Source organism: Monodelphis domestica, chromosome 3, assembly GCF_027887165.1.
Source record: "Monodelphis domestica isolate mMonDom1 chromosome 3, mMonDom1.pri, whole genome shotgun sequence".
Taxonomy (NCBI): domain Eukaryota; kingdom Metazoa; phylum Chordata; class Mammalia; order Didelphimorphia; family Didelphidae; genus Monodelphis; species Monodelphis domestica.
In genome coordinates, this window is record NC_077229.1 from 496716322 (window position 1) to 496788410 (window position 72089).

Sequence of the window (72089 nt, forward strand, 5' to 3'; positions counted from 1 at the left end):
TAAACTACAAAAATTATTTCATTGAACTAGAAAACATAATATCAAAATTTATTTAAAAAACTAAAGGTCAAAAATTTCAAAAGAATTCATGAAAAAAATATAAAGGAAGGTTTGGCAGTTCCATATTTTGAATTATATCATAAAGTAGTAATGATTGAAACTCTGGTATTGGCTAAGAAATAGAAAAATAGATCAGTGTAACAGAAAAATATATTTTATTTTAATAATCTATTCTAAATAAAGTATTCTGAATAACTTTTCTCTTCATTAATCTGATTCAGTGAAGCATTGCTCTCTCTATAAATTAAGCCTGGTGTGGTGGCACATCCCTGTATTTCCTGCTACTGGGATGGTTGGCTAGTTGAGGATGGTGGATCATTTGGGTTCAGGAGTTCTAAACTACAGCAGGGCTAAAGCCAGTTAGATGTCTACACTATGTCTAGAACCAATACTTTGAGTCCTCAAGGGTAGAGGGGAGGAGATATAACCAGTCTGCCCAAAGAGGGATGAATTAGCCTGGGTTAAAAAAAACAGAGTAGGTCAAAATTCTCATGTTGATCAGAGTGGCTCCAGTACATCTGTACATTAAGCCTTGACAAGATAGGGTGACCTGGTTGTTTAAAACATTTATACATACTTATGTATGTGTATACACACAGTTCTATGTACATATTGAGGCTCACATATGTGTATATACATACTCACATATCAATTATTCCCTAATATTTTAATATTTCTTATCCAGCCAGCCTCATTCTGGGGCTTAGGTGATAAACCTGAAATTTATATTAGCTTCAAGATTCTTGGCTTGGCTTTATGTGGAGACCTGGTGTTTTAAATCATTTTTACCTTTGGTGACTAGTTTCATCATATATATGATGTCTATATTTATGATGTGTGTATATGTATATACTCATCATTATGCATATGTGTATATATGTATGTGTATTTCAGTATTTGCACATATCAGCTAGATAGATCAATAGATAGATAGATAGATCGATACATAGATACATAGATACACAGATAGATACATAGATACATAGATAGATAGATACATAGATAGACAGACAGATAGATAGATAGATAGATAGACAGATAGATAGATACATAGATAGATACATAGATAGACAGACAGACAGACAGACAGACAGACAGACAGATAGATAGATAGATAGATAGATAGATAGATAGATAGATAGACAGATAGATAGATACATAGATAGATAGATAGATAGATAGATAGATAGATAGATAGATAGATAGACAGACAGACAGAGATAGATAGATAGATAGATAGATAAATAGATAGATAGATAAGATAAGATAAAATAAGATAGATGGATAGATAGATAGATAGATAGATAGATAGATAGATACATACATACATACATACATACATAGATAGGTAGGTAGATAGATAGATAGATGAATGGATGGATGTAATGGGGGAGCAACTAGGTGGTACAGTGGGTATATTTTTAGACCTGATGTAGAAAGACTCATCTTTGTGAATTCAAATCTGGCCTCAATACTTACTAGGTTTGTGACTCTGAGAAAGTCATTTAATTCTGTTCAACTTAATTTTCTCATCAATAAAATGAGCTGGAGAAGGGAATGGAAAACCACTCTAGTATGTTTGCCAAAAAACAAACAAATGGGGTCATGATGAGTTCGACATGACAGAACAAGAACAACAAGAATAAATATAGAGAGACATATAGATATATGTAGAGAGAATATACATATATGTAAAGCCAAGCCAAGAACCTTGAGGCTAATTCAGACTTAAAGTTTATTGCCTATTATTATCATTATTTAAGTGAAGACCTGGTGGATGAAGATCTAGGAGCATTAGGAAACATTTGATTCTTTTGGGTTCCCAGGGAAGGAAAGGTATGCTTTATTTGTAATACAGAAAACTAGAAATAGCATAGCTGTTCAGCAGTTCAGGAATGACTGAAGAGATGATAGTGATTGACTGAATGAAAGAGCATTCACAAATGGCAACTAAGAAGAATCCAAAGAGATATGGAAGCTGAACTGATATCAGCAGAATAAGCACAACATACATTTTTGCTGTATTGGGTTTCTTAGAACACAGCAAAGACAATAAAACTTAGTACTCTTAGTAACAATAATAATGACAACAACACTGAAATACAGCTAGCTAGGCTCTACTGATAACACTGATTAGGTTGGCATCCTTGTCAGTGTGATGCAACTGGTCCTGTGAAGTTAAGAAATAAAAAGGGAGGGCGCTGCTAGATGGCTCAGTGAATTGAGGCAGCCCTAGAAATGGGAAGTCCTCAATTCAAATCTGGCCTCAGACATTTTCCAGCTGTGTGACTGTGGGGAAGTCATTTAATCCCCATTGCCTACCCCTTTACCTCTTTTCTGCCTTTGAGCCCCAATATTGGTTCTAACATGGAAGGTTTAAAAAAAAGGAAAGAAAAGATGGAGAAGCATTATATTGTAAGTTGGTTATACTTCAAGTCATTACGATAACTTGACAGAGAGGACAACTGACTAACTGACACCACAAGAATGTAAGATACATTAGGACAAATCAGAAAGACTAATACTCTTTCTGTTGGAAATGCTTTGATGAGGATGGTGTTGACCACTAAAGTGAACAGCCCACAAGGGTGCCAGAAATGGACTAAAGATGTAAATTAATTGATCGTGTGCCAGAGCTACATCAACACAACTGGAAACAGATTTCACCAGTTGTAGGCAAGTACTTTATGCAGCTTTTTGCCAGTGATAATCTCAACTCTAAGTTACTTTGCAAAGCAATACAGATCAAAGCAAAGCAAATGCACAGATAAGATAATGCAAGAAGTGAAAAACTGGGGAATTATTTACATCTGAAATTTTTTTAAAGGAATCCAAAGGAAAAAAAAATCTACACCAAACACAAATTTCAGAAGTGTGATTTAATAATGAAACAGCTGGTAAAAATAATGCTCTTTGAGAGGAGACCCTGCTTTTCCCTTTTTCTGTATCCTCTGGGCTTAGGGTGGGGCTCACTACATAAAAAATGCTTAATAAATATTAGTTGACTATCATATTTAAACTGTCTGACATACTCAGAATGGAAATTTTTAAAGTACTTTTTGAATTTGATGATACAACTCTAACTAATACCAAGTATAACAGAAGAAAAATAATTTTCAAAAGCTGATATTTTATATAACCATAATGAATAAACAATATTTGGCAGAAGGGATAAAAATATTGCAGGGCCTTGATTCCAGGAGTTGCCTTAGTAAAGTCCATTGAGGCAAAGGTCGAGCTATCCAGAAATACTCCTGAGGTTAGATGTCCAATACCACCAGGGCAAAAGAGGTCCAAGAAAACTTATGAAGAACTTGAGAAAGTCACTGGATATGTTTTACATGATTTCACATGTATATCTGATAGATTGCTTGCCTTCTCGATGAGTGAAATGGAAGAAGTTGGAGGGAACTCAAAATTTAAAAAATGTTAAAAATAAAAAACCTTAAAAAGACATTGGAAAATTACCTAAATATCTAGCTAGCTAGCACCTACATAGAAAACTTGAATACCACTTTGCCCAATTAAATGCAACAAAAAAGAAAACTGCAGAAAGGAATTCAGAAAACAAAGACATATCAGAAATGCTTGATATCATTAATTAAAATGGATAGTTATACTATCTAAGTGATATTAGGAGTTGAAATTATATAAAGAAGAAAATAAACATTCCACATTGATCAAAGAAACATATTATAAGAGGTTTCAAAAGCAAAGAAATTGGAAGAGAGAGAACCCCAAAGAAGGGTTATGGAAAATTCCTGCTCATCTATTTGGTAATATACAATGAAAGCATGAGTTGAATCAAATGAGAAACCAAAAGTTTACCATGCTGTAAAGAATAACAATTAGATCAAGTGTGGTGACAAATTCTAACTTTTCTGCAAAACTAGAAAGTAGAATGTCTGGATAAGATCTATAATTACTGACATAAATGTTTCACAGAGATACATGAATTACTTGCAAAATGCTTTAGCAACGTCCTCTTTGATGCTAACCTAATTCTTTCTTAATGGAAAGGATCATATATCTATTACCAAAAGATAAAACTATTAGCAATCCCTCCAAATATAATCCAATTGTATATTCATATACTTGATACAAAGCATTCAAAGCTTATATCACATTAAACATTTATATAAATACTATGAACATTTATAAGAAAACAATGTATCAGCTAAGGAGATAAAAGTCTCAAGAATTAATAGAATAGTTCATCATCAAGAAATATTTGATGAAGCCACACAAATTCTATTACATTTTTTAATAACCCTTCTCTTCTATCTTAGAATCAGTACTGCATATTGGTTCCAAGACAGAAGAGTGGTAAGGGCTAGGCAATAGGCTCAAGTGACTTGCCCAGGGTCACACAGCTAGGAAGTGTCTGAGGTCAGATTTGAACCAGGGAACCTCCTGTTTTAGGCCTGACTCTTAATCCACTGAGCCACCCAGCTACCCCCAGTTCAATTACATTCATACCATCATCAATGGTCTTTGCAAAGACTTCACTCAGTTCTAAACTCATGCCTTGGTCATAAACTGCAAATACATAGTTGAAATAGAAGATAGAGGCAACCACTTAGCTGAGAGCTTTAGAAGTAATGACCTATACCAGTCCCTGGCCTTTATTTCACCCTTGTGGTTTATTCAGGTCCACTTCTGAGGAAGAAACCTGATTCTCCATAGAAGAAGCTAGCTGCCCAAATTCATTGCTCAAATTCATTGGCTTATATCCCCCATCATCCAAACCCTAGCATCTGGGGCAGGGGGGAAATTGCTAACAATATAATAGTAATTTGTCATCCTGGTCAAGTCACTTAACCCCCAGTGCCTAGCCCTTACCACTCTTTTCCCTTGGAACAAATATATACACAGTATTAATTCTAAGATGGAAGGTAAGGATTTAAACAAATAAATAAATTTTAAAATATATAATAGTAGCAATTAGGATCTGAAAGTCTAAGAATTTTTTTTCCCAGCAAAGGGGTAGGAGTGAAAAATGTCCCTGATGCACAATATGTTATAGTTAGAGGAGATGTATTTATTCACATATAGCAATGTATATGAAAGAAATGGAAAGCATAAAAGAAGTATACAGGAATCTTAACTGTTTAGGAAGTCAATAGTCAAGTCTTGGGGGGCAAAAAACAATTAAACATTTTTTGCAGGTCTAGTAATCAGCCATTTTACATTTTACCTCCATTTCTGTTGTCTAATCGCATAGTAGCTGAGCTAGATTTTTCCAGTGGCAGCTTTCTGATGCCAACTTCTTCCTTGGTGCCATTCTACTTCTGCTGCTGCTTAAACACACCCTCTCTAGCTGTTGTTTAGGGGCTGTGGAAGGAGAAGAAACAGGCTCTTGATCTTTTGATCCTGAAAATGTTAATGATGAAAAAACAAAACAAAACACCCAAGAGCAGTAAAGGCAGGGGGAAGTCCTAGTACAAACCCATCTAATCGAGTTCATACTCCATGTGAGAAATGTTGGCTTCTGTTGCCATTAGGTTGTGTGTAGAGAAGAGAAGTCATATTTTTGTCACCTTGTAGGATACATCCAAGAGAAACTGCCAACTGGAAACAGCCTTGTTTTTTTTACCACATGTGCCATCTTGCATCAATCATCGATTTTCCAACTCAGCAGTCCTCCAATTGGAGCATTCTCATTTCAGAGCTCATTCTTCTAACCCTAAATTGGGTCCCTGAAGAGTGTCTGACTATTTCTCTTTTCAAGGTTCTTTTTCCTTCAATGACTAGTACTGTGACCAGCACATAGTAGGCACTTAAATACTTATTGATTGGTTGATCTCTACAACATTTTTATGAAAACATAAGCTATCTGTATTTCAAGGGTATCCTTATAAAAGAAAAGGACAAGATTAAATGGGATTTCACTTATGACTTTTTAGAATAGATCACATCGCTATAGTTATACAATTGACTAGGAAATATAGGGAATACAAGGTCCTACTATTTATTGTTATTTCTTTATTTTTAAACCCTTAACTGCTGTCTTAAAATCAATACTATGTATTGATTCCAAGGCAGTTGAGTGGAAAGGGGGAGGCAATGGGGGTTAAGTGACTTGCCCAGGAAGTGTCTAAGGTCAGATTTGAACCTAGAACATCCCATCTCTAGGCTTGTCTCTCTCAATCGACTGAGCATTTAGTCGGCCTCTACTTATTATTTATTAATTAGGGAAAAAAAAGGTATTTGACATGTAATCACCAAAAGTGTTTGGTCCACTTTAAGAAGCATTTATTGAGTGCTTGCTTTGTGCAAGGCAAAGTGATGAGATATAAAGAGAAAAACTAAGCTCTGCGTCACCTCAAGGAGGAGCTTATACTTATCAGTGTTGTAGATATTTTTGTAAAGTTCAAATAGAAGGAATCCTTTTGGTTATTTGGAATATTCCAGATATTTCTGTGTGTGCATTCTAATGTGCTGATTACATTAATCTCAACAACAAAGGAAGTCTTCTTCAATGAGATCCATGGTCAATTAAGAGAACGGTCTGAATGATGAAAACCAAGTGGACAAAGGATCCGGGTTCCAGATTATGACATGACATGATTGAATGATATGTAGTCCATCAAGTTGTTCTATCAGAATGTCCTCAGGGAGTAGAACAGAGCAGACTAATCCCTGCTCCCCTTTTCTTCCTTTTGCTATTATCCTGTCCTCAAGGAATTACAGTCAACATAAAGAACATAAAGAGAGCTGAGATTTCTGTATGAGTCCACATGCAGCAAACAGTAGAGGGATCAATACAAGGTAGAAGGTAACCACATACCAAAGCTGAAAATAGGTACCATGGTGTAATGGGATAAACATTGAACTTGAAATCAGCTATTCCCATTTTTGCCATTACCACACCATCCAACCTTGGCTCAGTCACTTAGCCTCTTTATGTTTCATTTTCATTTGTAATAGATGGAGGTCAGACGCTCGGGCTTCCTATTTGACTTTATGTCAATACTGACACTATGGAGAAGGTACAATCAGCAAACCATGGCACTAATACAGTACAGAAAGAATGGGGCATTTCTAACACGCCATGGCCATATAAGGATGCTCTCTGGTGTAAGGAGACTGTATGAGAACCAAACATAATTTTGTCAATGGCTAGTTTTCCTCTGAGCAGCTCTTTTTCCCTAATGTATTCTGTGATTACTTCCTCAGCTTTGAAACCCCCCACTGCCTCTCTCCCTCCTGCTTTGGATTTGATATTCTGGACCTCTTTGACTTGACTCAACATGGAGTCTGATTTATTTCTTAGATAACAACCCTAGCCATACTCTTGACCCTTGGAGGGTCTTTTGGAGTCTGTTGGTTGCTCATGCATACCCCACTGAAGATGAGTGATCAAGTCTCATAGATCAGAGATCAAATGATTGTGGATTCATTAGAGATGTACTATGATATAAAGTCTTCCCTTGGTGTTAGATTGAAAAAAAAAAAAAGAGATTCGGTTACACAGTAGGGTCTTTTCTCTCTTTTATTTTTATTTGGATTTTTCAGAAGAATTCTGAGAGAACTGAAAAAGATTAGTTAGCAGAGAAAACTTGAGTTCCAGGGGCAGGATAGAAATATGCAATTATAGGAAGGAAGATGACACAGTAAACTGAATGTTAAAACTGCAGGCAGAAGATTTGAATTCAAATCTGCCCTCAGATACTGCCTAGCTATGTGACCTTAACTAAGTCACTTAACCTTTGCCTCAGTTTTCTCGGTTATAAAATTGGGATAATAATAACACAGGGTTGTGAAGATCACATATTTGTATTTAGCAAAGTGCCTAAAACATAGTTTTCTTTCTTCCTTTGTTCCTTCCTATACACATTTGAGTTGCTATCACAATTCATCCTGCAAAGAGAACTCCTAGCCCCAGCTATGCAGAAGAGGCTACACAACCTCTCAAACTGAGAGATGGCATCTGTGGAGGGGGGGAAGCACATAGCCAACTAGTGGGAGTTACTGAATTCTAGTCTTCTAGAGGAGTATCAAGAGCCCCTGAAACTCCAGCTTTTTGAAGAAAGGAAAAAGGAATTTCCTGAACAATCTTGAACTCCTAGGATATTTTTTGCTACAAAGAGGAAAGGATTGGGTGGGGTTGGACAGAGAAGGGTATCCAGAACTGACTATCTGGGGGTTGTGGTAGGGTAGTTTCAAGACAACACCAGCCTAAGAATGTCTCTCAAGTTGGGAGAACTGTCCTCTAAGGAGAGTAGAGAGGAATTCCTGGACAGCACCAACTTCGTAGAGTGAGGGAGTTCAGAAGATCTGAGAAAGGGGATCATGACACAGGAAGAGCAAAAGATAGTCTTGGCCCTCTACTTCCTCCAAAATAGTTATTTGAATGGCGCAGGTCCAGTGAGAAGCTGGTTGCCTCTCTAACAACCCAAAGTTTATTTCAATTTGAAGGAGGCATCCAAATTACAGAGTGGCACTGTGTTTCTGAGGGGCTTTAGAGCCCTCATGGCAAGGGGAAATTCACCAGGAAGAGAAGAGAAATAAACTCTTTTGGGGTTATTGTGAGTCTTCTGTGTGTTTTTTGCATTTTCTGTGGAGTGAAAAAAAAATCTGTTTTATACCCATTATGCCTCACTTGATATCTTGAGTTCTTGCACGGGATCTGGGAAGCCTTTAAGTAACATGTGTGGAGACCTAGATAAGAACTTTATTCTAAGCTTTTCCAGAGGGAACTCTATGTATGGACAAAATAGGTCAAGGAGAGAATGGATAGAATATCAGAATTGTAGTCAAGAAGACTTGAATTCAGATCTTCTTTCAGATGTTGCTTAGTTGTATGACCTTGGGCAATCACTTCACCTCCGCCTTAGTGTTCTCAACTGAAGAATTGGGATAATAGATAGCACCTTCTTCACTGAGTTGTTGTGAAGATTGGGAAGGGAAGTTCAATATTAAACCCAGTCCATGTAAGGCCAGAGCCTTCAGAGTTGAGTTCCAAATTATAGCTCCAATTACCAGAATGAATCCCTCCTTTCTCCCCTGGGGCTGTGGATAAAACAAGCTTTTCCTATCCGAATAGTTGGTTTTTCTGTTGTTTTTTTTCCGGAAAAGAAATTAGAAAGCTCAATATGGAGATTGGAGTAGCTGCAGATGGCTTACCATAGAGTGTACACGTTATAATTGACCTTAAAGGATGGACCTGATTTAGATATCCATGGAAAAGGAGAGAGAACATAGGTAAATGCACAGCTTAAGAAGGCAGCCTGGTCAAAGGAATAAAGGTGGGCCATTATTGCAGTATCTGGTGGGGGCCATGGAAAAAATAGTTTCAGGTGGCCTTCTTTTGGAAAGGTGTACATTTCCTCATAATGGTCATGGCTATTAATTTTTGAGGGGGTGGGAGAGGTCCAGAACTATGACTTAATTGATTAGAAAGGGAGATTATATAGGAGACTACCTCTAGTAATATAGATAATTACTTTTCTGCAGATTTTTAAAGAATTAAATGGCACACTGAGAGATGAAGTGACTTATCTACCATGTAACTATTATATGTCAGAGGCAGAATTTCAAACCCAGAGCTTTCCACCTTGAACGTCTTTCCAGGTCAGTTTTCTATCCACTACTCCATGCAGACTTTTTTTTTTAAAGGCAAATAGGGTTAAGTGACTTGCCCAGGGTCTCATAGATAGTAAACATCTGCCAAATTTGAACTTGGGAAGATAAATCTTCTTGATTCCAAACCCAACAATCTAACCACTATACCACCTGGCTATCCCCACACATCGCCACGAGACTATCAGTATCTTTCCTAGGACAAATCTTAGTTCTTAAAATAGTTACTCCATAGATGATTCTCCCAAAGGTTTCATTGCAAAAGTGACTAGTTTTTAGAAATGGAGAGAATTGGATTCCAAATTCAGTAAGCTTTTATACAGTTTGAAGGAATATTGTGGCTGTTTTCCCATAAACTAGTGTGCCTGGAGTTGAGGCAAGCAAAAGCACTTTGGAGTGAAATGGAGAGCCATAAAAATTAATTGGGCATTGCCTTATGAAATTTCATATTCCTTGGACTAGCTCAGTGGGTGCCTTTTAAAAACAAAACAGAATAAAACAGAAAAAAAACCCTCTAAATTTCCAACGTGGCAGATCAGAAGGAAAAGGAAATTGTTCCTCCAAATCATGAGGTAGCCCAAATAGTTAGGTAGGAGGAACACATGCTTTTCTTTCTACTGCATGACCCTTATGGCTTCTACTTCCCTGATCAACTGGGATGAAAATTCCATAATTAGTGAGGGGGAATTGGTTTAAGGGAAATCTAATATGGCTGAAAGGCATATAGGATATTAGGGGACCACCAGGCTATGTCCAAAGATGGAAGGCTTGGTTGATCTTGTACAGTGCCATCATGGATTTGGGTCTGAACCAACCTTTCAGAAAAGTCCACAGGCTTGGCAATTGATATAGCTCCTCTGCCAGCTTCTAAATGGAGTAGTCTCAGAGTAATGAGGATAGAGGAGACAGGGGCCCAATCTATGGTCTAGCAAGGTTCTATTCCATTAAGATGAAACATCAGCATGGGCCCCTAATTACTGGGACACTCATTTATCTCAAAATGAAATAAAACTGTAGACACGTCTGTCACTTTGTAAAATATAGATAAGCCTAGTCTAGGGGAAAAGAAAGAGTTTGATAGTGGAATGGGGGAATAGATCACTTACAAAGAGGCAATAGCAAGGTCTTTGGACTGGTTGCCCCGGTAGGGAGGTGAGCCTAGTGGGTGCACCATCATGCTGTGGTCTGAGACTTTCTGTGTGGTTAGGACCACAAAGAGGAGGAGGGTGGGGTGGGCTTGGCACTAGGCTCTGCAGTGTCCACTAGCCTCAAATTATTATTATTTTTAATCATTTGCAGCTTGGAAAATGGCTTTGAAGCCGGAAGACAGGACCAAAGTGTTAGGAATTTTTTTCATAAATAATTTGATTTTGTGATTCAGAAAACAAAATGCCTCTCAGATACCCAAGCCGCTTGTTGAGGCTGCCAACCTTCCTGGCAAGCCACCCCTCTGCCCCCCTCAGACACCACCACTCCAACAAAAAGGTCACTCTTCTGGAGTGTGTTTTAATTGTTTGCTTTATGAACAACTTCAGCCTGAAGAATGCAAGGGAAACAGAATCCCTGAAACAAAGTGGCAGCCTGGAGTCTGGGAGGATGCTAAAGGTGCTTCTCCTTTGGCAGTTACAATTAGCCCCATTAGCCAGTGCATAACCCATAAACCCAAGGAGGGCATAAATGGTGAAAACAAATCATTAAGGAAGCCCCTGGGAAAATGTCTCTGCCGTGGAACCTGTTCACTGGAGGGGCATGGAAAGTTCATATGGTATCTGTCTCTCAGTGGTAATTAACCTCAATTACTAGCCTATAGTCTATAAAAACAGCTGCGTCTGTCAGAGGTCAGCAAGGAATCCGCATTTGCGTCTGGGTTTTCCATAGCACTGACCCAATATAGAAGGCTTGTTTTTCAGGAGCATTTTTAGACATGGCGCGAATAGTAACTGGCATTGTTTGAACACATCTATAAGAGGCAGAGGAGCAGGTGTCCTGCTGGTCGACCTTCTCCTGCCCGAGTGTTGGGACAGCCTTCTGGCCTCCTCTCTTTCTGGTTCAAGGGTGGGCCACAAGAAGCCGAAGATGAGGAAATTCTCCTACCTAACCCTTCCTTCCAGAAACTTTTTCCCCAGGAAAAGAAATAATCCAACTCTTTCTCTGAACAGTCGTTTTGTTGGAATTGTGTCCTTCACCCATCCTTAAAGAATTAAAAAGGACCTAGACATAACCAATATGCACACATACATCCATGTCTATATACATCGGCATGCATGTATATTGATATATCTATGCATATATATACATGTATATAGACATATAATTGTATTTATATATTAGCATATTTGCATGTATATTCATACATGAATATAAGTGCAGATATATTCCACACACCTTTATTTTTAGAATTTCTCTCCCCATCACTAAGCCAACCTCTAAATCACTACTGACATTGCATTAACTGCACAGCAGATTTTTTACATGCACAATGCCCTCAAATTTCCATTGTTTCTCCTCCCTCTTGCCTCCTTTCCATGACGTGCCTCGGATCAGTTCTGCTGAATTCAAAGGCTTCAGCTGGGCTGCTGTCTCAGAGAGTTTTTATCCCCAAATGATGGTTCTTTGTCCTGATTCTACTCTTGCTCTCAGGCAAGGACCCATAATTGCTTTCTTTGTGACTGTAATTTTCTTACTTCCCCTTCTCCTCCATTCTCTCCATGGACCAGCTTTCAAAATCTTGAGCTATGGTTCCTTCCAGGGCTAGAAAGATGGAGACAGTGTAGTAGAGTGAGCAGAGAGCTGAATCTGAGAGGGGCAAGTCTGGAACTGAATCCCGGTTCTGCTCTTTACTATCTGTGTAACCTTGAGCAAGTCACCTAACCTGTCTGAGTCTGTGTCCTCTTTAGGGGATTGGCCCAAGTGACCACTGAGGTTAATCATTCCAGGGAGTCTTATGTCCTTGACCTGGGCAATTGCAGCCCTTTAGACCATAGACGTTACAAATGCTTTGTCATGTAAGACTTTTCTTATTATACCTTTGCTTTGTCCTAACTATCTACATCAAGAATTGATCTACACTTTGTTTCCAATGAATAATGTTTGGAAATGACCAAATAAAATAATGTTAAAAAAAAGAATTGATCTACAGCAAAAGAACATGGAATTTGGGTTCAAGTCATGGCCCTCCTCCTTTCTATAAGTAAGCATTTGGGACAGGTAGGAGATGTCCTAAATGGAGCTCTGGGTTTGGAATTAGGAAGACCTGAGTTTAAATCCAGACATTTAAATCCAAATATGTTTACTAGCTGTGTGTCCCTTGACAATTCATTTAACCTCTGTTTGCCTCAGGGAAATATGATAATGCCTCCAAGAATTGTTGAAGGATCAAATGAAATATAAATAAATTGCTTTGTAAACTTTCAAAGACTATATAATAGTTAGATATTATTGAAATATCCTTGCTTTCTGCCTTAATTTCCTCACCTGTATAATGAAGAGGTTTAAATACCTGGTCTCTACTGGCTCTTTTGCTCCAAATTAATTATTTCAGTTGAGTCTCTGACTCCATGGCCAGTGCTCCTTGCTCCAGCCCCTTTCTAAAGTATATTTATATTTATATTTATTCTAAACTATTCTAAACTATGAAGTTCAAAGTCTGGGGGCTCCAAGATTGGCAGCTCTACGGAGTACCCACCAATAGCGCCTTTCCATAGCTACAAGATATTGCTTTGTAGCATTGCCAGCATGTCCCTTCAAAGCACTGGTGTTCAAGTAGCAATGATTTTGACTCAAAATGTGTTTGTCATTTTTGGTATCCAGTAAAGAGTAAAATGCAATATCTTATACTGACGTAGAAGGTTAGGGAACAAAAAGCAACTTTGGTTGAAGAAATTCCTATTCAAATGATCAAATGAGATAAAGGTGACTTGAAGCATGCATCAATTTGTAGAATACTGGTGCTAGATAGCCTTAGAATTCGGATAACCCAATTCTTGCCTATGGATGAATCTACATTCCAATGTCCCAACATGTCATTCAACTTGGGATCTAGTGATGGAGGACTAGCCAATTATCTCGTAGAATCACAGGATCATAGATTAAGAGCTGGGAAGAGCCTGAGAGGTCATCTAGTCCAATCCCCTTCACTGGTGGCAGCTAGGTGGCTCAGTGGAGAGAGAGCCAGTCTTAGAAATGGGAGGTCCTGAGCTCAAATCTGGCATCAGACCCTTTCTAGTTGTGTGACTCAGAACAAGTCACTTAAATCCTGTTGCTTGGTCCTTATCCTCTTCTGTCTTGGAACCAATATATGGTATTGATTCTAAGATGGAAGGTAAGGTTTAAAAAAGAAGTTTGTTTTTTAAAGAAAGATGAGAACACTGAGGCATAGAGAAGTGACTTGCCCAAAGTCGCACAAGAAGTAGTACCAGAGGCAATATTTGAACTGCATAGTCTCCTAAATTCAAATAATCCATGTGCTTTCCATTTTATTACTCTGACTAATTGTTAGAAAATTTTTGTTTCAAGATTCTAAGTCTCCCTCCTTTGAAATTTTCTTCCATTGGACCAAACAATATTTGTTTGTTTTCATCCTTCCCATTTGAAGAAGACCAGTGACAACATGGGGTGGTATCTTGACTTACAAGTGAATTAGATTTAAATGAAGCAGAGTTGCACAAAGTCACCAGCCTCATTCTCTCTCCCAATCATTGAGGTCTAGTGGTAAAACAAAAGTCAGGAAGACTGGTGATACACTAGATGAGCTTGGCTTCTCTGATGTCTAACCAAGATTTAGGAACTCCACGTCATGTGCTTTAGCTGCCTTCATGGCTCTTTGAACAAATTCTTCTTATCTGTCCATTCCAGCTGGGAAAGTCTTCATAAACTTGGAATAGACATCTCCCTAAGTCAGTGACAGGCTTGAGGCCCATCAGTTATTCTCACCCTGGTTTAGTCTATTTGCTGAGATGGTCTTGCTAGAGTACAGCCACAGTACATGCTCCTGCTTCTTGGAGCCACAGATGAGAGTTGGGCAAGAAAGATAGACACCAAAGGTGGATGAGCAGCCCAGAAAAGAGCCCTGCAAGCTCTCATACAAGAGTTGCTAGTACTCTCTGAACACTCCCTACACCCCCCACCCCAACCATTGTAGTCTTCAGTCAAAGAAGGGGGTCATCATCAGAGGAAGTATTTGAGCATCCTTATAACTATTAAAAGATTTGTTTGCTTTCAAAAGTAAGAAACTTTTTACAATTGAATCTTCATTTTCCTAAATCATCCTTTAATTACCCTGCCTTACTACCTGATCCTGAGCAAATTAATTCACTATTCCTGGTCTCAGATTCACAGAACCAAAGAATCTTAGCATTCAAAAGGCTTGAGCCTCAGGGACTCTTTCCATTCTTGAATAAGAATCCCCTTTACAATATTGCTGGGAAGTGGCCATCCAACTTTTACTTGAAGAGTTTCAATATGGAGGGAAATACTATACCCCAAGGAAACCTACTTTAATTTAGAAGGTCAGATTTCTCTAGTGGAAAGTAGAAATCAGCATACAATTCACTGTATCAAATATCAGAAGCTTTGATGAGAAGTCCTCTTTGGGGAGTGGTTATAGTTAGAAAGTATTGCAGGGAAGGGTAGATTTTAGCCACTTTTAAAAATACTAATTGGGATGATTTCCATGCTAAAGAAGCTGCTGGGTTCTTGAATCTTGAGATTTCTTAAGGCTCATTCCATTTTTGTGTGTGACTTTTGCCTTATCACTGGACTTCAATGACTGGAAGAGAGAATGAGGTTGACAACTTTGTACAACTGTGCCTCATGTAAACCCATTTCACTGGTGACTCTGTGATGTCACTGGTCTGCCTCAAAAATGAAAAGCTCAAACAATAATTCTGTTATGAACAATCAAGATGGGGAGGATGAATTCTAGGGTCAGGAAGGTTCCAATGATCTTCTCATTCTGTAGCTGCCTACAGGCTACATGTAAAATCAACCTCCAAGCTGGTGTTTAGGCTGGCACATTTTAGAATCTATGTATAATTGAAAGGAGGAGAGTGAGAGAGCAAAGTGAGACATTTTCTGTAGCTGAATAATATGGTTTTGGGGTGTGATGTTCCTAGATGGGTTGTGTGTGTGTGTGTGTGTTTCCCTATTGCAAAAAAATTAATTTTTTTCCACTATGCTGTGTGTGTGTGTTTTAGAGAAGTCTGCCTGAGGTTGTTGGCATAGAAAACACAGAAATAGCTGCTTTCTTCATGACACTGTCTTGTACTCTTCTCTCTTTTCTTGGGTATGCCAATGTCAAAGTCTTGGGATCCCAGCAAAATACTTTTTCTCCATAGTCTCTGATCATCATTGTTGTCTTGGAAAGTCTTTGTCTCAGACTTTCTGCCCTCCATTAGATTGGTTCTGCCAGTAGCAACAGAATCCCAAGCCCATCGTCTTGGGAATGGAGCTGAGTTTGTGCCCCTTCAGCAATAATGCCCCTCCTGAACCCCAAGGAATAATGAAAAGAGAGAAATGAGCATTTTTGTGGTCCAATTGACATTAATGTTGGAAAATACACATCATTAGAATTAGAATGTCCTATTCACTAGTCATTTTTTCTTCTAAAATTAAAATGTCTCTACAAGCAGGAAAAGAACAAGTCCTTGATGACCTCATAACTCATTATTTCTAAGGAATATACAAAATTCCCAGCTGGAATAAATCTGGAATCTATTTTCCATTTATGTACAGCTGCTGGGACCCAAAGCAGGATTACAGCAGGACCGACTGGTGAAGAATTGGACACATTTTTGCTGGGGCTAGAGAGGATCGGGTGCTGTTGTTTGCAATCTTGTGGGCAGCTGCCAGAGATCCATCTTCCTTCTGCAATCTATTCTGAGCCCTTTGGAAACCAACACTGAGGCAATAAGCCTCACAAACTGGAACAGGGACTTTGGTAAGGCTTTTCTCTATAAACCAAGAGCCCCCTTTTGGGACCTTAGAAACCCAATGCAGAAGACTATCTAGTGCTGATGAGGAAGGGGGTAAAAGGCTTTGGGGAACATAGCATTTACTGATGCTAAGAGCCAAGATGAGAAAGAGACTGGTTCAAGAATTTCTCCACTCTCTTTTCCCTCTCACCTGTTAAGGTCTTGCAGTCAACATGGGGAACCTCATGATCGTGTTGTGGCTGAACTAAAAAAGTGCTTTGCTAGACTACCCCTCACTCCCACCCTTCCTCAGCTTGCACCTCCCCCAGTTCCGAAGATCATATCCATCCTTTAAACAAGCGTGACTTACTCTGTATTCCTCTTTGTGGTTAGACAGAGAAGGGATTTTTGGATACCGGTTAGTCATCTCATGCTACTGAAAGCTTGGACGGCATTGGCTGGCATCTACTTTTGGAACCCTGTGTTAGTGACACTCTCAAGATAACCTCAAGAAAGCTGCATGCCAAGAATATAGATGACCACATAATTCCCAAGCAACAAATTCACCTCAGAGTATCGGGAACTGTTTACGGTCAAATCCCCACTGTATTTATGGTCACCAGCTAACCAAACCCTGAGATGGCAGGCACCAAGGTCAAAAATTAAGCATGCCACAGAAAACTTTCATTAATTTAGACAATTTGTAGTCTAGCCCTACACAAACATGTTCAGTCGTAAAGTGTGAGCGAGTACGAGATCTGGCAGTTATCAGGTTCATGTGATCAATGCAAGAGGCCAAAATAAATGATTCAGGCTAAATTTTTTTTTTAATCAACAAACAAAATCATCATGTTGAGGCGAGATTATATGGCATTCTTTTTTACAAATATTTACCTAATTATCTGGATAATTGGCAAACTATTTCACTTGTGAATGCTGAAATATTACTCTTCAGATACAGTTTAAATGGAAATAATAGTTAGTTGTAATAATAAAGGCACAGACATAGATGCAAAAAAAATTAGTATCAAATGTATATTATAATAAAACATCTTTTCTGAATGTGAACTTATTTCTAGTTGAAGTGATGGTTTCACTTTCAGTATCTGCTATAGGGGAAAGAATGCCCTAACTTTGGAGTGAGAGGCTCTGGCTTCAGATTCTGCTTCTGAAACTTATTATTGTAGTTGTTTTTGTTGTTGGGCAGCTAGGTGTCTCAATGGATAAAGTGCTGGGCTTAGAATTAGGAAGCTTCCTCTTCCTCCGTTCAAACCTGACTTCAGACAAATACCAAGAGGATGACCCTAGGCAAGTAACTTAGCCCTGTTTGCCTCAGATTCCTCATCTGTAAAAAGATCTAGAGAAGGAGATGGCAAACCACCCCAGTATCTTTCCCAAGATAACCCCAAAAAACAAAGAACAGGTATAAGTGAAACAATTCAACAAAAAAAATTTTAGCATTGGACTAGATGGTCTTAAGGGTCTCCTTCAGCTCTAAGTCAATGATCTGATGATTTTATCAGCAAGCACAGGGCTTGTGCTTTCTACTTGTATCCCCTAAGATTAAGTATAGTGCTTTAATGCAAGCTTTTCATTCATTCGTTCATTCATTTTACAGAGAAGTTTACATGAGAATCATTCTTTTTCAGTTAGTTATCGCCCCATAGGTTGTGGATGGATGATAGAAGATGAGGTTTGGGGTTCATTTTTTCCACAAGGCCCAAACCTGGAATCCCATGTGTAATTCAACTATTTCTATCTTTATGAGTTTTATGCTTAGGGTTAAATCAGTTCTCAAGTTATCAGTGTTGAATCTTATTTGTTTATTTATCTTGTGTGTATGATGTCAGCACAATGATCAGTACGACAGCCAATTGTGACTTCAGGGGACTAAAGGTGAGCTATACCACCTCCTGTTCCACTCAAAGTAAGAGGCATTAGACTAGAGCAGTGAAATGATGTATTTATTGGTAGACATATTTTCATTTGTCTTGCTTAACTATACTACTTTGTTGCAAGAAAGGTGACAGAAATGTGAAAAAAATCAATAAAACATTTTTGAAAAACAGTGAGATCTCCCTCAAGGACAAGGCTTTGGGCCAATGTGGTGTGAAGACTGCCTAATAAATCACAATTCATGGTAATAGTGAGCAGGGTGATAAGAGAATTAAGTTCAGTGCAGACATTAAGGACTAATGTGCTTCAGGATGACATGTTAGACTCAGTGTTAAGATCATCTGTATCTTTATATTAATTTCTTTATCTATATACCTCTGTAACTCTTTTTTATATTATGATAGTTCTACGCTATAGAAGAAGAGTCAATCAAAAAGCCAATGCCTTGGTTCCCTTAAAGCTTCCTATAAACCTGTCTAGTCCTTGAGTATTCTCTGTTTCCTTCTGTTTTTTTTTTTAGTCTTCCGTTTTAATTGGAAGGAAGGAAGGAAGGAAGGAAAGAAAGGAAGGAGGGAAGAAGGGAGGGAGGGAGGGAAAGAGGAAGTGAGAGAGGGAAAAAGTGAGAGAGGGAGGAAGGAAGGAAGGAAAGAAAGAGGCAAAGAAGGGAGGAAGGAAGGAAGGAAGAAAAGAAAGAAGGAAGGAAGGAAGGAAGGAAGAAAGGAAGGAAGGAAGGAAGGAAGGAAGGAAGGAAGGAAGGAAGGAAGGAAGGAAGGAAGGAAAGAAAGGAAGTGAGAGAGGGAAGAAGTGAGAGAGGAAGGAAGGAAGGGAGGAAGAAAGAGAGACAGGAAGGGAGAGAGGGAAGGAAGGAGGGACACCTTCTTTTCAGACAGGTCATACATCTACTAGTCTTATTTCTACCCCAGTCCCACCCTGTACACTCATGCAATGGCTGCCATAGTAAGCACAGAGGCAGAGTGGGATGTGTACCAGCTGTTTCATATGTGAGGAGTTGGACTAGTGGTGGGAGCCTTGAGCACTCTGAGTCCAGAGTGGTAGTGATGGGGCACCACCAGCAATTTGTGTAACAACTGGTTCTCTGCCAATACCACCTCCTCTCAACCACCCTGCTGCTCCACCCCCAAATGAAGCAATAAGCCACCCACCACCATGGCACAAAGTTGTAATTTAAAGATTCAGTTTTGGGGAAAATGAACGACAAACAGAATTGTGGTATTGAATGCATTTATCTCATGGCAACTGTGCATTGCTTATTGAACTTTAATAGAGTCTTGACAAGGTGTGATGGGGTGGAAGAGATTGGGTTCTGTTGAACTGACTCTATGGTCCCAGGAAAGAGGAGAAAGACTAGAGCTGTACCACAAAGAGTCTATGTCATAGCCTCTTCTAGTGAAGTGGGGGGAAAACTCCCAGGTGAGCATCTATTAGCTTTGCACTGCATTGTCCTTTTGTCCAGGGTCCTTTTTACTGCCTTCACTTCAATTCAGCTCAACAAAGAGTGAATACAATGTGACACACTGAAAAGAAGGATGTATTTGGAGTCTCTGCCTCTTAGTACAACTCTAATCTGTGTGACCTAGAACAAGCCACTTAAAGAAATCCGTTTTCTCATCTCTTGAATGAGGGAGTTGGATTTGATGTCCCTAAGGTCCCTTCCAGTGCTAAGTCTATGATCCAATAATATTATGATCCCTCGAATGTTTTAAAAGGGTCTAGTTGGTTCCAGGTGCCAGATACACCAAGACAAAAGAAACAGTCTCTGTCCTTAAGGAGCTTCCATTCAACCAAGGAGAATATGCACACACAAGTAAATTACAGAAGTGGATACACTAGCAAACAATGCCATTTCTGAAGGGAGACAGTATCAGCTCCTGGCAAGAGCAAGTCTCACATAGGTGCTGATACCTGAACTATGCCATGAATGAAGCTAGAGTTGGGGACTGGTGGTGGTGCTGACGGTGCCTAGAATCTTTCATGATGGAATCACTTACCAAAAGAAATGAACTTCTATATAGGCTTCTGAAAAGTCCAGGGTCTAAGAGAGTTTTAGTAAACTAGAAAAGAATGCCTATTCAGGCAGCAGCAGAGAAAAGTGGAAGGAGAAAGGGACAGGGAAAAAAAGAAAGCCTAAACTGTGATCATCAGAACGGGTACCACCCAGTTGGAAAGACCTCAAGTGTGGGTAGAAGGAAGGTGTGTAGGTCTATCCTCTGAGGTCTGCCTTAGCTAAATTTAGGTCATAGTCTCATTTGTAGTTATAATCTCATTTGATTTAGAGTTGGAAAGATCTTTAGAGGTCACTATTCCAATCCCACATATTTTCTTCTATCTAGTTCATATCAGATCTCTGTAACAGTGGACAAAACACTGACTTGGAAAGGACTTGGGTTCAAATTCTGAATTTAAAACCTTCTGTCTTAGAATCTGTGAATTGGTTCCAAGGCAAAAGCCTGATAAAGACTAAGCAATGGACATTAAATCATTTGTTCAGGGTCACCCAGCTAGGAAGTGTCTGAGATCATATTGGAAATCAGGACCTCCTATCTCTAGATTTGACTCTCAATGCACTAAGTCACCAATCTGCCTCTACATCTAATACTGATTACCTGTGAGAATTTGAGCAAGTCACAGTTTTCTCCTCTATAAAATGAGGAAATTGAATTAGATGCCCCCTAAGGTCAATTTCAGCTCTAAATATATGATCCACGATCTGTAATTTCTTCTCCCTAGATCATCAGAAAAGGGGTTTCTATCCTCTTTCTTCTGATCTTTTGTAACAGCCTTCTCAATGATTTCTCTTCTTTATGTCTTTCTTTTTCCAGACTATCTGCCACACAGATGCCAAAATGTTTTTCCTAAAGTAGAGGTTTCACCGTGTCACTTGCATGTTCAATAAGCTCCAGGGATTCGTCCCTGTAATCCTTGCGATCAAATATAACTTGCTTTGTTTTGTTGGCATTTTTTTCCAACTTTGTCAACCCCCTTTACATTTTCCAAGAACTAGGCAAAGTGACTTCCTTTTTCTTTTTTCCTTTAAACCTTTGCCTTCTCTTAGAACCAATACTAAGTAGCTGTTCTAAGAGAGAAGGGCAGTAAAGCCTAAACAATTGGGGTTAAATGATTTGTCCATGGTCACATAACGAAATCACTTTAAAAGACTGATATATATTAATTTAAGGTCGCCAAGGAATTCAGCCATGTAATTACTAAATGAAAACTCAAGTCAGCTGCCAAACTTTTTTATGGTGTTTTAATTACAAACAGGAGGAAGAAAGTATTAGAGGGAGAGAGAGAGGGAAAGGGGGAGAAAGAAATAGGGCTTAAATACCCACTCTGCTTAGGCTGAGCCAAGGGGGCCCAAGGCCCTGGATAGCCGAGGCAAAGAAAGAGATCAGTCCCTATCACTCACGTGACCAAAATGGAGAAAACAGTCTGTGGGCTCCTCCAAATCCAAGCACCAAGCTCCAACTAACTCTCTCCCTCCTCACAAGAAGTCATGAGAACTCCTGAGCTGTCCTCTACCTCACTTCCTGTGTCTCACTTGTGCCAATGGTGGCTCTAGCTTGACCTAGGACCGCCCAGAGGTCTGTCCTTTTTGTACATGTCTGTTGAAGGCCATATTCTCAAATAATTAAATCTTGAGTTTTGCTGCAGCCCTTCCTAATCTTGTTACCCTGAGTAGGGTGGAGATTGTAGTTTCCAAGACCTGATTCTGTTATTCCAAGTATCTCTATTGTTATTGATCAGGAAATAGCTAAATCCCATCTTCTAAAGAATGGTTTGAACAGGGTTGAGTAGTTTTGAAATTCACAATAGTTAGGAAGTATCTGAGACCAGATTTGAAACCACCATCTCCATTCTCCAGGTCTGGCTTTCTATCCACTGAATCATCTAGTTAGTTCCTGACTTTTTTTCACTATTTCTTATACACAACACTCCATCTCTGTGCTTCTGTACAGGTTGTTCTGGTACGAATGTATTCCTTCCTCATCTCTGCCTCTCAGAATTCCTAATTTCCTTGCAGATTCAATTCATAAAGCTTCTACTTAAAGACTTTCCTGATATCCCCAGCTGCCAGCACCTTCCTCAAAAGAATCTATCAGGACAGCTGGGTGACTCAGTGGATTGAGAGCCAAGCTGGGAGGTCCTGGGATCATGCCAGTATAGTCCATGGAAAGATAATGAAGTAGTTTGCCATTTCCTTCTCCAGAACATTTTACAGATGAGGAAACTGAGGCTAATGAAGTTAAGTGACTTGACCAGGATCGCACAGCTAGGAAGAATCTGAGGTCAGATTTGAACACAGGTCTTCCTGATTTCGGACCCAGCTTTCTATCCACTGTGTCATGTAGCTACTCTCTTCTGATGAGCTATGGAAAAGAAATCACAGATTCAGATCAGAGAGAAGAAAATCTGTTGTAATATATAAAAAGGAAACTGAATTGGGGAGTCATGAAACTATTATGTTCATCCTAGTTCTGATGATGAACTTTCCATGTGACCTTGGAGAAATCATTCATTATTTCTAAGCTTCATGTTTCTAATCTGCCCAATAAAAGGGACAGGGATTAGACAGATGTTTGCTAAGGTCCCTTCCAGCTCTGAGACTATGTATTCTGGCTAGCAGATGAGGATTAGGGCCAAAGGATCATAGATTAAAGAACCAAAAGGGAACTTACAGGGCATCTAGTCCAAACCCCTCATTTTACAAATGAGTTCCTCAGAGGTTAAGTGACTTGCCCAATGTCAAATGTGGGTTTTAAAATTAATAACTAAATAGTATATTTTCTAAAGTTTTATTAATAATAACTAAAACAAAAGAACTGCCTGACTTCAGCCCTGTTGCAGGTCCAAGAGAGGAAGAGAGAGGAGTTACAGTCACTTACACACAATCACACAAAATACGGGGATGCAGAAAAAGGGAATTTTGGGAAATACTAAGGGACTTCTGGGGGATGAAGTCCAAAGGCTCAAAATCTTCATTTTATACACATACAAGGAATAACTGTGAGAGGCATGATTTAAATCTAGGTATTTTCACGTGGCCATGGAAAGACAAGCACGCTAATTTGTCCTTGGTGGACCTGTGGATTTGTTTAAGCATTCTGGGTAACAATTTGGAGTTCTGTAAGAAAAGTCACTAAATTTCTTAGATCTTTTAGTCCAGTGATTCCAGCTACTGGGCATATGCTCTAAAGAGATCAAAAGAGAAAGAAATTCCTCCACACAAACCAAAATGTTGAAGGAAGCAGTTTTTATGGGAGCAAACCAGTGGATAGTGTTGTGTCTGGAGTTAGAAATACCTAATTTTAAATATGGTCTCAGACACTTAATAGCTGTGTGACCCTGGGGAAAGTACCTACCCTCTGTTTGCCTCAGTTTGCATAATTATAAAATGGGAATAAAAGTTGTATCTAAGTCCCAGGGTTATTGTGAGTATCAAATGTGATAATATTTGTGAAAAGTGTCAAGTACAGTGACTGGCACATAGCAGGCACTTCATAAACCTTTGTTTCCCTCTTTTTCTCTTCTCATAATGACAACAAAACCTAAAATAAAAACAAAGTCGGTGCCCATAGAATGACAAGACTGGTCAGTGTGATGAACATGAGGATGACTGCTGAGGCATTTGAGCATCATGAAAATGATTGTTCTCTTAGAAATGCTGAATAAGAAGAATATGAGAAATTCAGAGGAACATAGGAAGACGTATAGGAAGCAATGCAGACCAAAGTGAGATGGAGAACACTAAACATGATGGCACAATAATGTAAATAGGAACAGCATTAAAAGGGAGCCATCCTCGCATTCTGCACACTGACCAGGCTTGATCTGAGCTAAGGGATGGTGAGGTGCGTGCTGCTCTCCTTGGAGGACTATGGATGTGAGTTAGTATGGAGGCGTCAGATGTCACTCTATTGGTTGGTTTTGCTTAACGCTCTTGGATACAGTGAAGTATTCAGAGGGGAAGGGGACAGAATGGTGTAAACCAAAAAAAAGTAAAAGAAAAGATGGCAATAAAACAGAAAATGATGTCTTCTGTTCTCCAGGAGGCTGCGCAATGTGTAAATAAAATTGCTCCATATGTTCCCCTGAAGAATTAGCCTTACACACTCAAAAGTTGTTGGGGTTGCCTGTGATGCCTTTGGATAGCTTAGACACCAATAAATCGTTCACACAGATCCCCTTGAAAACTGTGTGCATATGTATATACACACACATTTATATATTCACATATATACATACATGCATATGTATGTGTTTATGCATAATTTTATGAACACGTCAAAGTAAACTTTGGTTTTATGTGGGAATTAATATACACGTGGGTATATGATATATAGAATATGTCTGGTTGCATATAGGGGGATCTAGGGGGCACAGTGAATAGCGTACCCAGTCTAGAGTTAGGAAAACTTCCTGAGTTCAAATCTGTCCTGTGACCCTGGGCAAATCAATTAACCCTGTTTACCTCAGTTTCCTCATATGTAAAATGAACTGGAAAAATAAATAGCAAATCAATCTGGTATCTTTGACAAGAAAACCCCAAATGGCATCACAAAGAGTTGGACATGATCGAAGTGATTAACAATGATAATCAAAAAATTAATGTATATGTAAATATATATCAAAATATATAGATACATATCATAGATCTTAAAAACAAGGAATATATGTGTATATATCCTCATAGATATGTGTGTATATATATATCTCCACATCTCCTGTATGTACATGAATATATATGAAGTATAAGATCATATATGACATCCATCATGTATGTGTGTATTCAAACATAATACCGTATCCATAAAGACGTATGCCCACGCATATATACAAATTACCTATATACACACATTCCTTTCTTGTATGTATATGTGTGTCTGTCATGGGATAACATATGACATTCATTGTGTGTGTGTGTACACACTGTTTTTGAGGAGATCTGTGATATATAGATATGTATGTATATATAGACAGACATGCTATAGACAAAACATATAAATATATTAATCTATAAGCATATTGAAACTTACTTTGATTTTCTGGCAAAATTTTAGCTTAAACACAAATATGGCAATTGATCAAGATAATTCCATTCACAAGGAATTTACATTTTAATATGAAATCTCAATATTCTAGTAACATGCACCCTTATTTAAAGAGGATAGAATTGGGCAAATCATTACTGAAAGTTCTATGTCTAGAAGAAAAAGAAGACAATGTGGTAGCCATCAGTGTAGGGACAGCCCAACTACAATGGGAATACGGACCACTGGTAAGCGCCACGTGCCCTATCCTTGTCTGGTGGGGAAGAATAAGGAATATAAACCTATTTCCCATTGCTTTCATTTTGGTGTATCCAGGGCAGACAATCTAATGATTAGATGGATTATGAAACAGGGTATAAGATTGTGTGAAAGTAGGTAACTAGTAGGCTTCCTCAAAGACTGTAGTGGCTGCCCTATGGTATCCTGGGATTTATCTCTTCTATTTCTCCCCCCTCCCTATGTTGGTTTGTATGGACTTGGTTGCTTTATGTTGGGATAGTTTGCTTGTCATATCAATGTCTCCTTGGGTATCTTGGTTGATCCCATTCTTCTAAGAATACAATTTTAGGGTATTTCCAAGAAGGGATGGGAGCAGTGATGTCATGTGATAGATATAACCTTAAAGAGTGTTTCTGATCCATCACAATGAACCTCTTTATTCTATCACTGGGGGAGATTACCAGGGGTGGGCATTTTATAACAGTTTGTGACCATGATACAAATCTTTCCTCCAGATATAGTCATGATGGGGTCTAGAATTCCCTGCCTCACACAGAGTAATTCCCTAGCCCCCAAAAGAATGTCTTTCAAAAGAGAAAAGCCCCACCTCTAGCCTGCCTTTTTATAGCTATTCTCTCTCTCTCTCTCTCTCTCTCTCTCTCTCTCTCTCTCTCTCTCTCTCTCTCTCTCTCTCTCTCTCTCTCTCTCCTCTCTCTCTCTCTCTCTCTCTCTCTCTCTCTCTCTCTCTCTCTCTCTCTCTCTCTCTCTCTCTCTCTCTCTCTCTCTCTCTCTCTCTCTCTCTCTCCTCTCTCTCTCTCTCTCTCTCTCTCTCTCTCTCTCTCTCTCTCTCTCTCTCTCCTCTCTCTCTCTCTCTCTCTCTCTCTCTCTCTCTCTCTCTCTCAACCCTTTTCTTCTGTCTTAGAATTGATATCAAGTATTGGTTCCAAGGCAAAAGAGCAATAAGGGCTAGGAAATTGGGGTTGAGTGACTTGCCCAGAGTCACACAACTAGGAAGTGTGTCTAGAGTCACATTTGAACCCAGGACACCTCCCATCTTCAGGTCCAGCTCTCTATCCACTGAGCAACCTACCTACTCCATAGCTATCTTCTCAATTGAATAACTTCGAACTCGGAAGAGTTCCCTTACCTTTGGGTTCCATAGTTCTTGTCTCTCTCCCTGTCAGTTTGAGACCCAGTATATAGAAGGCTGGATATGCCAACTTGGAAGATTACCTACTTTACCTCATATTACTACTCTAATGCTCTTGGTGTGATTTCACTATCTGTCCTATGTGAGGCTTGCTTTTTGAAGAACAGCAAAAATTAACAGAACCAAAAAGTGCCATTTTGCACAGAAGGCTGCCCCTCTGATTTCATCAATTACCCAATAACCATCTTTTCTGAGACCTTTTAACCTGGTCTATACCATGGGCATCTCAGTGCAGCAGCAATGGGTATCAGCAGAACCCATGTGATCTCTAACTTATCAAAAAGGAAAATCAATCACTCAAGATGAGTCTAAGAAAGTACAGTAACATCTCTAGGAAAAGGAATTGCAGAGACCTGCAATTTGCAGCCACACTGGAAACCTTGCATGTCTACTTTTTATATTTTCTCTCCTTTTACATGGGATATTTGATTTCTGGTCAAATCCACTGGGAATTTTTGCCTTTTGATTCCTTTGTTTGTCTAGCAGTTGTATTTTTAAAAGCTTAAAAGGTCCACATTTTTTGCCCTTCCCCCTTAACTCTGCTAGAATACAAGAAAAGCTAAATAGATTGAAATCAAGCTTGCCAAGAATGCTTTACCATAAGGCTAAAAACATACAGGGAAAAGTTCTAGCCCTCAAATACAAGGTGGTTAGAAACTTACAAGGAAGTGGAAATAGAATTTTTAATGGAAGGCTGCATTCCACCGTAATTATAGTGTTTGCTATTAGCCATAGATCTCAAACCCTGAGAGCAACCAAAAATCTGTTCTGGGATTTAGCACCAGTGAATTCTTCCTGTTATCACTATCCACTCCGTTTATTGTCACTCGGGTTCTAAAAGTCCTTTGATGTAACATTAAAAGAGTCTGACTGTAATGAAATAATGAAAAAAAAAACCCTAACAGACTTTAAAAAGGAAAGTTAGCTTTGAAGCTATTTTACCTGGAAAAGTTTAATGAAATTGAATCCCAGGAGTATATTACACCTGAGGGAAATTTGACATCATCAAAGTTTGCAGCAGAATGGACAAATCCTGAAGGAGGTGCTCATAATTTTGATTCACTTTGTGTTCTTGAGGGGCTCACATTACAATGACAGTGAAAAGCACTGATGTCACCCTTGATTTTTTGCTGTGGTTTATTTGTGTAGGACAGGTGAAAGAGGACTGGGGTGAGAATCTGAGAACCTGGGTTTAGGTCTCACTTTGGGTCATACACTCAGCCTCTCTGAGGTTCAATTTCTTCATATATAAAATGGAGAATGGGTGTTGGCTCAATTTCTGAGGTCCTTTCTGGTTTTCAGACTACGATCTTATGGAAATCACTTCTCCTTTTTTACCTCAATTTCTTCATCTATAAAATGAGGAAGTTAAACAAGACTCTAGGGTCCTTTCCAGATTGAAATCTATGATCTTACTTTAAAAATGAAGCAAAGCAAACAAAAAAATCCTTGACATGACAAAACAGTGGAATGGGACAGGGAGAAGGGCTCTTGTTTCTATGCTGCATTTAGCAAGGCATTTGGTGTTTTTCAATAATCATTATTATAGTACATATAATAATAATAATAACTGACATTTATGTAGTACTTGCTATGTGACAGGCACTGCGCTAAACACTTTACAATTTTTACTTCATTTGATTTGGTCATAATAATGTGACCGGAACTCTCCATCGCTAGATCCCAAGTTGGTCTTTGGTTGAGACTCATTATTTTAACTCCCCAGAGAAATCAAGTGGGCAAATGTCTTACCCAGGAAGATTTCTTTTGAAAGGGATGAATGTTGTTTTTGGCAGATACAGTAAAGGTAGTTCTATGTGTTCCAGCCTGAGGGTTCTATAGGCATGGAAAATCACACCTAGAAGAGAACTTTGAGATAATCTGATTCAATCCCTTTATTTTGCAAATGGAAAAACTGAGGCACAGGAAAATTAAGTGCCTTTTTTAAAATTAGAAAGCTACTTGGTTCAGAGCCAGTGCTCCACTGATTTATGTCTCTAAAATGTGCTAATTGCAATATTTATTCTCTAGAAAATTTTTTTAATGACATGACAAGGATTCCAGTCCTAAGGTCTTTTCCAGACCTGAAGTCAAGGTAAATTGGGGCAACTCTGCTCTGAAAATCTTTACTTTGTTGTACTATTATCTTTTGCTTCCCATGTTAGGAGAGCAGCACATAATCTCTCTTAGGCAAAGCTATTTACAAATCAGCTCCGTTGTCACTTCATCTCAATGTGGATGATACCATACATACCTTAGATACCTCTCCTCTTCCTTCTTTCCTTCTTCATCCCCCCCCCCAACCCGCCTGTGCCAGAAGGATGATTCCAGAGAGCAATGGGGCATTGAACCTGTGATCAGTGCTATCGCCTACAAGGGAGCATTTTTTTTTCAGATGGGGGTAAGGCAGCTGGAATGATGCCTCTCTGGGCATGGAAATTGCTTGGTTGTCCTTTTCCTATGAATATTTCATTAGCTTACCTTATTTCTAGAAGCTTCGCCTTCTAATTCTCCGTTTGTTCAGCTAATTATTTAAGAAACAATCTGAACCACAAGAGCTTCAGATAATTAGATGAAACATGGTATGATGGAAAAAAAAAAGGTGCCAGATTTGGAGTCAGAAGATCTGGGTTTGAATCTTTGTTCTGTTACTTACTGCGTGATTTTAGATAAGTCATCTCACTTTAATTCGATTCAGTTATTCATCTATAAAAAAGAGGTGCTTTGTCAAACCGAACGACAGGTCTAGTGAGTCAGGCAACAAATGTTATATTAAGCCTGGAGTATAGAAACATTGGTAAAAACATGGTCTCTACCTTTAAGCAACTGACATTCAACTGGGGAGACAATATGGAAACAACTATGTACATAGAATATATATATATATATATATATAGTATATCTAATATAGGAGATATATACATACATATAAGTATAGGATATATGTACACATACATATATGCACATAGACATACACAGTATATATATATATATGTATATATACAGACATATATGTGTCTATTCTGTGTGGGTATATTGTGACAATAGGAAATAAGACTTAGGACATACGAGTGCTTGACAGGGTATGGGATTCAAATTTTCTTTGGAGCTGGTGGAATAGAATCCCAGAGAAACAGTTAAGCAACTGACACACTCTCTCTGGACCTGGATGAAGGAGCAGCTTGAGAAACCATCATTCACATTACTAGCCTGAGGATATCTTTGGCTGTGGAAAAGAAGGCAGTCTTCATTCTTCTGCTGGACAGATAGAAGAAGCTGCCCAACTTGAGAACAGACCACCTTTGGATGTTTCTCTTGGGATTTTGGACTTTGCCCACCAAAAGACTGTTGTAAAATTACCAATCCCTAAAGACTTTGTCTTTACTGTACTTAGAAATAAGATAGATTTAGTCAGATAGCTTATAATTTAGAGGGTAAAATAATTAAGATCTCTCCCTTTCCCCTCCTTCCTTTTTTTTACCTTCCCTTTCCTTGTTTAATAAAATCAAAATATTTCTGTTTCCTTGATGTTTCTTCCCTAAAACCCCTTCAATCCTAGTATGATATTTTAATATAATAGTATAATATTTTAATATAAAATAATATTTTAATATATAATTTAATAATATGTATATATGTGTACACACATATATAGTCATGCAGAATAGATGGAAATAAGCTTAAGGAGATCATACTGGGTTGGGGTTGAGTTGCTGGGATCAGAGGAGAGAAAAGATCTTTTGCAAAATGTGGAATTTGAGCTTTGAAGGAAGTTAGGGGAACTAAAAGACTGAGGAGTGGGGAAGGGTCATTTTCCAGGCATGTGTGGAGGAAAGCCAGTGTAAAGGCACAAGGATGAGGGATGTAATATTGTGTTTGGTGAACAACTCTAAATTACAATCCTTTGACCTTTAATGTGTTCAAGGAAAGCCATAAGCTGGTAGGAAGGGAAGGTAACAAAGTAGAATCAATATAATGTCCTTTCAAATGGCCAAGATAGTCAAAACTGACTTGTGGAACTTACCACCAATTTCTGTTCCCTTCTTGATATACACATGGACTGTTTGGTGTCTTGCCTAATAATTCCCTTTTGCCCTTTCTCTTTCTCTATTTTTCCATTATTTCCCACTGTGCTGTCTACTGCTCAAAAAATCCTTTTTTTAAATTTAATTTAGAATATTTTTCCATTCTTATGATTCATATTCTTCCCCCCCCCTTCCCTCCCTAGCCAATGAGCAATTCCTGTAGCCAAATAGCCAATTCCACTGGGTTTTACAAGTATCATTGATCAAGACCTATTTCCATATTATTACTATTTGCAATAGAGTGATCATTTAAAGTCAACAGCCCCAATCATATCCCCACTCAACCATGTGATCAATCATATGTTTTTCTTCTGCATTTGAAAAATCTTTTAAAGTAGGATAAACCCTCAATCATCTGGAACTGTGTCAAAATTTGGAATCTTGAGGTTAGCTATATCTGGTATCTCAGGAAGAATTTGTCATTTAACTCTAGGTACAAATTACATTTAGAAACATGACTGGTTTCCTCCTCTTCTCAATTGGCTTGCCTGAGTCTTTGTTCAAGAAGCTGTCCTTTTTCACTCAAGATTCATGGGGAGTTTCCAGAGACCACCATTTTGCCTGCTTCAGTGGAATGAAACAGACTCCTTCAGTGCTCCTTCACCAAGTGAGACCTGGAAACTCCTCAGAGCTCTGGAGCAACCTCAGGAATCAAGTGCAGCCTCACTGAAGAATGAGGTACAAAGACTGGTCCAACCTCATTACTCCATGATGCCAGAGCCAAAAGAAATGCCTTCCAGTCCTTTCAGATGTCATTGGGGAAGTAGGAGAGTTTGGTCCAATGTTGGTAGGCAGAACCACTCCTAGGTGCTGGGAGTTATGTCAAAATTTCCCTTTGGATTTGGCTGCTGGTGGTTTCCAAGAAACTTCATGAGATTTTGATCTAGAAGGACCTGCAGGGAACATGGAGTCCAATCCTTTTATTTGGCAGATGAGTAAGCTTGGATCCTCAGAGATGTTAAATAACCTCTCCAATGTGATTGGGGATGTAGACTCTGAATGATCTACCTAGTGCAAATATTAATGATATGGAAATAGGTCTTGATCAATGACATATGTAAAACCCAATGGAATTGTGCATTGGCTACGGGAGGGGAGAGAAAGAACATGAATCATATAAACATGGAAAAATATTCTAAATTAATTAATTAAGTAAATGAACCTAATAAAAAAATTAACTTTCCCCAATATCACATAGTAAATAGCATAGCTGAGAATTAAACCTAGGTCCTTCCACTCTATAACCATAGCTACTTCTGCTATGCCACCCTGTTTCTAAGACACATGACCTCAATCAATAGGCACTTACGTGTCCACTATGTGCCAGGCACTTTGTTAGCTAATGGAAATAGAAAGACGAAGACAAAACAGTTGGTGTTCAAGGAGCTTAATTATGCTGAAGGAGACAATTCTCAGGCATATACCAAACAGATGCAAACTAACTTTGCTTGGGGAGGGGAGGGGGTAGGAAGAAGGCACTAATATTTAGACTATTTGTTGTTGTTCAGTCATGTCCAACTCAGATGATCCCATCTGGAGTTTTCTTGGCAAAGATATCAGAGTGGTTTGCCATTTCCTTCTCCAGATCACTTTATAAATGAGGAAACTGAGGCAAAAAGGTTTGAGTGACTTGTCCAAGGTAACATAATTAATAAGTGTCCGAAGCTGCATTAGAACTCATGTTTTCCTGACTCCAAGCCTGGCACTGTGCTGTCTAGTTGTCCTCATGGAGAGAAGGTGGTAGCTAGGGTGAATCTTGGAGAAAATACCTATTCCAAGGAGGGACAAGTGATACCAAAACAACAGCTAGAAAAAGAGCCCAGCAGATGACAGTTCAAAAGCCACCTTTAAATTGGAATATTAAACATTCTATGTAAGAATTCACACCTCAGGAATCAGCAATAACTACAAATCAAGGCATGAGGGAGTATTTTGTTGATTTCTAGACTTAAGAAAGGGATGGACAAAATTAATATAAAATTTAAAGTTAAAAGTGTGCCTATTCGCCCATCCATCACTTAGTGAAGGTGAGAGACTGCACTATTCAGGGGACTTTTTCCATTGATTGTGCTGATTTTCTCTCTTCCTTTACTATTTTTGGTTTTAAAAAATCCTATTTGTTATATGGGATCACTCTCTGGGAAGAAGTGGGGGAAGTGATGCTAGGGCAAATTATGATGATACAAAGATGTGATTTTGTTTTTGTAAAAAAAAAAACCCAAAAGATAGCAATAAAAACTTATTTTTAAAAAAAACAACCAAGGTAGGTATACCCCGCTCTTTAGAGAGCTACTTATTAAGCATTTCCTAGCTGGAGATAGTGTTAATAAAGCTGAAGAGTGGGTCGGAATCAGGGCATTCAGGGCTGTTAATGGCAAACAGAAGAATTTGTGTTTGATTATAAAGGCAGTAGGAAACCATCAGAGATTATTGAGTAGGGAGTGACATGGTTACATCTGATCTTTAGAAAACCACTTTGGTAGATGAATGGAAGATGGATTGAAGTAGAGATAAACCTAAGACCATTTAGGAAGCCAAAGTAATAGCTCAAGTGGGAAGTGATGAGGGTCCAAATTAAAGTGGTTCTGCCATATCTGGCCCATGTTTTAGGCATGTCTCTGGTTGTTGTCTGCGTAGAAAGAAAGGAATGGGTATGAAATGTTGAGGGTGTAGAAATGATAAGATCTGGCAACTGACTAAATATATAGAATAAGTGGGAGTGAGAGATGATGACACTAAGATCATGATCCTGGCTTCATAATCACAAGATTATGAACCGAAGGACAGAACTTACATCAATCTGGAATTTATATATAAAACTAGAACTGAAAGAATGAGAGTACCCTTGAAAGACATTTTTATTGGTGTAAAATCATTTCCGTCATTTCTGACTCTTTGTGACCCCATTTGGGTTTTCTTGGCAAAGATACTGGAGTGGTTTGCCATTTTCTTCTCCATCTCATTTTACAGATGAGGAAACTGAGGTAAAAGGGTTAAATGACTTGACCAGAGTCACACAGCTAGTGACTGGGGCTTGATCTGAACTTAGGTCTTCTTGTCTCCAGATCCAGCACTCTATCCTTTGTGCCACTTAGCTGCCCTTTAAAAGAAATAGGGAAGTTTGAAATAAGACTCATTTTGAGGGGAAATAGGTTCTGTTTTAGACACGTGGCGTTTGAGATGCACACAGAAGTCAATGAGCTCGCCAAGTGAGAGTAATAACTCTGTAGTATTTATGACATAGTTTGTCAGGACTTCTGTCCCCCAACCCAAGGCCAATTGTACGCATGCATGTTATGCCTAACTCTCATGCCTGGACTGTGGTGAGCAGATTTCAAAAAATGAAATAAGGTTTGTCGGCTCTATTCTTCTTTCCCATTTCATGCCTCACTGATCACTGGGTTTTTTTTTTCTGATATCAAAGGAATTCTTCTTGTGCTATTTAGAATATTTCTTTGGAAGTATTCTGTGCCATTTCTCATATGTGGTATTTCCTTTTCTCTTCGAATGTATCCAGTTCCTACCCCATGGCCCTTCTGCTAAATGCCCTGATTTTATTGCCCTTGTTTATTTCCCAAATGGATCCATTATTGGAAGATCAAGCCTGGGTTCTTGATTGTTCTAAGAGGTAGAGGTTACTTCAGCCATCCTACACGCTGATGCATAATAATTTTGAGATCTTATATAAGGCGTCCATAAGATTTACAGAGTATTGAGAGTAGCCCAGTATGAGATAACTGAAAGTGATGAATTTGGAATAGGGTATAGTCCTGGTTTCAAATCCTGCCTCTGACAGGATTTTGCTAACTCTTGCTAGATCTATGACTTTATTTATTTTTTTAACCCTTGCCTTCCAGCTTAGAATCAATACTATGGATTGGTTCCAGGGTAGAAGAGTGGTAAGGGCTAGGCAATGGAGGTTAAGTGACTTGCCCAGCATCACACTGCCATGAAGTGTTTGAGGCCTGATTTGAACCTACAAACTCCATCCCACTCCCCCCCTATTTACTTATTTTTTAAACCTTCACTTTCTCTCTTAGAATCATTAGTAAGTATCAGTTCCAAGGCAGAAGAGTAGTAAAGACTAGGCAACTGGAGTTAAATGACTTGCCTAGTTTCACCCAGCTAGGAAGTGTCTAAGACCAGATTTGAACCCATCTCCAGGCCTGGCTTTCTATCCCCTGAGCCATCTAGCTGAACCTTAGGATGAATCATCTAACCAGACTTTTAAGGCAATGGCAGGGCGGTGAATCCTCCACAGGAAACAGGGTAATTTCCTTTCTCCAGGGATCCCTACTTCTAATATAGTTGGAAACTGTGATCCTAACAAAGATGAATTTGTACATTTTAAGCACTACTGAAAATGTTCTTCCTCTCTGCTGAACATCATTGAGAGTTACTTTTCTGAATCCATAGGGGACTTGCTATAACTCAGTTTTCAAAAGTAACAAGAAATTCCTACACTGAATTACTGGGAGCATGGCAATAGAGGGATGAAAGAGAAGCTCATTCATGAAAGAAGAGTTATATTGCCAGTGATACTGAGCTAAACAGCTTTGAACGGCCTTGAGAATGAAGGTAAATAGTATTGTTTTTTCAAGAACTTTTAGTTTAGTGATATTCTTTTTTTAATACATGCTAATGATTTTATGGGAAAATTCATTTTAAAAATTTAATTAATTTAAAAATATTTTTCCATGTTTACATGATTTTCCTTCCCTCTTCCATCCCCCTTCCCAGAGCCAATAAGCAATTCCACTGGGTTGTACAAATGTTGTCACTTGATATCTATTTCCATATTATTCATTTTTAATATTGAGCAATTTTTAAAGCCTAAACCCCAAATCACAAACCCATACATACATGTGATAAGTGATGTCATATGTTTTGCTTTTGCATTTCTACTCCCATAGTTTTTTCTCTCAATGTGAATAGCATTCTTTCCCATAAGTCCTTCAGAAGTGTCCTGGCTTGTTGCAGTGCTACTAGTAGCAAAGTCCATTACATCGGATTATTCCATAATGTTTTACTTTCTGTGTGCAGTGTTGTTCTGGTTCTGCTCATTTCACTCTGCATCACTTCATTAAGGTTCTCCCAATTCATATGGAAAGCTTCCAGATCATCAATCCTAACAACATAATAGTATTCCATCACCATCATACACCACAATTTGTTCAGCCATTCCCCAATTGGAGGGCATCCCCTCATTTTCCAATTTTTTTCCCACCACAAAGAGCGCAGCTATGAATATTCTTGTACAAGTCTTTTTCCTTATTATCTCTTTGGGGTACAAACCCAGCAGTGCTGTGGCTGGATCAAAGGGCAGACAGTCCTTTATCTCCCTTTGGCCATAATTCCAAATTGCCCTCCAGAATGGTTAGATCAATTCACAACTCCACCAGCAATGCATTAGTGCCCCAATTTTGCCACATCCTCTCCAACATTTATTATTTTCCTTTACTGCCAAGTTTAATGATATTCTTTATAGGCAAAAGTTTCAGCTTTTAAATACTTTAAATATCACTTTAAGGTTTTTCAAGCACTTTACAAGTATTAACTCATTTCATCCTCACAACAAACCAGCAAGATAAGTACTATCATTTTTATAGATGAGAACACTGAGTCTGAGAGAATGGTCAAGTGAGTTCCCCAGGATCATGCAGCTCTTAACTATTTATAGCAGGATTTGAAGTAAGGTCTTTCTGACCAGGTCCAGCACTTTATCCTCTTTGCCACTTAGCTAATTATGGGCACAGGGGACAGAGTGCTGGGCCTGGAGTCAAGAAAACTCATCTTCCTATGTTCAAATCCAACTTCTAACATTATCTAGCTGTGTGATCCTAGGCAAGTCATTTAATCCTGTTTGCCTTGGTTTTCTTATCTGTAAAATAAGTTGGAAAAGGAAACAATAAACCACTTCAGTATCTTTGCCAAGAAAACCCCAAGAAGGGTCACAAGAAGCTGAACACTCCTAAAATGACTGAACAACAATTACAATATATTGCTTAATACAGTGCCACAATGATTTCATAATTTATTTCAGAGTTCTGCTGATCTAAATATAAGAATGTGATTGGGAGAATAGCTAGATGAACTTGAAGAGTATTCTGGGTAGGAACCTTTTGAGACTGATTTTATCTTTTTGTGATGGGTATGGACATGCTCCTTGGAGGAGGATGGGTGCCTCTTGGAGGATGGGTCATTCGAGATGGATTGATTGGCTTCTCTGTTGTCATTAGAGCTAACCTTGTGCATTGTGCCATAAGCTAAATTTGTGATTGGGACCTGGGATTGATTTATCTTATTCCCCTAGATCTGCACAAAACAGGTCTAGACTATTTATTTTACCATGGTAAAGCCAAGACCTCTGGAGTGATTCTACAGGGTTGAACCACACAAGTACCACTTGAGTGTTCCTCTGGGCTCATTTGATTTTTCTTGCACACTACTTGTCCTAGTGAGGCACGGGTCAAGAGGAACCTCTTGAAATTGTACAGAGAAATTATGTCTTAGGGATTCATCTGGGATCTCTATGGAATTCAAGTCCAAAGCAAATAGACTTCTTGATGTCCTAGCAATCCCAAGTGCTTTCCCCTTTTTATGGGGATTGAGGAGAAGTTTGGATTTTCTTTTTCCTTTTCTTTTAAAAACAGAATTGCTTCATCTTTGCCTTTTCCTGCTTGTTTTTGGTTTTTGGAATAGAATCTCATAAATCATAGAATCTCATAAAATCAAAGCAAGAATAAGCTTTAAGGAACTTTGTACAATTACACATTGGAAGTGAGTGTAAATTCAATATCTATCCATGTTTGAGGAGCTCTGGTCCCTCACATGAGACTATTAACTTTGAGAGTGTCTAATAATTCTGGAACATGTAAATTTCACTTTGGAATCCTGAGACAGTTTTTCTAGAAAAATAGTTGCTGCCACACTGCAGAGTCTTCCTAGGTCTCCAGAGAGCTATTCAGAATTGAGAAGATCAACCAGTGCACCCCAGGTCATTTCAGTCTGATTTGCAGGGACTAAAAATATTTAACTGAGGAGAGTGAAGCAAGTTGATCAGGTGTTTTTCCCTAATCAATTTGATGAGTTTACAGGATAATGAGTCTTTGTAACTTTGACTATGTTTAAGGGATTTGATTATACTTATAGGAATTTTGTGGAAAATGTATCTTATGAGTGGGATGAATCAGTTATCTCCTTCTGTTGTGGGTCTAAGCAGCCTACTTCCTGATGAGTTACTCTTTATATATAAGAATGACTATGTTTCTAACAAATGAGCATTTCATTTCTCTTTTACCAATACTCAAATCAGTTCCATTAGCTATATTTTAACATCTCTTTCTACTTTCAGGATGTACCATTCTGACTCTCAGTGAAAATTTAATTCTGTTGATCATCAGTGAACAAATTGGTAATTTGGTATTCACTAAAATACCTCCAACTCTAATTCTTCAAAAATTTGTATTTGGAAAATGCCCACTTGGGTTTGGTCAAATCTGATGTTTTGCATAGAAAATCTGGTGTCACTGAAGAGATCGAAACCTGGTTCTGCTACCTATGCCACACAAGTCATTTAGACGTCTAAGAAACCAAAGGAGAACCATTTGCAAATCATCTTAATTCTTTTGTTTTAATCCAAGAAGCTGAAGCATTCCATAACATGGATATGCGGACAGCTAGGTGGCTCAGCAGATAGAGTGCTAGGCCTGAAGTCAAGAAGATTCATCTGACTGAGGTCAAATCTAACCTCAGACACTTACTGGCTGTGTGATCCTGGACAAGTCACTCAACTTTATTTGCCTCATTTCCTCATCTGTAAAATGAGCTGGAGAAGAAAATGGCAAACCACTCTAGTATCTTTGCCAAAAAAAAAAAAAACTTCAAATAGGGTCATGGAAAGTTGAATATCATTGAAACTACAGAAAAAAAAACAAAAAAAAATATTTCCCTCTTTGCATATACAAAAGCATGTTCATTCATTGCTCCCAAACAATGTGAGTAGTTACACAAAGGTCAGCACAGTTGGGCTGGGATGGATTGTGCTCATGATACCTGAGTATGGGAAGCCCAAGGAGACCTTGAGAGTATGAAGAAACCTGTCTGACATCATTCTACACACACAAAGACGGGAACATCAAGAGAGAGAAAATAAATGGTTGCTATTGGATAAGATTAAATGAAATTTAAAAACAAAAAAGAAAAGCATTCTACTAGTTGTTCTCCAAGGTCACTTTCAGCTCTAAATATTTTCCATGATAGAATATTTTTCCTTGGGGTTCTAGATTTGATCTTCTCTGATAGCTTAGTCCATTTGTCACAAACTATTCTATGGAAGTAGTAATCATATTTAAGATTTGGATTGATTACTTTATTGGGCAATTCAATCTATTCCTCAGTGTACATAGATGAGAAACAAGGTTATATCTTTTCCAGAGAATGCCTTGGATTTGCCCTCTCTAGGCTGTGTTATAGAATGATGTCAGACAGGTTTCTTCATACTCTCAAGGTCTCCTTGGGCTTCCCATACTCAGGTATCATGAGCACAATCCATCCCAGCCCAACTGTGCTGACCTTTGTGTAACTACTCACATTGTTTGGGAGCAATGAATGAACATGCTTTTGTATATACATCATTCTATAACACAGCCTAGAGAGGGCAAATCCAAGGCATTCTCTGGAAAAGATATAACCTTGTTTCTCATCTATGTACACTGAGGAATAGATTGAATTGCCCAATAAAGTAATCAATCCAAATCTTAAATATGATTACTACTTCCATAGAATAGTTTGTGACAAATGGACTAAGCTATCAGAGAAGATCAAATCTAGAACCCCAAGGAAAAATATTCTATCATGGAAAATATTTAGAGCTGAAAGTGACCTTGGAGAACAACTAGTAGAATGCTTTTCTTTTTTGTTTTTAAATTTCATTTAATCTTATCCAATAGCAACCATTTATTTTCTCTCTCTTGATGTTCCCGTCTTTGTGTGTGTGTGTGTAAAAAAACAAAAAAACACACATACAAAAAAAAGAACTACAGAACCCTAGTAACAAATATGCATAATTAAGTAAAAATAATTCCCATATTGGTCATGTCATATATATGCATACATTCATGTACATATGTATACTCATATCTGAATAGAGATTGAGATATTTGTCTATGTCTCTCACTTCTCTATCAAGCACGTTCCATTGAATCTTCTGTAACTCTAGTGAGATGTTGCAATGATTAGAGTTCTTAGGTCTTTCACTGTTGTTTGTACTTACAATGTTGACATTACATATTCTTCTGGTTCATCTCTTATAGCATGATAGTATTATACAACATTCATACACCATACTTCATTCAACCATTCCCCAGTTGATGGGTAGACCTTCCTTACTTTCCAGCTCTTTACCAACACAAAAATAGCTCCATAAATATTTTTATATAGATGTATCATTTTCCTCTTTGATCTCTTTGGAGTATAGAACTTACTAGTGGCATAGATATACACAGTTTAGGGGCTTTGGGGGGGCATGATACCAAATTGCTTTCTAGGATGATTGTACTAATGCACAGCTCCTTCAACAGTGCATTGGCGTACCTCTTTTTCCCACAGGCCCTCTAACGTTTGTCATTTTCCATTTTTGTCCATTTTGCCAATTTGATGGGTATGAGGTAGTAAGTAACTCAGGGTTGCTTTAAATTGCATTTCTTTATTGATTTGGAGCACATGTATGGATAACTTACATTTCTTCCTTTGAAAAGTGACTATTCATATTTTTTGATCATTTATCAGAGAATGGTTCTTATTCTTAAAAATGTGAAACAGTTCCTTACATAATCTTTGAAAATGGGTGGGGAAAGGAAGATAAGGGAAGGAAATAAATATTTATATAGTGCCTACTACATGAACTATATAAATACTTATTCCCTCCCCTTATCTCCCCTTCCCAATGGGAGAGCTCATTCATCCTGCATCTTGTCTGATATATACACACAAATACCTATACATACACACATGTATACATGTGTATGCTTTCTTCGATTTTGCTTCCTCAGCTTAGATTGATGAATTTATTTTATTTTTCCTACATGTGTTCATTATGGAGCTGGCATTTGATGGAAAGGGAGTTAAGTTTTGACAATATAACTGGAGATACCCCATTCCCCATTAAGATAGCTATCAGAAGCTCAGCTAGCACCTCAAAATTATTACCCCAGACTAACAATGTCTAGGAGAGTGGTCAGATATAATTCTAACCTTATATGCTCTCTCTGAGAAGAACAGAGGATCCAAGTCTCTGATTCCATGCTCCCCTCCTGGCAGCAAACAAAGTCCCTCTTGGAGAAAGATGCAGGGATGAGACTCATATTTATTTGTAATTCCTTGCAAGTCATATCTAGATAAACCTACATTAAAAAAAGAAAACAAACACACAGACCACCATTCCTTAAAAGTTGTATACTTTGAGTTCTTCTACCATAACTCCTCCCTACTTACCCAAGATCCAATGATTGCTAGTTAAATAAGAGAACAGGGCATGGGGGACAGGTCTCCCAACGCCTAGATCAATGCTCTCACTATTTCACCCCCAAACCCTAGCTTTTTCTTTGATTCTTTACCTTCTCTCAGTTTTTAGCTCCAGAACCACCACCCCCTCTCCCTTTCCATATAGCACTATTTAAATGTAAATGTGAGATCCCAAAAGTGTTACTTAAGCTCTTCTGTTTAAAGCCTTTTGAACTCATCTCAGGGGTGTATAATTTAAACCTAGCTCTGAATAGTGTTAGTACTTTCTTTTCAAATATAGTCTTCATTAAATCTTGGAGCAGTCTTCTCCATTTTTAACTTTAAATTTTAATAGCTCTGGTTGTAGGTAAATGGAATCAAAAGGCAAATTTAATTTTCTTCTCACAGGTAATAAGGGCTTCAGTTTCGCTTGGGACACAGTTGTCTGATCTCCATGGCTGCCATTTTCCCTTTGTTCACAAGGTCTACGCCACCTCAGGTATGAAAAGCTCTCCACAACTTGGAATCAACTTCCCTTTCCACCTTTGCTACCAAGTATTCCCTGCTATACACTCTTTGGCCCAGTCAAATTGGCATTATACATGCTTCTTGTACATGCCCGACTCTGGGTCTCCCCTGACAGGCTGTCCGCCATGGCTCAAATACATTTCTAGCATTCCTCTGCCTTTTGGAGTCTATGGCTATCTTCAAAACTCAGGAGGCTTTTCCTTTACCCACCAGCTGGCAGGTGAATTGGTCTCCACTCAAGCATGCCTACCCCAAACATGGGAAGACTTTTTCTTATGGAGTAGTTGGAGGAGATCAATTTTTCCAACAGTCATGAAGGCTTAAGAAGAAGGTGTCATGGACTGCTCAGATCTTGGTCAGACATTGAAGACATCAAGGTCATCCTGACTTTTGTCTTGCCACTTATACTTGATGTCTCTGGAAGAGACTGAGAGGGCAGGTAGGCGGCACAGTGGATGGAGTGTCCTGCCTGGAGTCAGGGGACTTTGGATTCAAATATGGCCTCAGACACTTCCTAGATGTGTGACCCTGGGGAAGTAGACCTTGTCTTTCTTTCTTTTTTTAAATCCATTTAATATGACCTTCTTTTCTTTTTAAAAATAATTTATTTTCCCAATTACATGTTACAATTATTTTCACCATATGATTTCTGAAATTATAAGCTACAAATTGTTTCCTTCTCTCCCTTTCCGTGACTTTCTGCCTTGAGTTGTTACTAAGAGAGAAAGTAAGGGTTTAAGAGACAGAGACAGAGACAGACAGACAGACAGACAGACAGACAGACAGACAGACAGACAGAGAGATAAAGAGAGAGAGAAGCTGACAGCTTTGTGCAACTCTACCTTACTTAAATCCAGTTCACCCTGTGATGTCATTGATCTTCTTAGAAAATTAATAAACCTCTACATATACATGTCATGCCCCTGTTAATATGTAAGCTCCCAGAAGGCAGGGCCTTCCTTTTGCTAGGCCCTGGTCAAGTGCTTGGCACATGGAAGATACTTGATAAATATTTTTTTTAATTTACCTCAAAGTCTTTTTAAGCTGGTAGATGCATACAATTATTCACTGAAATTGTCATATATTTAAGTCTGGTTTTGAAGTATAATTTATGGGCTGTTACTATTCTACTTATGACAGTAATTGTGAAAATTCTAAAGGCATAAGGATTTTATAAAAATCTCCTATTATGATCAACCTCCACTCTCAATGGACTTCACATTTCACTCAGGCAATGTGAGCGCCAACTGGAATTTAAATTTTAACCAGGCTTCCAGCATTAGGATGCGTGACATGGTGCACACAACCATAACTAGGGCAGGGGCATCTGTGCTTTGCCTCAGGTGCCAGATTTAGAGAGTGCTGAATTCAGAAGGTACCAAATATAGAGAGTGTTGACAGTACTTGTAGGGTTTCATCATTGTAAGAAGAATAAAACTTAGGAATTTAGCAAGTTTTATTGTTATTGCTTAGTTGTTTCAATCCTGTCTGACTTTTCTCAAATCCCTTTGGGATATTCTTGGCAATGATCCTAGATGGTTTGCCATTTCCTTCTCCAACTCATTTTACAAATGAGGAAACTAGGACAGACAAACAGGATGAAGTGACTTGCCCAGAGTCATACAGTTAGTAAGTATCTGAGGATGGATTTGAACTCAAGAAGATGAGTCTTCTTAACTCTAGACCTAGCACTCTCTCTACTGTGCCACCCTTGCTACCAAGTCAATTAGCAAGAATAAGTAATTAGAAACTACTGGGTGGCATTTTCCCCTGCCCCCCCCCCCCCAAGTAACTTCATGCTATCTCAGCATCTCTCTTTCCTATAAGCCTTCTTTCCCTCCCTCCTCTCTCCAAAGTGGCTTCATGATATCTCAGCATCTCTCTTTCACTTCCATGGTGCAATATTCCCCTTTATCAACTGAGGACAAGTTTCATAAAACTTAGCCTGGGTGTGGTTCATTGTGGTTGCCTCTGGCACCCATGCAAAAATTCTAGTTATGGCTCCCATGATTTTTTAAAATTAAAATGGCAGAGGTTGGGGGAGCATGGAAAAATTGAAATTCCCCATTGCATTATTGGCAGAGGCTAAATGGTAATGGGTCAGCAATGAGCACAGACATGATTGAGGAAAGAAATCAGCATCAAGATCTCTATTAATATCCCCCTTTTTCCTATGGAGGGTTGGTGGGAGAGGCGGAGATAGGGAGGGAAGGCACACTTAGCTGCTATACTTGCACATGAGTTTTAACAATTTGGGAAAAAACAACAACAGTGTCACTTCACCCAAAATGAAGTCAGGAAGGTCCATCATGTTCTAAAAATGTGGTGACGCTTTCTGGAAAAGGGAGACAAAGGATTCCCAAAACAGATAGCTAAAAGAACTGCTCAGCCTGCCTGCAGGGCTGCATTTTGACTACTTATGTGGACTTGCATGTAATTCTTTTCTCTGTAAACAATGAAAATGCCTTCTCCCACAATGAAGGCATCCTCCTTCCCCCTTGCACCCTAAGCTCTGTGGTCTTTGGGGAAAAGTGAAAGCAAAACCAGGTCCTCACAGGTCAGGAGATGAGAACATCAGTGAGCAAACCTCAAAAGCTGCAATTGTGGGGACTTTTCACCCAGTGGTTTTATGCCTTAAACACTAACTGACTTATTTCTCTCAGGTTCTTTCTAATGTGAACCAAGAGGAATGGCTTCATTTGCATTCAGAGAGTGTAGGCCAGTCAGTCACAAGGATAAATAGACTATGATTAGGCACCTAAAGACCATTTATTATAGCAATGCTGCTTTTATATAGGTATGCAAAGAAAAATATTCCAATTCCATGTAGGAGATGAGAAATCAGGTTTACAGAAAGTAATGGAAAAAACCCTCTACCTTAACCCAGAATACAACTAGACACCTTAGATTTTCTCAAGAATCATCTTATCCATTAAATTCATGTATTTGGTACAGTGGATAGAATGCTGAATTGAAGTCAGGAAAACTCATCTTCCTCAATTCAAATCCATCCTCAAACACTTACTAGCTGAGTGACCCTGGGCAAGTCACCTAACTCTATTTGTCTCAGGTACTTATCTGTAAAAAGAGCTGGAGAAGAAAATAGCAAACCGCTTTGGTATTTTTACCAAGAAAATCCCAAATGGGGCCACCAAAAGTCAGACACAACTAAAATGACTGAACAATTTGTTTGGGGGGTTGCAAATATCCTTATTCATTCACACCAAAAACTAAGGAAGAGAGCCAAAAACCCCAGGACAGAATGTCTTTCCTGGATTTTTGTACTTCTTAGAAATATGTCATGGACCTTTGCATTAGGTAGATAGGTACAGGGGGGCAGCTAGGTGGCTCAGTGTCTAGAATGCCAGGCCTAGAGATGGGAGGTCCTGAGTTCAAATCCAACCTCAGACACTCCCTAGCTGTGTGTCCCTGGGCAAGTCACTTCACCCCTATTACCTAGCCCTTACCTCTCATCTGCCTTGGTACTGATGCTTAGAACTGATTCTAAGATAGAAGGCAAAGGTTAAAAAAATATAAGAAATATAGATACATAAATCTTTAAGTATTCCCTCCCCTCTTTGTCTCTTCAGCTTTTATTCAAGTTCAAGCCCCTTTATCTACACCCTGGTTTGTTGTAATAGCCTCCTAATTGGTATCCCTGCCCAGAGGTTATAGTGACTTGTCTAGGATCACACAATCTAGTAAGTATTTGAGATCAATTTAGAACTCAAGACTCCCTGACTCCAAATGAAGTTCTCTCTCCATTGTAGCATCTTGTAGTTATCCCTCTCTTCAATCAATGCCAGTCGTTACTTTCCTCTTCAATAAACTCCAGTCAATACCTCTAGAATCAAGTAGAAATTCCTCTACCGGGGATTTGCAGAACTCTGCAAGGAGACTCTAGCTGCCCTTTCAGCCTTAATCCTCATTACTCTCCTTCCTATGCATGGCCAAACCAAGCTGGCTATCCCACATATGTGGCATTCTATTATCCTGTTACACACCTTTGCAATGATCCCCCATTTAATCCCTGGTTTCCTTCAAGACTAAAATTCAGTGGCATTTTCTACATCATCTCAACATCATCTAGTACCTTTCCCCTGAATTACTTTGTGCGTATTTTTAATACACTATTTCCCACAACTATATTGGAAACTCCTCCAAGGCAAGCAGTCAAGCCACCATTGTTAGCATTCAGTCATTCATTCCTGTCTGACTTTTCATGACCCCATGTGGGTTTTTTTTGGCAAAGATACTGGTATGGTTTGCCATTTCCTTCTCCAGTGGATTAAAGCAAACAGAGATTTAATGACCTGCCCAGAGTCACTTTGCAACTACTAGGTCACATTTGAACTCAAGACCAGGACCAGAGCTTTATCCACCTAGCTGCATTTTCAGTCAAATCAATAAATACTTGTTAAATGCCTACTATATGCCAGGCACTGTTGAACTAAGGAAAGGATTTCTGAAGTTGTCTTTGTATTTCCAGAACCTGGAAAAAGGTAGACTTTAATAAATCCTTGATGCTTGATGAATAGAACTGGAAAGGACCTCAGAGTCCTTGGAGATGTATCCTTTCATTTTATCCATGAAGAAACAGACTTTGGAAGAGGCTTTGTTTAAGGTTACCCAAGTATTAAGCATCAGAGGTGAGATCTGAACCCAGATCTCTGATTCCAGAGGTAGTAGTCTAGAGAAATGACTAAATGAAGTTTTTCACTTGTAAAGCATTTTAAGATTGGCAAAATATTTTGCTCAAAACACTCTTTTGTGTAGGTGGTACAAATATTAATAGTCTCATTTTACAGATGACTAAACTTTAGCTCTAAGAGATTAGGGAGTTTGTCCATGATCACAGTTACTATAGGAGGGGTGTGAAAGCAGATCTCTTCCCTTTGTCTCCACAAATGCACTCTGGCATACACTTGGATTTAATTGTTTGTTTTGAATCCCTCCAAAGTAATGCTCATTTTCCTTGGATGAAATGAACATTTCTAAACTTTCTACTTAATTTTGTTGGTTGATCTCACTTTTCTGCAGACCCTCTATGTTTCCCACTTCTTTGCTATATACTTGGAGGGTAGGGAATCTAGGAAAAGGAAGGGAGAGGAGAGGAGAGGAAGAGAGGGGAAAAGAGGGGAGGAAAGGGGAGAGGGGAGGAAGAGAGGGCAGGGGAGAGAAGAGGTAAGGAGGAGAGAGCAAAGGAGGAGAAGAGATGAGAGGGGAGGAGAGAAGGGGAGAGGGGGAGAAGGGAAAGGAGAGGCACTAACAACTAAACAATGGCCTTTATGTTCACAGAAATCACATTTCAATCATTGTAGCTAATCTGTAATTGTTACCCAGGTGAAAAATTGGAGGGGAGAAGTGTAGACGTTTACTTAGCTAGCCTTTCTCAAGTTGCAGGAGTGACTGATGATAATTAGGGCAAAGGGTTACTGTATTCAGTCCAGCTCTATTATCCCAAATAATGATAAGAAGTAATTAGTCTGTGGCAGATTAATTTTCTAACTTCCAAGTCAATCATTTGCAAGAAGGTGAAAATCAGCACCAAGAGACTATATTATTCCTCATCTCATGGTTTCTTCATGCATTACCCTTTCCTGGGAATAGAGGGTACCTGGGGATGCTGCATTAACTGTTCCAGGTCAATGCAGCACCATTTGGTGTTCATCTGGTTTCCAGGGAAACCATGGGCTCATTAAATTAATCATTCAAAAATATTTTTTAGGGCCTACTGTATATAGTTCTGTGGTAGGCCATATGAGGGAAGGAGGATACAGAGAGATATGATACATACATAGATAAGAAGCTTAAAATGAAATTAGAAAGGTAATATATATGTACACCCCTGAAGTTATTTCGTTATTAAATAAGAAAAGTGAAATTAATTAGTAATACAAAGGTTTGTGACAGCTAAGTGCCACACATCCATAGTCAGTCAAATATTTCTTAAGCACCTAGGGTGTGCCAGATATTATGTTAAACATTGGGGATAAAAAAGAAAGGGCAAAGAAAGGAGAGATAAAGATGGTACCAGCCCTCAAGGAGCTTGCAACCTAAAAGGGGATGATAACACACAAAAAGAAGGGGAAGGTACATGGGACGTGATTATGAAGCCGACAAGAGTGAAAATGAGTGGGAAATGAAGAAATGGTTCACTTGGACACCTCTTTAAATGGAAGTTCTAGGAGGAGCTCCCTATATCTATCTTCTCCAATCAGAAAGAGGAGCCCCAGGAACTAATGAAGTGTGATTTCCATGGCCGAAGTCATTTTACAGGATGATGAGGTTTCTGGGCCTTGATAACTTAAGTTCAGAGGAATGCAACTTCTGGGAGAGTTGGATTGTGATGGTCAAAGAAACCCTTAGGTTAAAACTTCCCCTACTCAGCAAAGCATGGACATCATCAAACCCATTATCCATGGTTGCTACTGGTGATGTCTGTAGTTAGAAGAGGACGGTGAAAATCACCATGGACCCAAGGACTAGCAAACTATGGATCGAGTGCCAAAGCCTGCTCACTGCCTGTACAGCTGGGAACTAAGAATGTTTCTTACATTTTTAAAATACATCAAAACTTTATTCAAAAATGTAAAAACCATTCTTAGCTCACTGGCTGTACAAAAACAGGGGGTGGGTGGTACTTTGCCAACCCCTGCCATATTGTCTGGCAGTGTCTGCACAGGGCTATGAAGTACCAGAACTAAATTTACTCTCTACCACTCCTTAATTGTTTATACAGGATGCATAAGATCTGGAACTAGGACGGCCTGGAAGAGTCACATACCCCACAGATACCTGAGAAGGAGGCCCAGTGAGAGCGAGATCAAGACAGTACCAAAACATACTCTTCCATAAATGTACACAGAATCAAGGGAGAAAATAAGCATATATAATAAACACAAGGGTTCCCAGGATGGGAATGAGTAACTCACCTTCTGACTAAAGGACCCCAATTTGTGTGTATGTGTTAAAACCTTTTACTTTTTATTTTAGACCAATATTGTGTCTTAGTTTGAAGGCAAAAGATCAGTAAGAGCTAGGCAAGGGGGATTAAGTGACTTCCTCAGGGTCAAACAGCTAGGAAGTATCTAAAGGCAGATTTGAACCCAAGGCTCTAGACCTGGCCCTCTATCCACTGAACCACCTAGCTGCCCTAGATCCCAATGTGTTTTGGTACTGTGTTGGTACTGCTCTCACTGGGTCTGCTCCTTCTCATGTACAGCATATCTGTTATATAGTCTTCCAGTTGTCAATATTTAATTTCTTTTTCTTTATTTTATTCCAATAACAAATTTACACATCAGTTTTCCAAAGTTATATGATCCATGCTGTCTCCATCCCTTCTTCCTTCCCTCCTCCCAGAGTTGACAAACAATTCAATCTGGGTTGTACATGTATCCAATTGTCAATATGCCAGCTCTCATTAAATTATTCATAGGCCTCAAAGACAGAATGAACAAGTGATTTCTTTTAAATGAGGTTGTAAATCATACTATCTTTGTACATATAATGTTAGTCTTTTTTAATATAAGACATTAAAATGCTTCTTAAAATATATTTTAGAGTTAAAAGATTAACAAAAGGATGGTTCTTGAAAGCCTGAATTTTCCCAAACCAGTCATTTTTGGAAGACACTCAGTAGAGTGCTGCTACTCTTATCTAGCGAGTGGGGAAGCTGGTCCATTACCGACTCAGCTCTGAGCATCTTCTGTGAGGCCATGTCAGTTTCTTTCTCAGCCTGAACAGGGACTTTAGTCAGAGTGGGGAAGCTGGTCCATTACGGACCCAGCTCTGAGCATCTTCTGTGAGGCCATGTCAGTTTCTTTCTCAGCCTGGACAGGGACTTTATTCAGAGTGGGGAAGCTGGTCCATTACGGACCCAGCTCTGAGCATCTTCTGTGAGGCCATGTCAGTTTCTTTCTCAGCCTGGACAGGGACTTTAGTCAGAGTGGGGAAGCTGGTCCATTACGGACTCAGCTCTGAGCATCTTCTGTGAGGCCATGTCAGTTTCTTTCTCAGCCTGGACAGGGACTTTAGTCAGAGTGGGGAAGCTGGTCCATTACAGACTCAGCTCTGAGCATCTTCTGTGAGGCCATGTCAGTTTCTTTCTCAGCCTGGACAGGGACTTTAGTCAGAGTGGGGAAGCTGGTCCATTACCAACCCAGCTCTGAGCATCTTCTGTGAGGCCATGTCAGTTTCTTTCTCAGCCTGGACAGGGACTTTAGTCAGAGTGGGGAAGCTGGTCCATTACAGACTCAGCTCTGAGCATCTTCTGTGAGGCCATGTCAGTTTCTTTCTCAGCCTGGACAGGGACTTTAGTCAGGGAGCTGGGGGGAGGCGGGGCTGCTCACTTTTCAGGAAGGGATGCTCAGAGACCTGGCTCCGGCTTCCACACAGGCTGCATTGAGTAGTTTTTTGACAGAAACAGAGTCACATAGAATAAGGCTGTTTTGACTCTCCATACACTGGAGTCATTCAGTTTTCTTCGCTTGATGTGCCCAAGTTCAACAGCTCTTCCTTAGTCCCTACAATTTGTAAAGGAGAGAGACTGTGATCCAAATTGGAGCCTTCTGACTTGAGAGAAAGATGGAACTGCTGGATTGAATTAAGTTTGAAAATGAAATTTGGGGTATCAATGACTGTGGACTGTTGGAGACACATAGGTCATTGGGGTTCCATTTAAAGAATACTACCTGAGATTCCTGATGGAACTTGGAAAGTTGACCAATTTGAGACTGAGGTTAGAAGCATATGCCAAGGGGAAGCTTCATGGCTCAGTGGATAGAGAACCAGGCTTGGAAACAGGAAGTCCTGGGTTCAGATTTGATCTTGGACATTTCATTTAACCCCCAGAGACTAGCCCTTACAGCTCTTCTTTCCTGGGACCAATACTTATTATCGATTCTAAGATGGAAGTTAAAAAAAGAGAGATTTTTTAAACTTCTTTTGAAAAAAGTTCAGAAATTTAATGTTAATCTCACTCGTGTCAGCATCAAAGTGTGTTTCAACTTGAATTTATCAAATGTAACATAATGAACCAGTGTACATGCATTTATTAGGCATTTACTATGTGCCAAGCATTGAGCACTGGGGCTATGACAAAAGTCAGAAATAGTCTTTGTTGTCAGGAAGCTCACACTCTACTTTGGGAGATGACAGGTAAGGAACTAGGTTCAGAGAAGATAAGTTTAGAGCAGAAGATAGACAATCTTAAATGGAACTACTATGTGATTAATTCAGCACATATTTTTAAGTGCCTACTATATGCAAAGCACTATACTAGGTTTGAGGAGTACACAAATAGATATGATATAGACACTGCTCTCAAGGAATTTATAATTTGACTGGTGATGAAGGAAGAGGAAACAAAAATAAATAAATATGACACCATGAAAATGTCTTAAATGTAGGTAGCAAGATGGTTCAGTAAATGGAAGTCAGGCCTGAAATAAGGAAGAGCCAAGCTCAATTGGCCGCACACAGATACCCACTGATCCAGTTATATCACTATTAGGTCTGTGTCCCAAAGAGATAAAAATGCGGGGGGGGGAGGGGAGGGAGAACCTATTTGTACAAAAATATTCATAGCTATTCAACCATCTAGGTTTGGCTGAATTTTGTTTGTTTCTTTTCTATTTTCTTTCCAATTCATCTAAAAACATTTTCTCCGTCTACTCCATTCCCTCAAAGATAGACAATAGTGGATAGTGCCCCTGAGTCTTGAAGACTTGAATTCAAATCTGGCTTCAAATACTTGCTCAATGGGTGACCTTGAGCAAGTCACTTAATTTGTTTCCCCACCAAAGGAAACAAACATACTAATAGATATAAAAGAACACCTAACCCCACCCAGCCCCATTATTATCCATGTGATTCTGAACAAACCACTAACCATGGTTTCTTTATCTGTAAAATGAAGATAATAATATCACCTTCCTCCCACGGTTGTTGTGAGAATCAAATGAGATGATATCTGTAAAACATTCTGTACACCTTAAAATCCTATATAAATATTGGGGTGATTAGGTGGCTCAGTGGATAGAATGTCAGGTGTGGAGTTGGGAGGACCTGGGTTCAAATCTGATACTTCCTGGCTGTGTGATCCTGGACAAGTCACTTAACCCCATTTGCCTCACTAGCCCTTACTACTCCTCTGCCTTGGAATTAATACTTGTTTTGATTCTAAGACAGAAGGTAAGGGTTTATTTAGAATCTTCTATAACTATTGTTCTTATCACTGTCTGCTTCAGTTTCCTCTAATGTAAAATGGGGAGAATAGTACCACCAGGGGGTTTTGAAAATCAAATGAAATATTTGCAAAGTGTGTAGGATGGCACCTTGCACATAGAGGTGCACAATTCCTCATCAGTCACTTTTTGATTGGTTATTCCCATGACTCTAGATTGAAGAATTAATGGTAGCCACTGAAAATTCAATAAAGTCCTTGTTACAACATCAGATCAGAAGGATAATGAGGGCTTTGTTGGAATATTAGTAGGTGTTTGGTGTGAATGATCCATAAAAAAAAGAATATGCTTTGATATTATTGCGGGTCCCTTACCACCTGCCAATTCTTTACTAAGAAAAATACCAGGAAACAAAGAATTTATTGGGTATAGATTCACTTCCTCCTTTAGAAACTTTCACTATGCATTCCCAATTTTAGGTTCTCAGCCAGCTTTATATGAAGTCAATATAATTTAAAGGTGTTGAAAGACTTCAGTTGAGCAAAAATATACCCTTCCCTAGCCCTGCTATGGAGCCTCAAGCCTTGGGATTAAGGCATTGGAGGTCTTGACATCGTAAATGTTATCTGGAGGGGTGATATATTAAGCCATTATAAACCTGAACACTAGCACAGGGGTTCTTACCCCAGAGTCCATGCTATGGACCCCTGAAAGATAAATATATTGGGCAACTTTCAAGGGACTGGTGAACTTGGATGGGAAAATAATTGCATCTTTATTTTCACAAGCTTCTAATTGAGATACTATTTTCTTCAACTATTTAACAAACATTGTAAGAAGAAAAAGATTAACAACCTCCATTCTAGCATAAATTGTTTGGTCAGATGAGAAGTCAGGAAGAGTTCAATGGAGGCCTAAAGGGACAGAATGCAGAACTATTTTATTTTGATAGGTAAAGAGCAGGCTTAGAGTAGAGATGTCAAGTTCAAATATAAATGGTAGCCACTCAACTATATAATAAAGATCACTGCAGGCCACATATTGACTTAGAAAACCACACGTTCACAATATCTATGTTCTATTGTATCTTTATTTACTTTGCTAACTATTTCCCAATTATATATTTTTTTCCAATTACATTTTAATCTGGTTCCAATAGAACTACAAATCTGATACCTCTGGTCTAGAGTATTGGATTTCATGATAATCTAGAAGGGGGCAGCAAGGTGGCTGATCTCAGTGAGAAGGAACCAACCATCTCCTGAGGCAACCTATTCCATTTCTGTGCTGCTCTGATGATGAGGGAATTTTCCCTTGCTATTGAGCCTGGGTAGCTATTTCTATTCATTGCTTCTAGTTCAGCCCTCTGGGACAAGAGAAACCAAGCCTAATCTCTCTCCTGGGTGATGTTCCTTCAAGTACTACAAGACAGTCATCATTTCACTCAAAGCTTGTCTTCTACATGCTAAACATGCCCAGTTTCATCAATTGAACCTCACCACATGGAAGAGAGTCCCTTCACCATCCTGATTGCCCTATTCTGGACATTCTTCTCCTAATCAATATCTTTCTTAATCTGTGGCACCCAGAAGTAAATAATACAATATTCCAGAAAAGGTCTGATTACAACATAGTACAATGGAATTCTTGCCTTCCTATTCCTGGAAGCCTTTCTTCTCTTTAGACCACCCAAGTTTACATTAGCTTTGTTGGTGGCTATCTTACACTGCTGGCTCATATCCAGCTTTCAGGACATGAAAACCCCCATATCTTTCTCAGAACAATTATTTTCTGGTCCTCCCTTCTCTTGTTCTTTTGAAGATCATTCTCCCCATCCAAAAAAATTTAAGACTTTACATTTCTTCCTATTGATTTTCATCTTTTTAGATTCAGCCCAATGCTTCAGTTTGAAGGATGCTTTTGGATCCTTTCTGTCATCCAGTGTGTTAACTGATCCTCCTAACTTTGTGCCATCTGAAAATTTCATAGAATGCCATCTCTGCCTTTATCCAAGTCATTGATAAATGGATTGGAGCTTTCTGGGGCAGCTGAGGGATGATATGGGTAACTATAAGCAAACTTGTATATGAACCTGCGATCCTGAGATGGTCTTTGTGTATGATGAGTAATTTTTAAACAGTTTGTTAATTTGATTAATTGCCCAGGAATTAAGGGTTGACTGGGAGTGATATGACTTGGAGAAAGAATCACAGTGGGTTATGGAGAAACACCCTATAAAGTTCTATTTATAGAAGGCTGCCATTCTAGTGAAAAAAAATCAAGTGTGCAACAAATATTTACTGAAAGCTTGCAGTGCATTTCTGGATACTTTTCCCAGGGTCATTCATCTCATTCCTATAGATTTCACAACTCTGGTGTAAAAGTCTTTCATATGAGAACATTTTGCAAAAATGGCAGGAAGCACAGTGATTTGGGTTAGAGTGATCAGTGACTAATGGATGACTCCTTAACTGCTAGCAAAATGGGATCCCCTGCCCACCAGCAGAAATTCTGTTGCCAATGGCAACTGAATATTTCCAACTTCAAAACTAACATGCTGGGATCCTCCCTGAAATCTCCTTGGAGTATGCAGAGAAAATAAGGTACCTCTTTTTTTTTTTCAACACAGCAGAACAGGAATGTGATGATTCCTTTTTTAACCTGACTCTTTGATCACCAAGAGAGCAACTAACTCCTTCTCGGAACCTTCATGATCTCTTCTGCCCAGTACAAATTCTGCTCCTTCGGATGAGAAACTTGAGAGTTTATTCTGTGGGAGATTAATTCACTTCAGCCCCAGATAGCCCTAAAACTCAAACTTGGATTGCTTTAGTCTTCCGCCCCAAGTCATGGTTTTATAAGAAAATCAATTTCTCTCATGAACAGAGATCTGAGTAATTATTGGAGGTAGCCTCCAGTTGTGTGCTGAACATAAGGTAGTTTGCAGGGCCTGGAGTCATGAGAGAGAAGCTCCAATCCTGGCTCTGACAGTGGTTTGCCATTTTCTTCTCCAGTAGGTCCTCGTTTTACAGATGAATAATGGAGGCAAATAAGGTTTAGTAAGTGTCTGAGAGTAGATTTGAATTCAGGTCTTCCTGACTCCAGGGCCAGGGCTCTCATCACTTTGGTACTGAAATTCACAGAATAGGTGCTCAATAATTATTCACTGAGATTGACTTGAAATGTACCACCAATAATGTTGTACTTTGTAGACTCCTGGAAATAACGGAATTCCCTTTAGGTGGGAGGGCCATTGCATGCGCTCCCTTGATGAGGCCACATCTGGAGGATCGTCAAAGCACTGGAAGAACAAGAGTGAAAAGCTACAGAGCTTCTAGATGAAGGCACACAGGAGGATGAAGGGCTTCTTGATGAAAGGGGACTTTTAGTCTTAGCATAGGAAGATAGCTGTCTTTCAGTATTTGAAGGACTGCTATTTGGAAGAGTAGAATTGGGCTTGTTATGATTGGCCCCTGAAGGCAGACCTAGAGTAAAAAGTGAGTTTCTAGGAGGAAGATTTAAGCTTAAGGAAGGGCAAATTTTCTGATGATTACAGTTTTCCAACAGCGTAAGGAGTGGGTTTACTCCAGTGGGTACACTGGAGGTCTTCAAGAAAAAGCTGGATAACCACTTGACAGGTATGTTGTGGAGGAGATCTTTGGGCCAGTGTGGGTAGGACCACTTGGATTCTGAAGACCCTCCAGCCCCAGAGGTTCTGTTCCATGAGTCTGGAATTCTACAAGTCTAAGGAAGGGAGCTCTGTTTTTCCATTCTCATTGAGGGACAGAACTAAGAGAGTGATCAATCTGTAAGATTCCTAGAGTAGAGAAGGCCACCCCATCCTCCTAGAGCCGAAGGCCAAGGGGAGCTGCATGGTGTAATATATTTACCCTCCGATAAGGCAAACCACACAAAAATGTAAAGTGAGGTGGAAAAATACATGTCTTAACCAGGGAGCTGGTGAACATTTAGAGGCTGTGAGCAGCAAGGAATTCCTCTGGCTTCCCTAACCAACAAATGACCAGGTTCACATAGACAAATGTATTTTAGCCCCGAGGCTGGGAGGTCTAGGGATGTAGCCACTGGAGTGAAGGAGTTTTTCATTAGGGATGCCTGTGGATGAAAGCGAAACCCCTGACTTGTGTGCCCAGGGGCTAATATCTGGATTCCTCTCTCCTGAAAGGGGGGCTCTGTTAAAAGAACAGTACCCTCCCCTATGCAAGAGTTGGCCAGCGGGATTTCTTCAATTTGCACCTGGTGTTGGGCAGGGCCTCATGAAAATCCACAGAAAGGAATGTTTCCGAGTTGAATGGTGGGAGGGAAAAGGGGGGCGAGAAAAGCTGTACGAAAGGTTCATTGAAGTCATGAAAAGCACTGATTGAATGTGTTAACAGGCAGCTTGAACACTAGCTGAGCAGAACTTTCTGAGTCTTCTCTGGTGGCTCTGCCACCCTGTCTATGTGCCCAAGGAATGCCCCTCACCAGGCTGGGAATTAGACCTACTGGAGTGTTTGCACCTCCTTTAGAGTTTCAGAAAAGTCTGAAAGCTAATCCCAGCTTACACATGGATTCTAAGAGCAATTTTCCAAATGAAAGAAGGATTTTCCCCTCTCTATAAAGAGAAAGCTTTCTTCCTCACAAGTCTCCCTCCAAACCCATCAATCCTCCACTCCGATGCCAAGTTGATGAGCAGAGATCAGACTATCACCTTCTCCTCCTATTCAATGAGCCCTACAAACTCCAGGATCACGTAGAAACTCTTTTAACTTTTAATGTTCTGAAAAGCCTGGCCCTTTCCTAACTTTCCAGGCTTCTCACAGTTTACTTCTTTACACAAACTCTACAGTCCAGTTATCCTGACATTGAATTTCTTCAAACACGTTCCATCTCCCATCTTTATGATTTTATGATTGGTCATGTCCCCTCCTTCCCGCCTGCTTTCCTGGAATATTTTCCTTCCTCACCACCACCTACTACTAGTTTCCCTGGCCTCCTTTAAGATTCATCTCAAATCCCATCTTCGATACATGGTTTTTCCTGGTCCCACAAGCACTAATGCCTTCTTCTTTCAAAGGACCACCATCTACTCTGCATATATTTTATCTATATCTCTGGCTCAGTGGCTCAGTGGATTGAGAGCCAAGCCTAGAGATGGGAGATCCTGGGTTCAAATCTGGCCTCAGATACTTCCTAGCTGTGTAACTCTGGGCAAGTCACTTAACCCCCATCATCTAGCCCTTACCTCTCTTCTGCTTTGGAACCAATTCATAGTACTAATTCTAAGGTGGAAGGTAGGAGTTTAAAAAAAAGAAGAAGAATTTATACTTTTTGAGATAAGGTGATTTTTTTTAGCCTTTCTTTATATCCCTGGTATTTGGGGTAAATAAACACTTGTTGATTGACTCATATCAGATATTTAAATTAAACATGAGATTAGCTTCATTAATAAAGTTTTCAACTTTCCAGCACTCTCCAACCCAGCTTGCAAGTTTTAAAAGGAATTCTCTCCCTCCCCTTCATCTCTCTCTCTCTCTCTCTCTGTCTCTGTCTCTCTCTCTCTCTCTCTCTCTCTCTCTCTCTCTCTCTCTCTCTCTCTCTCACCCCCCCTCCCTGTCCCTCCTCTCTCCTTCCCTGTCCCTCCTCTCCCCCCTCCCCCTTCTCTCCTTTCTTCCCTTCCTCCCTCCCCCACCCCTCTCTCTCTCACACACACACACACAGTCTGAAACTAACATATTAAACAAAATAATGAACACAAATCACAATAATTTGTCCTACCTATACTTAAAGAGGATAAGCTATTCCACACATATTTGCAGATGGTGTAAATGGCTTTTATAATGTGACAAAGATGTTACTTGAGAAACTTAGGAAACTTTCAAACAGCCCGGCTTACAAATTGGAGGCAGGGAAGGACTACATTATAGGACGTGTGATGATCAAACCCAGGGTGAGGTAAGGAGAAAGTGATTCAGGTTATGGGTTGGGTCCATACTAATGAGGAGGAAGAACCGCAGTGTTAATCCTTGAGACTTGGGGGAAAAAAACTGACTTTATTTCAAATAAATTCTCTGTAATGTTTAAAAAAAAAAAGCTATTCTGACATTTCAGTCAACACATCAGGGCGGGTGTCTGATGTTCTGACTCACATTTTCAATTTCCATTAAGCTGCTTATTCGCTCACAGGTTGACTTATCTTGAGTCTAGCCTAATTTCTTCCAGGACATTTTTGACACGGGCGTGAGCTTGAGCTTCAGTGGAAAGAGCAACATATTTGAAGCCTAAGGATCTGGGTTCATACCCCAAATTTTACTTGTGTGATCTTGGATAAGTCATTTGAACTCTTGAGGTCTCAGTTTCCTCACCTGTAAAAGAAGGAGGCTAATCAGAGATGAAGAGCAAGAATGAGTTTGGAAAAGAAATATTTATAGTTTTTTTCATTTGTTCTTGTTATTATCCTTCTAATTTCCTCTGTTAATAAAGATCAGTTCAACTCAAAAATAAATGAAGGAGGCTAGACTAGATAGCTTGTAAGGATACTTCTAATCATTAAATCTATGATCCTATGAGTTTATTGATATGGCTGATAAAATTCATAGAAATTTATGAATGATGAGTGAAGTGGTATCCAAAAAAAGGATGCCAGACCCCCAGAGTACACTCATGAGGAACTGAAAATTCTGACTGTCTGGACTTCAGTTATCCCATCTGTCAAATAAGCAAGTTAGAATAAATCATTTCTTCCTATTCTTTTCCTTTCGATCTACATTCAGGTTGATCTTGGGGGACAGAATCAATAACAATGAAAAGAAGTAGAAAAGGATAAGATTTAAAAGTGAGGTCAAGGAAAAAAAATCTTTCCTCACAAATAAAGTTATCTATGAATGGAACTCTAGTATCTTTGCAAAGAAAATTCCAAATGGAGTCACAAAGAGTTGGACACAACTCAAAAACATCAACAAAATGAAGGTAATGGGTTGTCTCAGGAAGTAGCTCCATTTCCAATGGAGGATTTCAACCAGGATGACCATCTATCTACCTAGCATGTTGAAGTGGGGACACTTTCTTTGATATGGGTTGCTCTATAGGCTTCTGAGGTTCCATGCAACTGTGACATTCTATGGAATAGTTGTAGAGTTGATAGATAGCCCTTGTCTTTTCACAAGATATCTCAAATCAAAGTAGGCAATTAAAGGCAGCCAGGTCTTATAGTAAGTAGTTAGAGTAAGCTTTGAACCCAGAGTAAGGAAGACTTGAACCCAAATCTGGCTTCAGACACTTACTTGTGACTTTGGGCAAATTACTTAACCTCAGTTTCCTCATCTGTAAAATGAGGGAAATAATAACCCCTTCCTCTCAGGGTTGTTGTGAGGACCAAATAAGCTACTATTTGTAAAGTATACTGTAAACCTTTATATAAATATGAGTTATTATTATTATTATTATTAGCTTTCTATCCTAGCTTCTTGGTAATAGAATCCTGGGTAGAGTTAAGTTCTCTAACCAGGAATCTTGGATCATTAGTAATTCTCCAAACCCTTCTCTGCTCGCCCTACATCTCTGAGTCCTTTCTATATCCACCTTGACACTTACCTCTGCTACATACATAAATGCCTAGGAAGTTGGTACCTGTGTCTTTCCCCAGTTGAGTAGAACATGTACCAAATGTTCTTTCACTGCTTCCTGAGGGATCTGGTAACACAGGTTTGATCTATGTGATCATCTACCATGATGCCTTGTAATTGTCCTTTCACAGTGTTGTAGATGTCATAGATTGTACAAACTACTGGGCTTAGAGGGTCCTTGAGAGCAAGGACAGTGTCTTATCAAAATGGTGTATTTCCTCCTGTGTTTATTGATTGATGAATGACTCACCCCTACCGTTGTGAGACAATGCCTCAAGGGCAGTGGGGATGCGCCAGTAAATGTTGAGTGACCAGCTTTCAGAGGGGAAAAATACAGTAGTCAGGATCCACTTCTAAGTTTAATCTGCATTACTGACATCTTTTCCATCACTTTTTTCCATTGAATTTTTTCTCAATTTTATAAACACAAAAATTGTTAACACCCTTTTTTTTTAATGTTGAGTTCCATATTGTCTCCCTCCCTTGTTCCTGGAGAAGGCAAGAATTTGATATAAATCATATACATGCAGTAACACAAAGCATTTTCATATTAGCTGCCTTGCAAAGAAAACACAGACCAGAGGGCAGGTAGGTCAATGAGTGGACTGAGAGACAGGCCTAGAGACAGGAGGTCCTAGGTTCAAATATGACCTCAGATACTTCCTTGCTAGCTGACCCTGGGCAAGTCACTTAACCCCCATTGTCTAGTCTTTACTACTCTTTTGTCTTAGAACTGATACACAGTATTAATTCTTAAAAAAAAATTGTTTTAAACCCTTTAAACCCTGGGTTCAAATACTGTGTATTGGCTCCAAGGCAGAAGAGTGGTAAGGGCTAGGCAATGGGGGTCAAGTGACTTGCCCAGGATCACACAGCTGGGAAGTGACTGAAGCCAGATTTGAACCTAGGACCCACAGTATTGATTCTAAGATGAAAGGTAAGGATTTTTTTTAATGAGAAAAAAGAAAAAGAAAACAAACCAAAATGCTCTATCTAATAAAGAAAAAACAAACTTGTCACTTTCTTAAGTCTAGATAATTGACAAAACAAGAAATCAAGCCCTGATTTGTACTGTTTGCCGTTTTTCAGTTATATATACTCACCCTTAAAATGTAATGATCAGCTCTTGTGAGCCCATTTGAGCATGCAGCAGCTCATCCCTAGGGAAGGATCATTTCTTTTGCTTTTTTTCCTTTGCTTTTCCTATCCCAACACAGTATCTACATGTATAGATCATACAGTATAAAAAACACTGGATTTGGAGCCAGGAAACCTGGGTTCAAATTCTATCTTTGACCTTGGCTGGCTCTGGAACCATGGTGAATTCACTGAATCTAAGTCTCAGTTTACTCATCTGTAAAATGGAGATAGTAACATGTATGCTCTCAACTTCACAAAGTTGTTAAAAGGAAAGAGTTTGGAAACCCCTAAGTTCTTTGCAACCTGAGAAATTATCCTTAAATATGGCAAATAAATATTTATTGAATGAATGGAACAATGATATGTGGGTCCTGAATTCCATGGAGGCAGGAGGGAGGGAAAAGGAACTTAGAAAAAGAAAATCAAGAAATGATAGCCTCAACAATTCAAGAATGAAATTTGTCCTGGAAAATTATGTAGACAGTAACTTGTAAAACATAGACATTTTGGAAAAGCAAATATATCCTGGCCTAACTATTTCATCCACCTGCATGTTCTTCTCAAGATCATTGTAATAGAGATCACTGGACTGGAAAGAACTACAAAGTAATGGTTATCTATTCCTTCACCATAACTTTCACTTAGAAGCATGACCAAAACTGTGAGCAGCCCCTCTTTCTTACCAACTTTTGCCCAGGTCCCTGAGAGAGGGGGAAAGGAATATCTCATTCTACCTGTGCCCCATGTTATTGTGGTGGGTGCTGGAGGAGATGCCCGATGATCTTTGATTTGATGAAAATGAAGCACATTTTTTGATAGAGAGATATTTAAGGGGCAGTAGCAATGGGAGTGAATTTGAGAAATACTTGGTTTCAAAAATAGCTTTAAAAACGGTTTGTCTTTTTAGAGTTATAGCTTAACTAATATAATAAAAGACCAGTATCTGATAAGCAGCTGGCTTAATTTTTTTCTTTTGTAAATTTAAACTTTGTTCTCTATTCACCTCTGATTAGAGATTGGGTGGGGTAGAGGCACCCTCTTTGAAACTTAGCTTAAAACAGGTTTGAGAACCAACACATTAGTGCACATGGTTATTTGTTTTTATGACACATGGTCGGTCTGCATCCTATCTCTATTTGCAATATGATCCCTCCATCCTGGTATGATGCAATATGCAGTCAAAGCAAATAACCCACATTTTTCAAGCTGTCTTTCTGGGAGGTGCATCATCTCTGGAATATCCTGCACAGGAGACATTCTCTTTCCTGGTCCCATGATACACTGTCATCTTTGGGAAAGAAGCCAGTACTTCAGAAGCAGTTGGAAAAGCTGTGCATTTCTTTCAAGTAAGATAACCTGGGCATTCAACCAACTTGACAGGCTTGATTTCCATACCCTTTCAGGAACGATTATAGCTAGGGTGTCCCATTTTGCCTGCCCAATACATTGTGGTGAATCTTTTCCTGGGCCCCTAGAAGTTTGATCTGACCTAATAGCTCCCATTTGAGATCTTATTCAGTTAATATCAACCAAGAAAACTTTGTAGAAATTTTGCATCTCATTTTTTTAAACCCTTACCTTCTGTCTTAGAATCAATGCTGCGTATTGTTTCCAATGGAAAAAAAAAGTGGTAAGGGCTAGGCAATGGGGGTTAAATACTTGCCCAGGGTCACACAGCTAAGAAGTATCTGAGATCAGCTCTAACCTCTCATCTATAGCCTGACTCCCAATCCACTGAGCCACCTAGCTGCCCCCTCATATCTCCTTCTTTGTCCTGTCCTTGGGACTAAAAAAAATGAAAAGAAAGAACTTGGTACTCAAAATTAGGAAGACAAAGTTCAAATCATGTCTCTGCCACTCACTGGCTCTGTAACACTGAATGAATCACTGAATTTCTCTCTTTGGACCTCAGTTTCCTCCTCTGTAAAATGAGAGGGGTGTTTTTTTAATAGCCTCTGACATATCTTCCAGCTCTAAAATCAAGAATACTTTTTTTCAAACCTATCAGAAGGGGCGGGGGGGGGGGGGGATAGGAAACGACACCATCCTAAGAATGAACATTTGTCCTGGAATTTCCTTGGAGAAAATACAGCCAGGACAAGCCTCTGTTTTGTGCCACTCAAATGGGGCTTCTTATGTTAAATGAACAGAGCTCACAACCTCTAAAGTCTCCTGGACCTTAAGCAAGCTAGTTAAATATGACTCTGATCCTTTAAGTATGAAGTTAGAGGCTCCTTTTTAAAATACACACTTTAGAAGGTTAAGGGGAAAGAGTAGAGAAGAATGAATCTGGGCCATCACCAGCCCTATAATTGTTGATAAACTCAAACTCAAACTCAAAACACAGCATGATTTTCTCATCTCTACATTAAAGGGATGTTAAGGACTGTCTCTGTTGACCCAAACTACTAAGGGAAAGGTAATCGAGGGGTTGAAAATAATGCTTCTTAAAAAACAACAACTACAACAAACTTCTGTTGCCAAATGACTGCTGGGATCTCAGTGTGTAATATTGCATGTCTAATGTTGGATATTTAATAATGTACAAGTGTGCGATTTGCAAATAAGTAAGGAGATGCTATTCCGAGGGCCAGGGCCAATTAGCCTTATTAACTCCAATAGGCAGAAGAAAAAATAATGGCCTCTGGAGACAGCAGGAGAAGGCTGGGTTAAAGCACTAATAAAGAGGAGATTACCCATCAGGCAACCACAAGATGCAGAGCTGAAAGACTGCATCCTATGAAAGAGGGGCAGCTAGGTAGCACAATGGATAGAGCACCAGATCTGGGATCAGGACAGTCTGGGATCTGGTCTCTGACATTTCCTAGCTGTATGACCCTGGGAAAGTCACTTAACCCCAGTTTCCTAATCCTTACCACTCTTCTGCCTTAGAATTGATACTTAGTATAGATAAGAGGTTTATTTTTCCCTTTAGTCTGCACCCTGTTGTAGTTTTCAAGATAAAGACTAGACCTCTATCAGTGAATAGATCACCTTCAGATATGCAGAAGAAAGGCACTATGGAATCAGTCTACAGTAAGAGGTAACATGCTACACAATGGAAAGAGCCTTGAATTCAGTGTCACAGGACCTGGGTTTAGGTCCCAGCTTCAATAATTTCAACCCATTCAATACTGGGGCAGCTAGGTAGTACATAGACCTAGTACATAGTGGGCATAGAGTGCCAGAACTGGAGTCAGAATTTCATCTTCCTGAGTTCAAATTCAGCCTCAGACCATAGCTGTGTGACCCTGGGCAAGTCACTTAACCATGATTGCCTCAGTTTCTGTATCTGTGAAATGAACTGTAGAAGGAAATAACAAACCACTACAATATCTTTGCCAAGAAAATCCCAAATGGGGTCACAAAGAGTTGGACACAACAGAAAAACTCACTAAACAACTACAAAAATTAGGAAAGTCACTTAAATTCTCTGGGTTTGAATGAGGGAGTTGGTCTCTGAGATCCTCAGTAGCTCTAATTCTGTGCAATTGATCTCTCAATGTGGCTAGGCTATGACCCAGACCTAGTCACAACAGCGGTAGGAAGTGTGTTCGGAGCTTCTTAAGTACTGGCTCATTTTTCAGTTCTCAGGAGATTGCAGCTTTCCCCTCTCCGTAGGCTAAGAGGAGGGGGACCTGGCTTTCTCACAGTCATGATCTCTAGTCCTTGGTCACCTTTGAAAGACGTGCCAGGGACCAGCTAGGTAGCTCAGTGGATTGAGAGTCAGGTCTAGAAATGGTAGGTCCTGGGTTCAAATTTGACCCAGGACATTAGCATTGGGTTTTTTTAAGGCATACTTCATGAAAAAAAAAGTGGCCTGAAAATCACAAACTCTCAATTAAAAAATCTAGAATTTAAAATCCAGATTTAAAGTAGAACCTGAGTCAAAATGACTAAAGGTGATTGTTGAAGTCTTACCCAGTTCTAAGTCCTGCACCCTTATGGTCTTAAGTTTTCCAGCATCCATATTTTTTAAATATTCTTTTAAAGTTTGGCACATATTTGGTTTTAGAAGATACAAAAAAATAGACTATGAGATCCCTGTTTTTTAGGAAATGAAATCATCTTTCCTGGGAGACATCTCAACATCAGGGAGCTTACAACAACATAAAAAAAAAACCTTACCTTCCATCTTAGAATCAGTACTGTGTATTGGTTTCAAGGCAGAAAAATGGTAAGGGCTATGCAATGGGGGTTAAGTGACTTGTCTAGGGTCACACAGCTGGGAAGTATCTAAAGCCAGATTTGAACCCAGGAATTCCCATCTCTAAGCCTGACTTTTAATCCATTGAGTCATCTAACTGCCCCCAACCTTTTCTTTAATTCTCCTTTTCATGTTCAAACATGCATATGTGAGTTCTTCATCTGTCCTAAAAATTCATAAAAAAGATGATATAAAACAAAATATTGTAACACAAATTCCCTAAATGTCACGAATTTATTCTAGGAATAAAAATGACTTTTGGTTCCAGAAAGTCACAGATCTCCAAAAATAGGCCACTCTAATGGCTATTTTACCCCCATCAATTCTAAGAATTAGACTGTTGCATCGTGGAAGAAAGACTTTCTGATTGGAGCACATCCTCTCTTATGCAAAATTAGAGTTCTACCCTTAGGATTCTAATTTAAGTGTCCACTTCTTTGATAAAACCACTTGTTGGAGGGCAGCAGGAGAGAAAGGAGGGTGGCATATCTTGGGAATAGACCATAAACCTCTGGTTGCGCACATCCTCTAGTTTTCCAATAGCCCATGGAAGCAAAGCCCCTGCTCTAAGGGAATCTCCCTTTTCATGTTAAATTTGATACTTCCAAATATCAAAAATATTAAGAGAATAAAATGGACTATTGATTAGTGAGTAGTGAAGATCTTTCTCCTCCAGAAAGGTCTCTCTGCCCTATTACCTAAACGGTTAAATGGAGCAGTGATGAGAGTGCTAAGAACTTGGCCAGATACTGAAGATGCTAAGGATCATCCACTGCATCTCAGGCCATCACTGGTCTTTCCAACTTTTGTCTTGTCACTGGACTTGGATGACTCTGGAAGAGAAAGTGAGGTAGACAACTTAGCACAACTCTGCCCCAGTAAAATCTAATTCCCACACAAGTCAAACAATGGTGTCATTAGTCTCTTTGAAAATGAAATGGAAAACAACAGCCATTAGAATTTATTGAGCAGAGGGAGAAGAGTAACATGGTCAGAGCTGTACTTTTAGGAACATTTCTTTGGCAGCTTAGTAGAGAATGGACTGGACTAGGAGAGACTTGGGGGCATTAAATAACCTTTTAACCTTTTTTTCCAAACTACTTTTTTAGTTTTAGCTAATAGGGTTGCATTTCCAAGTGTAATGGGCATGATCAAGAGGGGGATCTCCTGGATAGAGATACCTCCTATAGACCTGAGACTGCAGTCTAGTCCCTTTTTGTGGGGCAAGTGCTCTTGCTCTGGGCCCCTCGGAAAGTAACTTGGTTCAAACAATCAAGAGCTTCTCCTGGTCACCCAGGTTATACAAATGTAGCAGAAAACTGTTCCTGAGAATGCATCACAACTGGAGCTTTCTAAATGTGACTGATTAGCATGGACTTCAAAATGTCTAATGGGGTTGTCAAAAGTTTTGACATGTCTGGATAATGGTAAGTCATATGAATATTTACATGAAAAATTTCAAAGTACTTTTCTCACAACATCCACATCAGGCTGGTAGTGTCATTTTATAGATGAGAAAACTAAGGCTCAGAGAAATCAGTCATTATGGCTAGTAAATATCTGAGACAGGTTTGGGAACCAAATCTCCTGACTCCAAATTCAGAGCCACTATGTCCTATTGCATCTATTGTCTGTGGGTTCCTGATGACTAACCTACTATAGTGGTAGACTGCTCTAAGTGGTTTGATCGGAATGCCTGAAATATGTAATGGAACCATTCTTCTACTGTGATTAACTCTGCAAGGAAAAGGTACTGATATGTTTACAGGACCCTTAGACAAGGAATCAGAAGTAGATCATGGTTCTACCCATTGAGAAGGGTATAAATTAAACACCTGCTGATTTACACATGCAAATGAAAACAAATAAAAACTGGAGACTTCTTTCCGATCACACTTACTTGACTTTTATAAATCCTCAAGATTCATTCTCCAGTCCTGAGCCAAAAATTCTTGTGATTCTCCCATTAATGAAACTCTAAGGAAACATTCCTATCCACAGACAGGTGAAAATTCCAAGACCCCCCAAAACACACCCCACAAGTACATGAACTTTATAAGATTCCTCTGTGTGCTATGAAAGCCCATTCCCAATCTCCAAAGAATCTGCCAAAGAGAGCATGTCCAGAATTTAGACAAGGTCAGAGGAAGTTGGGTGAATTAATAGCTGTGTGCAATTGAGACTAACATGGGATTTGGTTCTTTTCCTACAATAAATAAGAGGGGGAATTGAGTCATGAGCTATGAATGAATGATCTGAACTCCACCTCCACCCTCAAACTAAAGAACAGGGTAATACATTAGTATCCCGTGGCACCAGCACATACACAGAGACCTTTAACATCTAGCATTTGGCTCTTCTGTCCCACCATTTTCTTTATGAAGGAAAAACAAACTCGGACTGGCCCTAGTTAGCCCTTTGGTAAGATTTAGACAGTCTTTTGTCAGACGTGCACATGTCAACACACCACCTGTTGGAAGGAAACCAATTTATCTCCTATTTCTTCTTCTTCTGGACAGTGTGTCTCTTTCTGGCATCTGTCTCTAGCATCCCCCCTTAGCAGAAGGAGATGAAGAAGTCATTTCATTTGTTTTAAAACTGTATTTCCCCCTTTGGTTAATAAATTACTTGTGTCATCTCACAGAGACTGTGCTATCTTCTTCCTGTTTCTGCATTTCATTCTATGTTTGAAAACTACTGTTTTATTTTTCTTAGCCTCCAATTCCATCTCCTCTTCCTCAATTCTTAGGACTTGTTCCTCTTTAAACTTCTTTTATTCTTATACCCCTTCTCTTTCCTATTCTATACTTAGATCAAAAGATCTTTAGGGACAGCTAGGAGGCTCAGTGGATAGAGAGCCAGACCTAAAGATGGGAAGTTCTCTGTTCAAATGTGACCTCAGACTCTTCCTGGCTGTAAAATCCTGGGAACGTCACTTAACCCCAGTCACCCAGCCCTTACTACTCTTCTGCCTCAGAAACAATGTTTACTCTTGATTCTAAAATGGAAAATAAAGGTTTAAAAAAATGAAAAATAAAAGGATCTCTGGAGTCAGAGTGCCTAACAATTATGTTAGAATTAATTTGTGGTTGGACTGATAATATTATTTAGGTAGTCGCCAGGGATTCAATTTCTAAATCCCAAAATTAATAATTAAAGTAAATGGAATTTATGGTAGTTTATTTACAATATTTACAATAGAAGGAAGATATTAAGGAACGATAGAGAGAAAACTCTGACTTCTTCTGATTATCAGTTAAAATTTTTAAGCCACAGCCAGGGTAAGAGAGTCTCTAGAAGTTGGGCCTTCTTCCGGGTAAGCATGGCAGCAGTTTAGACGTGGAACACTTCCTCTCCTCAGCCCGCACAGATATAGACAACCTCAAAAGACAAAAAAAAAATTCATGAGAATGAAGGGACTCTACAGAAGGACTAAGCATGGAAGGTACACGGGATTTGGGCATTTCCATACTATAAGGGAGTGAAAAAGCTCCCACCCAAACATGAGCTGGTCTACCCTCCCCCACCCCACCTACGGAGCCACAGTCAGAGGCAGCACATGCCAGAATCAGTGAGTGAGCAAGGGACACTTCTAGGTCCTTGGGAGCTGACTAAGACCACCAAAGACCTACCCCTGAGAGCAGCTACACCTGAAACCCTAATAGGCTGGGGAGCACAGACCGTGGGTGCTCTTGGGAATATGGCGCAGAGAAGGGTAGTGAACAGGAGAGGGTACAGAGATTCGATAGCTTTCCTCAGGCAAAATCTTTGTTCCTTAACTCCATACACAGAGAGCCTGCCCATCTTACTCAGATTTCTGACTAAAAAGGGAAGGAAACACTTCCACTGTAATGGCAAATTGTGTACAGGAGCAACAAATACCATCCAAGAAAAACAAAAAAAAAGTTACTGACGCTCAAAAATTTTTACGGAGTAAAAACCCGGGCTACAAAGGAAATACAGGAGGAAATTCAAATAAAACCAAAACCTTCTCAAAAAATGGAAAATGTCCAAAAGCTCTGGAAGAATTTAAATTGGAACTTATCAAAAAGATGGAAGCCTTCTGGCAAGAAAAGTGGGAAATAGTTCAAAGAGAAAATCAAAAGATTAAAGCAGAAAACCAGAAGATTATAACAGAAAACCAGGCCTTAAGGACCAGAATTGGGCAACTGGAAACCAATGATCTTGCAAGAATTAATAAAGCAAAGTCAAAATCCTGACAAAATAGAAGAAAGCATAAAATACCTCACTGACAAGATGACAGATCAGGAAAACAGATCACAATGAGACAATTTGAGAATCATTGGTCTACCTGAAAATCCAGAAATAAACAGAAATCTTGACACCATACTACAAGAAATTGTCCAAGAAAACTACCCTGATGTTCTTGAACAAGGGGGCAAAATAGACATTGAAAGAGTTCATAGAATACTCTCTACACTAAATCCACAAAAGACAACTCCCAGGAATGTAATTGCCAAATTTCAGAGCTTTCAAGCTAAGGAGAAAATTCTACAAGAAGTCAAAAAGAGACAATTCAGATACCAAGGAGCATCAATCAGGATCACACAAGACCTGGCAGCTTCCACACTAAAGGACCTAAAGAAAGGCAAGAGAATTGGGTCTTCAACCAATAATCACCTATCCATCAAAACTGACTATATACTTCTAGGGGAAAGTATGGGCATTCAACAAAATAGAAGATTTCCAAGTATTTGTAAAGAAAAGACCAGAACTAAGTGGAAAGTTTGATATCCAAACACAAAGATCAAGAGAAACATGAAAAGGTAAATAAGAAAGAGAGGGAAAAGGGGGAAAATATTTTTTTTATTCAAACTCTCTTCTTTAAGGGCTACAATTAGATCAAATTATATATATTAATATATAGAGAATGTTATTTGTAACTCTCAAAAATTGTATTCAGTGTTATAGTAATTAGAAGAATCACTCACAGGAAGAGATTGGGGCATTAAGGGCTATAAGATGATATTAAAAAAAAAGAAAATAGGGTGGGAGGGAATCAAAGATGGCACCAAGAGATACTTTAAGAATTAAAATAAATAGGATAATCTTTATCACACAAAGATATACATGGGAAGGGGAGGGGAGGAATACTCTTATAAGAAGGAGAAGAAGAGAGTGCTAATAGGAAATACTTAAACCTTACTCTCAGTGAAATCAATTCTGAGAGGGAAGAGCATATAGATTCATTGCGGTCTTGAATTCTATCTTATCCTACAGGGTAAGTGAGAAGGGAAAACTAAGGGGGAAAGGGGTGAGGGAGTAAAAAAAGGGAGGGAAAAAGAGGGGGGAGGGAACTTAATAGACCCTAAAAAAAACAAGAAGGGAACAAAAAGGGAGGAGATTAGGGGGGATTGATTAAAAGTAAACCACTGGTTTAAAAGGATATAGCAAAAGAAGAAGGACAGAACTAGGAGAGGATATCAAAATGCTAGGGAATTCACAAGTGACAATCATAACTTTGAACGTGAATAGGATGAACTCACCCATAAAATGTAAATGAATAGGAGAATGGATTAGAATCCAAAATCCTACCATATGTTGTCTACAAGAAACACACCTAAGGTGGTTAGACACTCACAAGGTTAGAATTAAAGGTTGGAAGAAGACCTATTGGGCCTCAACTGATAGAAAGAGGGCAGGAGTTGCAATCATGATATCTGACGAAGCCAAAGTAAAAATAGATCTGATCAAAAGGGATAGGGAAGGTAAATATATTCTGTTAAAAGGGAGTATAGACAATGAGGAAATATCACTAATCAACATGTATGCACCAAATGGCATAGCATCCACATTTCTAAAAGAGAAACTAGTAGAATTGAAGGAAGAAATAGATAGTAAAACTATACTAGTGGGAGACCTGAACCTATCACTATCAAATTTAGATAAATCAAATGAAATGAAAAAAAATAAGAAAGAGATAAGAGATGTGAATGAAATCTTGGAAAAATTAGAGTTAATACATATATGGAGAAAAATAAATAGGAACAAAAAGGAATACACCTTCTTTTCAGCATCACATGGTACATTCACAAAGACTGACCATATACTAGGTCATAAAACATGGCAAACAAGTGCAGAAAAGCAGAAATAATAAATGCAACCTTTTCAGATCATAATACAATAAAAATAATGATCAGTAAGGGTACATGGAGAGCCAAATCAAAAATTAATCAGAAATTAAATAATACGATTCTCCAAAATTGGTTAGTTAGAGAACAAATCATAGAAAGTATTAAAAATTTCATTGAAGAAAATGGCAATGATGAGGCATCCTTTCAAAATCTATGGGGATGCAGCCAAAGCAGTACTCAGGGGAAAATTTATATCCTTGAGTTCATATATTAACAAATTAGGGAGGGCAGAGGTCAATGAATTGAACATGCAAATCAAAAAACTTCAAAGTAAACAAATCAAAAAACCCCAGAAGAAAACTAAATTAGAGATCCTAAAAATGAAGGGAGAAATTAATAAAATCAAAAGTGAAAGAACCATTGAACTAATGAATAAGACTAGAAGCCGGTATTTTGACAAAACAAACAAAATAGACAAAGTACTGGTCAATCTAATAAAAAAAAGGAAAGAAGAAAATCAAATTAATAGTATTATAGATGAAAAGAGAGCTCACCTCCAATGAAGAGGAAATTAAGGAAATCATTAAAATTATTTTGCCCAATTATATGGCAATAAACATGCCAATCTAGGTGATATGGATGAATATTTACAAAAATATAAAGTGCCTAGATTAATAGAAGAAGAAATAGAATTCTTTAATAATCCCATATCAGAAAAAGAAATTGAACAGGCCATCAAAGATCTCCCTAAGAAAAAATCCCCAGGGC